The sequence below is a fragment of the Gordionus sp. m RMFG-2023 genome, chromosome 2, assembly GCF_954871325.1.
Source record: "Gordionus sp. m RMFG-2023 chromosome 2, tfGorSpeb1-WG-v2, whole genome shotgun sequence".
In the NCBI taxonomy this organism is placed as follows: domain Eukaryota; kingdom Metazoa; phylum Nematomorpha; class Gordioida; order Chordodea; family Parachordodidae; genus Gordionus; species Gordionus sp. m RMFG-2023.
Window position 1 is genome coordinate 32,446,178 of NC_088776.1, and position 60,948 is coordinate 32,507,125.

At 26.1% G+C, this 60,948-nt stretch overlaps 2 protein-coding genes across 2 annotated transcripts; both read right to left on the minus strand.

Annotated features, from left to right (window-relative positions):
• Nucleotides 1–14,736: 14,736 nt before the first annotated feature.
• Nucleotides 14,737–15,804, minus strand: LOC135924266 (sepiapterin reductase-like). The gene has a single exon (XM_065459319.1). The coding sequence runs from the start codon at nt 15,802–15,804 to the stop codon at nt 14,737–14,739; it is 1,068 nt and encodes a 355-aa protein (XP_065315391.1).
• A 3,653-nt stretch (nt 15,805–19,457) lies between these two features.
• On the minus strand, nt 19,458–55,656 carry LOC135923847 (putative histone-lysine N-methyltransferase 1). Its single transcript, XM_065458824.1, has 5 exons — nt 55,582–55,656; nt 26,918–29,034; nt 20,390–20,516; nt 19,961–20,216; nt 19,458–19,731 (listed from the first exon to the last, which is right to left on the minus strand). The coding sequence occupies exons 1-5, from the start codon at nt 55,589–55,591 to the stop codon at nt 19,593–19,595; spliced, it is 2,649 nt and encodes an 882-aa protein (XP_065314896.1). The 5' UTR covers nt 55,592–55,656; the 3' UTR covers nt 19,458–19,592.
• Between the last annotated feature and the right edge of the window lie 5,292 nt (nt 55,657–60,948).

Sequence of the window (60,948 nt, forward strand, 5' to 3'; positions counted from 1 at the left end):
ATTTCGTCTATTTTAGATTTTAGCTACTGATAATATTCTCACTATTCCTAGAGAGTTGAACCTAATATTGACTCTTCTGAGGGTTCAGTGCATTATTATTGTAAAAAAAATTTTTGTTTTTATTTAAAAAAACAACTTTGTTTTAACCCCTCTTGATGATTGTAGAAATTTTGATTTATCTATCATTGCCAAACAAGGAAAGTGGAAGATTAATCAAAAAAATATTTATTACTGTAGTAAGGCATTGCTGGAATTTTTTTTATCACTTTTTTGATTTTTTACTCGCAAAATATTTTCATATTTCACTTGACCTATGAAAAAACTAATGGGGTTTCCGTGTGCTAAATGTAGCCATATTTGGGTTAAAGACTAATAATGTCTTGTGTGATATAGTAATATGGATTATCTTATCGGTCATCCATGGGAGATAGCGATCTCTTGGTCAGCTCAGATAAAAGGATAGCGATTCTTGGTTGGCTCTAGGATAACGGTAGCTTATGAGGCTGTTCATGCACAATGTCGACCAACCATAGTGGACTTAACGATACTCCTGTGGGAGATCCATCGGGATTAATACTCATGTGGGAGATCAAGCATACAATGGCCTCGATAAAGATACTTCGGTGGGGGATCCATCAAAGTTGATACTCCGATGGGAGATCAAGTTTACAATAGAATCGATAAAAATTCCGATAGGATATCTATCAATATTGACACTTTGGTTAGAGATTAATCAACAATAGAATTGATATGGGTACTCTGGGGGAAAATCCTTCAATATTGAGGTTGGAGATCAATCAACAGGGGTAACGATATTGATATTCTAGGAGGCATTAATCGTACCAAGGCAGCTAATATTGATGCTCTTTTGAGAGATCAAAATTTTGATTGTGGGGAGAAGAGTGAATGTGAAAATGGTAACATCAAGCGGTAAAGGTAAATGGAGACTAAAAACAAATATTTTTTATAAGTCGTGGATGCCTATAGAAGATGTAGGTTTCCTCTCAATTAATGAAAGGGATGTATTAATGTAGAAATTACATGTATAATTTTGCATTATAATACATATATAGAAAATATTGATATAGTGGAAATATATATATGAATATATGATATTATATTATTTATATATTATGGATTAGTATATTAGTTAATTAGATATGTTTATGTTTATAATATCGGGTGCCTGAATTTTATTGTAAAGTAAAAAAAATCGATTATAATGTTTAATATCCTGCCTTATGAATGATCATGGTTGTATAAATAAATGAATGTTTTATAAACTATAACTATGTATGAAATTATCCCATCAATATATAGATCACAAAAATTTTAAAATAGTTATTTTATTTTATAAAACCAGGGCAGGATTAGAAGATAAATTACGGAGTTAATCCCCCTGCTAATGTTTTTCTTAATTTATATCCCACTTTCCAACTTTTGAGGAAGAGGACTTCCCTCATCAACAAATTTTAATAATTTTTTTAAAGTGTTGGATTTGAATTCCTGCTTCTTTATCATTGTTATAAAAATATTTTTATAAAGTCAAAAAAAGAACTATTTTTCATATTTTTTATAAGCAGGTGCAGCCTTTATTATATATCATAGAAGATAGAAAACAATAGGTTTATTTTTCAACACTTTTATTTTCATTAATACCTTTCTATATTTTATCATCAACTAAAATAAAAATTTTGGTTTCTCGCAAATAATTTATATATATATTTTTAAAATTTTTTTAGGATACTAAGAGGTGAGTAATATTAAAACTATAGAGGCTAAGATAAGAAAATGTTGTAAATGATAACAGATTTTTATAAAATTTACTTAATTTTAGTGATAGGGCTTTTGACCTATTTGTGATAAATGCTATATTAGATAAAGATATTATTACATTTCATACATTTTATATTGCAGATTTGGATTATATTCTCATGATTATCATATATATGATTGACCTATAATGTGATTCTAGTGAATGCAACAAATAAAGTTGATGTGTTTTATATATGGTGATCGTCTCGTTTTTAATGAAGCGTTAAAATTTATGTGAATAAATTTATTTATATATACATAATACATAAATCACATACATAATATAATGTTTCTTCCTACCTCAAGAATTGGGCCAACTTTTTAATCTTCATCATTACTACAAAAATAAATTGTTTTACAAGACACTCAATCAAATACTAATTTTGATCACTATTTTTTTTCATCACCTCTGCAGTCCTTATCAAATTCACAATTTTCTTGTCAGAATTTATTTCATAATCTTTTTATAATTTTTTTATAAATTACAACTAAGAAAAATATCAAGTAACTATATATATTCCTTAAACATCTTCGAATCCCCAATCACTAAAAATAACTCACCTTTATTTTTTATCACTCAATTTTTATAAATTACATTCTTTTTTTCTATCTAAATTCTATTTCTCAATACTTAACTAAATCACATTAAATAATTTTCTTTTTTTATGTTTACAATATATTGAACAAGGAGAAAAGTTCAATTTAGAATAATTTAAATATATTGTCTAGCAATGGTGGAATAGTTTAATTTAGAATAATTAAATATTTCGTCTTTATTTAAAAGTATTGGTATTTTTATTTATATAATTTAAAAAGAAAGAAATACAAGTTATTATCATACAAGAAAAACAAGTGATTGAAATAAAAATATATATTTGTTTATATATATATTATGTTGCCTTAAGATATATAACTGAACTTTTAAATATAAATTATTTAAGTGTATAATAGTTTAAATGACATTCTAAATATAAATTATTTTAGTAAGTAATAAAATAATAGCGTACAATGGCGCACATGCGCACATGCAACATGCACTCCCTCCAAAAAAAAATATAAAAAAATGAATATTGAAATGAAAAGTGAAAAAAACTACAATTTATAGGGAATAAACGCTCGCTTGACATGCGGGAGGTAACTCTTATAATGTTACACGCTTAATAATGTTAAAATTTAATGTTACAATAATAATATCAAAATAATACCCTATACTTACATTAAGATTAACAAGGAATTATATAACAAATCATATATATATGGGAATAGTAGGAACTACAATTGGGAAGGGGAAATTATTGTCATTATTTCCTTTTTTTTTGGAATATAATAAACAATTACAATTGGGAAGGGGAATTATTTTTATTTTTTTTGGAATATAATAAACAATTATAATTGGGAAGGGGAATTATTGTCATTATTTCCTTTTTTTGGAATATAATAAACAATTACAATTGGGAAGGGGAATTATTGTCATTATATCCTTTTTTTGGAATATAATAAACAATTACAATTGGGAAGGGGAATTATTGTCATTATTTCTTTTTTTTTGGAATATAATAAATAATTACAATTGGGAAGGGGAAATATTGTCATTATTTCTTCTTTTTTTTTTGGAATATAATAAACAATTACAATTGGGAAGGGGAATTATTTTCAATATTAACAATGTAACTTATTAATCAAAATTATCACAACTAGGAAAGATATGTATGGTGCGTTAATATTTGTAACCAACAATATAAAGGTAAAAATATAATGCAATATATTCCTATTAATAATTTCTAATGTGATCAATATGAACAAAGAGAAACTTATCATCTACCTGAATTTCCCAAATGACGTTACTAATTCTCCCAATGACAATCCCCACACGCCATTCTTGATTGGAGCCCATTTTGACAAAAACAGAATTGCCAAATGTTAATTCTCTTAACTTTATTCTTTTAATTTTAGGTCGCAAATCACAGTCACTGTCCTTCAAAAAACTCCATTTCCATCTTAGTTCCCTGCCGAATAATCTAAACGCAGATGAATTTTTGGTTGTCGAATGAGTGGTATTGCGATAATTCAATAACACCTCTTCCAATAACCTATCATCCCAACCACCTAATTTATAAATCATATCCTTAGCTGAACGTACCGCTCTTTCAGCCTAACCATTTGAAGATGGATGGTATGCAGGAGTAAATATATGTGTTATACCCTTTTTTAATAGAAAATTTTTAAAATCATACGACCTAAAAGCTGGTCCATTATCAGAAACCAACTCTACGGGGTAACCAAATCTAGAAAAATATTATTTAATACCATGATAGTGGTCTTAGTAGTAATATCTTTAACCTTGATAATCTCAAGCCATCGAGAGTACCCATCAATTATTACTAATCCATAATAATTCTTAATGGGTCCAAAAAAATCAATAAAAATACGATACCAGGGTTTGCTCGGATCTACCCAATGATTATTTCTAACCTTTGGTAATTTTGGAGCATTTACCATACACATATTACACCTAAAAACCATTTCCTTGATGTCTCTTTTAACTCCGGGCCACCAAAAATATCTTTCCATAATATCAATCATCCTAGACAAACCTATATGTCCCTCATGAAGAACATTTAGAATCTCTTTTCTTAGCGATTGGGGAATAACAATCTGCTCTCCCTTAAAAATACAATCATTTTTAATAAACAATAACTTACCTAGCTCCATATATACTTTAATCTGTGTGAAATCTCCCACTTCATTCAAAATAAATTGTTTAACTTTGATAAGTTCTAAATCTTCCACAGTCTCTCTTCTTATCATATCTAAATTATTCAAAATTCTCTGGTCACTTAAATCATTATCAATATTAAAAAAACAAATAACATCTTCCTTTATTAACCTAGATAAACCATCAGCAATAAATTGATCTTTACCCCTCCTGTAATTAATGTCGAAATCAAACCCGGCTAAACAAAAAGCCCATTTCTGTTGCCTTGGCGACATATTGTAAAGTTTAACCGGATCTGTTCCAAACAAATTAACTAGAGGTTTATGATCCGTAAAAATTTTAAAATTCCTCCCTACTACATAATCCCTCCATTTCTTAACAGCCACAACAACCGACAATCCTTCTTTCTCAATAATCGAATATCTTTTCTCAGCACCCGTCCATGCTTTTGATATAAACTCAATAGGCCTTTCAAGACCATCCTCTTCAACATGAAATAAAACAGCACCCATACCTTTATTATAAGCATCAGTAGAAATAAATAAGTTTTTACTTCTGTCATAATGTGCAAGAATTGGTGCATTGCACAATCTTTCTCTAATCTCATCAAAACTAGTTTTTTCCTTAATTCCCCAATAAAATTTTTTACCCTTTTTAAGCAATTCATATAAATTAGATGCCAATTTAGAAAAACCTTCTATGAACCTTGAATAATAATTCATCAGACACAACCACGGATGCAATTCTTCCTAACTATTAGGTTCAGTCATGGTACTTATAGGATCAATCTTTTCTTTAATTGGCTGTATACCTTTGTCACTTATCAAATAACCTAAATACTTAATACTCTCTTTGCAAAATTCACTTTTTTAATATTTCCAATCAGCCCAAACTCCAACATTCTTTCAAACACTCTTTTTAATTTATAAAAATGGTCTAACTTATCCTTACCAAAAATTAATAAATCATCTAAATAATAAATGACCCCCTTAATATCAGCAAATGTTTCGTCCATAGTCTTCTGGAAATACGCAGTTGATACTGTAAGCCCAAAAGGTAGTTTATTAAATTGAAAAAGACCCTTGTGTGTGGAGACGGTCAAAAATTTGGAAGTTTCTTTAGATACAGGAATCTGCAGATACGCCGATAAGAAATCTATCTTTGAAAAAAACTTTCCATTACCTACTTTAGCAATTATGTCATTAATCCTTGGAAGCGGATATTCGAACCTTTCTAATTGTGGGTTTACAGTAACTCTAAATTCAGCACAAACTCTCAACGTATTATCTTTTTTTTTAACTAACACTAATGGAGTGGCCCATTGTGAAAATCTGACAGGCTTAATTACTCCCTGCTGTCGCCATTGTTCTATAGTGTTTTCTAATTCTTCTTCTAACTCGAAGGGCACTCTCCTGGCCTTCATAAATTTTGGCTTAAAGTTATTTTTTAATAAAATGTCTATTTCCATATTCTTGACTTTTCCAATTCTATCATTAAAAACACAGTTAAATTTCTTAATTAGTTTGTTGATGTCACAACTCTCTTCAAAATACCCTTTTTTTAGTAAATAACGATTGAATGACATAATTTTTTTTATAAAATTTATCAGTATCTTTGAAAGGATTGTCAAAAGTTAAAAAATTCACTCTATCTCCTATCTCATTCTTTATAATAGTGTTTACATCAACGTTGAATTTATGTCAAATTCTTTAATCCAGTCTTGACCACATAGAGGTAGTCGCTCCTCATCCAATACATAAAAATTTAAATATTTAAGTATTCAAATATTTAACCTTAATATTCGAGACCTGACCAACGACTGTGATAGGAGAACCCTCATAAGAGAATAATTTTTTAGAACAATTTTCCAACTCAATTTCTTCATAATTCTCCAATTTTTCAAAATCTTTAATGGGCAAGGTTGTCACCGGAGAACCCGTATCTATCAAAAAAGAAAAATTAAGATTATTAAGTTGCATATTAATCATAAAATCATTAATAAAATTTATCTTATTCCTTGGCCTCAAATTATATGGCGTTTGTATAATTTCTTGTTTTTTGAAATTGTTGTTGTTGTTATTGTTAGCCTTGACAGTCTGCTTGTTCTCCAAGACGAATAGCCTTGCCAATCGGTTCTATCCTCTCTTCTCCAAGAATCTTTCTCTAAATATGTTTTATTATTATTAAATTCCAACGATTGAAATTTGACAACAATGTCCTCTATAATATTAATCTCTGTAGTATTTTCTTCTATCAACCTAGTTTTTAGCTTTTCATTACAACAATTCAAAATAAATTGCACTGACAAAAATTCAGGATTGAGCCCCGAACCATACCCTTTCAGTCTATCGAAATACTCTCTGGAAGATTCAAGTCTGTCCGGTTTTGTATTGAACAACTCCAAAATACGCGTGATCTTGTTCTTTTCGACTTTCTTTTGTACTAAATCTTTCATTTGTTGATATGATAAATTATCAATGTTATCCATGATACTCACAGCCATATCTTTATCCAATGTTTCGAATAATTTATATTTTTTTGTAGCTTCATCTATAATGTTTTCCGCAAGAAATTTCAGATCCAACGTCTTCAACAATTGATCTTTACATCATTCCTATCCTCCACCATATTGAACAAAGGAGAAAAGTTCAATTTAGAATAATTTAAATATATTGTCTAGCAATGGTGGAATAGTTCAATTTAGAATAATTAAATATTTCGTCTTTATTTAAAAGTATTGGTAATTTTATTTATATAATTTAAAAATAAAGAATTACAAGTTATTATCATACAAGAAAAACAAGTGATTGAAATAAAAATATATATTTGTTTATATATATATTATGTTGCCTTAAGATATATAACTGAACTTTTAAATATAAATTATTTAAGTATATAATAGTTTAAATGACATTTTAAATATAAATTATTTTAGTAAGTAATAAAATAATAGCGTACAATGGCGCACATGCAACACAATATAATAATTTATATATTTATTTTTTTCCTAACCTAACCTAACTTAATTAATCTTTTCTTTTTTTCATTATTATTTAAAAAAACAATCTTTATAATAACAATATAACACTCTACATGATATTTCCTAATCTTAAACTAAATTGTCTGCTTTTTCCTAAAGCGTCTGCTCTTTTTTTCTTAACAAATACCAAATTTTAAATTTTTACAATAAAAATAATTACTTATTTTTAATAATTTATTATTTACTATTTACTTAACCAATCATTCTCTCCCTTTTCTCCCTATATATAATTACCAAATTTAGTCATAGATTTCCTTCTTAAATTATCAACCTTTTTTTTCCTTTATTTTATCCTATTCTTCTATTACCTTTATCATTATCACTTACTTCTTTCCTATATATACATTTTTATAATAACATTTTTTTTTCACTATATATAATATTTCTTATTGCTTACTCATTAATAATATATAACATTATCAATTTAATGGATGCTAGCTTATCCACAAGAGGTACCGTAAGTCCTCTTAAATTAAACGGGCCCTGACAGAATGGTAAATTATTGTCTATTAGTGGACCCTGGCCTATCCACGAGAGGTACCATAAATCCTTTTAAAACGGACCCTGACTGTAGGGTAAATTTACTGCCAAGTGGATGAAAATCCACTGGAGTCTCTATAGGGCGGTGGAGTGCCCACTTAATCGTGGGATGTCTCCCCAGTGTATGATACGATATGATAATGTGATTTATATGCTTTTCTTTTTTCTAACAATTATCATATCTTAATTTTTTTTATCAATTTTTTTCTCCTAAACATGCCTTTAAATAAAAAATTAATTATATACTCATATAACATTCCTGACCTCTTAAAAAAATCACTATTCTAAGAAAAACTATAAAAGAAAGAGATATTAAAATCATAATGACACAAGAAACTTTAATTAATAATAACATTAAAAAAAATTAAGAGGTTACGCAGTCTTCAATTCAAGTTCTTCTAATTATCATAATGATGTATCATTAATTATTAAAAATTCCATCTAAAAATTCACAACCAATTTTATTCCTATAAATGAAAGAATTGCTTGCAATACCTTAAAAACAAAGGAAAAACATTCATCTTATTAATATTACTAAAATATCAATAATATCACAGGTTTCGCTGCTCTCAATAAAAAACGAATCTAAATGGTAAAAAGATAATTGAAACCTGCATGAAATTTAACCTCAAAATTGTAAACAGTTTTTTTTAAACAAAAAAATAATAATTACTTTATATTATAAACCCCTCATTTTACAAAAGCCAATTAGATTTTTTTCTTACTAGTATTAAAATAAATTTTTATATCCAAAACATCTCCCTAAACGATATAGACTTCTTATCAGACCATAGACTTATTGCTCTAAATCTTTTTATTAAACCCACACTATTAAGAAACCTCAATATCTCTAAATCAAAACATCCAACCCCATCACCAAAGAAAAATTACAATATCAACAACCAAAACATTCCATCTTTAGCCAATAATTATCATAACAGTCTTAAATTAATTAACAATAATAATTCATGGAACACATCCATAACTCAATTATTAACTCTGCTAACCTTCATCTAAACATCAGAACAATTTATCCTGACTGGATTAGTTCACATACTACAGATCTAATAAACTCTTTACCAAACAAAAAATAACGAAGGAAAAAACATCATATAAAAATTAAACTAAATAAAATTAAAAAAATTCATCAGGAAAGACAAACGTAATTACCTCACAAATAAACTCAATCATATAACAGAATTTAAACGCACAGACTTATATAATGCCTTCAACTTTAAAATTTATAACCTCTTCAAATGATAAAAAAATAAATAATCTAAAAAGGTCGCCTCATAATAAAAAACCCTTAAGATCAACTAAATATCTTCATCGACCATTACAGATCTATCTTTAATAACAAAATTCCTCATTTCAAATTATTTACTTCACAAAAACTTATCACAACTCCTCCTTTTTCCCTAAATAAAAACATATTTTATTACAATTAAAAAAAACTAAAAAAACCATAAAGCCTCTTCAGATAATATACATAAGGAAATATTAAAAATATTTCCTGAAACCATTACTGATTTATTATTTCCAACCTAAAACAATATTTGGAACACTGCTATTATACCCATTGACAGGTAAATTTCAAATCCTATATCAATACATGATTATAGAGGCATCACTCTCACATCAAAATTCTTACTAGATTCATTTTAAACCTTATTATTAAAGACATTGAAAAAAAATACCCATAACTACCAGGCCATAATACCATATAACTAATAACTGCTCTTAAAATTAGACTAGGGAAAACATCTATTTACAAAACAGATGCTTATATCATCTTCATTGATATTTCCAAAGCTTTTGATTCCATTAAACACCAACATTTATAGAATATTCTTTACAAATAATATCAACACCCATCTAATAAAAATAATTATATCCATTTATGAAAATACTATCACCAATATCAAACATAATAATTTAAAATCCCCCTATTTCAAAATAATATGCTGTGTTAAACAAGGCTGTTCTTTATCTCCACCTATTTTTAATTTATCAGCGACTTAATAAACTCTTGTAACCTTCAAAATGTTGAATGGCTCTGCTATGCAGATGACATTTGCATTATCACCGAAGACTTTAATTACATTAATAATATTCTTACAATTATCTCTACCAATCTACATCAAATGAATCTTAAAAATAATTTTGATAAAATAAAATTTTTATCTACTTCCCTATCACACTACAATTTAATATTTAATAATAAAAACATCTTATTCACAAAATCTCTCAACTATCTAGTCATCATTATCGATCACAAAGGCTCCACCAAACCCAATATCACACCAAAACTTGCTAAAGCTTCCAACAAATACTACTCTCTAAACAAACTATGGCACACCAATATTATCTCAAATAAATTTAAAGTTCAAATTTTCAAAATCTACATACTATCATCCCTAACTTATGGCAACGAAACTTAAGATATCACAAAATTCAATCTAAAAAATCTCAAATTTTCAATAAATCATTAAAAACCATTTAATATTAAATTTCCTTATATCATTTCCAATTTTAACCTCTAGAATTCATGCAATATCCTTCCACTATACAAACTACTCACATATAGGAAACTAGAAATATTATATCATTCCCTTAGACATTTACAACACAGCATCATTACCAAAGCCTTAAAACTTACACCATTTAACCAAAAAAATAAAGGACAATATTACACCTACTATAAATCATGGTATGGCCATGCTATAAATATTCTAAACTATAATAATGTAGGCAAAATATTCTTAATTAATATCTCACAAAATAATTCTCACCTAAAAGCTTGGCTCATTCAAGCTATTCTCGAATATAAATAAATTTACAATTGAATTAATATTATTATAAATTAAATTTACAATATGAATTAATATTATTATAAAATTAAATTTATTATAAAATTAAATTTATTATAAAATTAAATTTATTATAAAATAAAAAACAATAAATTATTAATTATTATCATTTTATAATTTACTTAACCAACCATACTTTTCTTTCTCTCCCATATAATAACTATCCAACTTTATCAATTTTTTTTCCACCATATCAATCCTTTTTTTTCCTTACATTCTACACTTTTATTACCTTTATCATTATCTCATACTCCTTTTTTACACATATATCCATTATAATACATTAATATTATATATAATTTTCTCACTTCTTAACCTAATAATAAGATATATCACTATAAATTAGTGGATGCTAGCTTAGTAATGTCAGTCCTCTTAAATTAAACGGGCACTGGTAGGGTAAATTACTGCCAAACAGTAGATGCAAATCCACTGCAATGGAGATGCTCTCTCTATAGGGCTGTTGAGTGACCACTTAAATGTGGGATGTCTCCCCAGTGTACAATACGATGCGATAATATGTTTAATAATATGGTTTATTAGCGATGTAGGATTCTCCTATGAAGATCAATTACTGTAATTGGTAAAAGTGATGAATCAAACATTCTAATTAATAAGAGTGGCGAAATTAATATTTTAAGTTAAACGAACAATGGTAATCAAGTAAAAAAAAATTTGAAGTAATGAATATAACTAAAATAAATTTTGATAAACAAAACAATTTTCAAGACTATTGAATAAATAGATGATGTTTTGGAGATAAGTGGGATATTGGTGGATAAGGAAATCAAGGAAAAAAATATTATTTGCATACATGGGGATTAGTAATTTGGCAGAGATGAGGTCATTAATATATCCAAGAATTTTGAAGGAACAAAATTATGATGAAATAATAGAAATAGGTAAAGCAGTTTTTAGACCCATTACAACTCTATTTAGTTCTAGAATTAAGTTCATTCGAATAGAAAGAGGAGTTGCAAAATAGTTGCTGAGTTTTCAGGGCGGCTTAAAAAATTGGCAAAAGAGTGCAAGTTTGAATCAGACCTGGATGAGAGATTAAGAGTGCCAAGAAAATGAAAAAGATACAAAAAAAATTTCAGAATAAAGGATCTTAGATACATATACTAGTGTCTAATTATAAATGTTAAAAAGATACCTCGGGGTCAAAGGTGTTGCGGGACAATTGTTAACCTTTTATTTGATGATGGATGATTAAAAAATTTCCCATTATAGGAGATATGAATAAAATTTTACCCATAATTTGTTGACAGGTATTTAGAAACTTTTAGTTACTTTGATAGGTTTGTTAGCATAAATATTTGGTACTCATAACAGCATATATTCTTTAGAAGATATTTGTAAATCATCTTATTTTTAATGAATTACATAATATGTCAAAAAAATTTCTCTACATTATTAATAGAATTTTCTGTATTGTATGGACAATAAAATAAATATCTCAAGAACCAGGCTTTCCCGACTTAATTGAAGAATGTTACATCCCTAATACATCATCTTTTCATGGAATGGTCTAATTATTATAGTTTTTGATATAAAAAAAGACTATATTTAAACAAGCTGCTAACACGTCAGGAATGATGGGAAATCATATATTTCTTTTTTTAATTGATAACGGATGAATCAGAAATTAGCCTTTTTTTATGAGGTGTAAATCATAAATTTATCTTTGTTTTGACAGGAGTTTATTTTTTTTTTTATAAATTTTTATAAAATATATTAATGAACTATATATTTATTAGTACCTTCAATATGAGCAAGTGATCTGCCAATGATAAAATTCTCAGGCCTGGCCTGATAAGAATTTAGTTAATGCTCGGTCCGTCCAAATTTTTGTCTGACCTGGTCCAGTTTCAATTTTTTATTAAGGTTGTTCTGCCCAGCACAGTTTTAATTTTTTATAATACCTAAACCAAAATATATGTTGTTGAATACCAAAATATACAAATATTTATAATCTTGGGGAGTGGTTAGATTAAAGCACTATACTTTATGGATTATAACTTCAATGAAATATCAGATTCATCAAATATATATTAAAAAATTTTTACAAGGCCCGACCTCTTTATTTTTTACCCGGCCCGGTCGGGCTTAAAAAAATTCTTAATTCTCAGACGTATGCACTCATTGACTAAGCTACAGACGCTTTTCGAAAACAATAATTTTTTAATATAATATTGATAACTATATATGGTAGTGTAGAAAATATATTAAATACAGATTCGTTCAACACCGCTGATAATAACTAACAACCAAAATAACATGTGGCCTGTAAAATCCACTTTTTCACTCTAAAGTTTACATATGTTTGTTGTATCATATATAATTGTATTTTAATCCATAGATATTTAGTATGTATATTTAAAATACATTTTTTTAAAGCGTATTTATATTTGCATTTCCATTCAAAATTTTATATACATTTTTTTTAAATTTGCCTTTCTCTTATATAAGAATTGGAATTAAATATACTTTCTTACATTTTTAAACTCAGATATGTTCAAAACATTTTTTTATAACTATAAAAACTATTTTAAGAGATAATTTATTGGCAAATTATTTTAAACCTCCTATACTAAATAAATGGGGATTTACAGATTTGATAAATTATAAAAATTTCTTTATAAATCTTGAGTATTTAACCATTAGAACGAATTTATATATAGGTATTTTAATCACATAGTGTCCCTTTTCAAACACAAAATGTATTTTTTCAAATAGTTTATTTTTCAATCTAAGTTGAATAAAAAAGGGCCTATGTGACTCCAAGAGCAGGACAGATCAATATTCTTAATTGAAATTAAAGATACAGACGTATTCAGGATGGTTGGGAAGCTTTTTTTTAAAAACTTTAAATCAAAATTATTTCTAAAGTCCTCCAATAAAATTTTGGAGGATTTTAAATATATTTTTTTCTGAATTTCAATGGTAATAGTTACTTTTTAAAGTTATTAATTTATTTTTCAAAAAATTATTGTTTGTAGTAAATTATTTTCTTCATTTTTTGGGAAAGAGGGCGTATACCAGGCCCGTGAAAACGGGAGAGTGGGTGGCAGTGGCTTAATTCGCTAAAATTAAACTATTTTAGATGTCGCCATATTTTGGTACAATGGTTTGGATATACTTTTTCTACTATCTATTTTTTTTTTGCTATTTGGATTTTTTTTTCTAATTTTCCATTTTTTTGCAAATTTTATTGTTTTTTTTGCAAACTTCCTTTATTTAAAACTAATTTTTCTTTTTTTGCTAAGATTTCCTTTTCTTAGGGAGTTTTTTTAAAGGGTCGACGAATTCATTTTCACCCTAGGATATTAAAAGTCTTAGCGCAGTTCTCGTTTATAGGGGTGCCAATTCTTATCTCTATAACTATATATATTCAGGGGGGGGGGTTAATATATAAATTTAATTATTAGATTTTGAAGATAGCACAAATCAATTTAATAGTTTAGAAATTAAACTATTTTAAAAAAAATCTTCGGAGTTTTATTACTATAAATACATGCTATCAATTTTATATGTTGACTCAACATGTTTGTTTTATTAATAGTATGATAAGCAAAAGCAATCTTAAAGTGAAATAATGATTTACCAACAAGTTAAATACATACTTTCATATACATAAGTTCATTAATTTATACAAAAAGTTTGAAATTATTTGGCAAAATGTTGTGATATTTTAATCGATTTTATTTATAGCTTACCACAATTTGTAGTCAAATGAATCCAAAGATTTAAATTTATTTGTTTTGAGGTAAATGAAGTTTTTTAATATAAAAAGAATCCGATTTCGCTATGCTTGAATTAATAAGTTTGCCCTTGAACACGTTCGAGGAAATATTTCTTTCCAATGATATATTCTTAGGTTTCGGTTTATCAACATACTCAATGTGCTGTCCCGAAAAATAACTTCCGCTTTCCAAAAGTTTTATAAGATTTTCAACAGTCGATTTGGTTTCTATCAATAAGAAGGAGGAATAAGAAATTTCTTCCATGGCCTTGGTTGGTATGGGGGTCAAAATATCTTCTTTTTTAATCTTTAAGTTTAAAGAACAATCAACCAGGGTTTGCCAAGTTTCAACCTTTACAGGGCCCGGTGAATAATTGAGCACCGATATATTTGGATTTTCTATAGCTATTACCTTGAAATACATTTCCTTCGCTGCCTTTGAAGCGCACCCAAGTCCTAATCCCTGGACAGGATTTATGGCCAATGGTGATGACATGTTTACTACGAAGCATTTGCAAGTCGAATTAGTATTTAGGTTCGATTTAATGTCATGAGTTGCCATAACATCTATAAAAACGTTGTTAAGACATATAGAAGATGTTACATTGTGCCGAAAGTAATTACCTATTTCTTCGGCGCTAAAATCTTCTGGCCTTTTGGAAAGAGTTATCCGGCCCGCATTATGAAAAATTATAGCTTGCTTGTAGGCGTAAGTCTTGCTCGAGATCAAATATTTGTTAAACACATTGACTATGGATTCGGTGTTGGTATTAAAATCAAGGGTGGCGCAATGAATTTCAATAGTCGATTTTAAAGACCCTGCTTTTGTATTTTTGGAAGGATTGTAGCATTTTGTTTCAAGGTAATGAGCGTGAGATTCTAAGGATTTGATATTAGGTGCGGAAATTATTACAGTGCAACTGGTCTTGAGATTTTCAACGAATTTTTCAGATAGGGTTCTAGTTAAGGGCAAATTAGCACCTGTAAAAATAGCTAGCGTTGGTAAATCAAAATTGAGTTTATCAGTGGTATAGAGACCTAATTCAGGGCAAGAAATGGATAAAGAATTCTCTTCCATCTTTTATTTTTCAAACAGCATCAAAGCACAGAGTATTTTAATTATATTTACAAAAATATAACACAATAGTAAATAAACTTAATAAAAATTTTAAATATTGATTTTCTTATAGACATTAGGGTGTACCACATGTTTTGAATTTTTTCATATAAATGTAATTTTTATAAATAAAATGCAATATGCTTATTTTGACTTTTAATTTAAGTCTCCAAATTAATATTAGATTTATGTATCGTCATCGGGATTAGATATGTCCCTATTCCCAGGTTCAAATTATTTATGATAATTTATTATTTTTTTCTAAATGGAGATAATTTAAATTAATTCATTGTCACAACATAACATATGATTTAGATAATATAATTATATATCGCTATTAATATTTTTATCAAGATAAGTTAAATTTATTATAAAATTTGTTAATTTAACATTGTAGTAGGTCTGATTCTGTCTGTAGGGAATACCGAGGAACGTTGGGGCAGAGAAAGTCTACTATTTCTAAACCATCATCATATAAGGGTGGAAGTTTAAACCTAATATAGCTATTTACATACATCATTGGCTAAAAAAAAATTTGAAAAAAATTTATTCTTTTAATTTTTGGGAAGGCAAATATGATTTAATCTACTAAAAGAAACAAAAAATAAATGCAAACTTTATAGTTTCGCTATAAAATTAGTTATACTTATTGCAGCTTATGCTAAACAGCTTCTGAACTAGGACACCCTATGGTTTGTTTTAAGTATTTGGCGCCATTGTTATTTTCCCATTTTTAAAAAAAAAATTTACAGTGAAACGAGTGTTAAAAATCAACTAACAATAAAAGGGGGTAAATATAATAAGATTTTATTTTAATTTAATACATATTGAAAATTATGGACAAGCAATTAATTAACAAGATTAATCGTTTTAAAATTAATAAAAAGAAATTATGTTGTAAATATATAATTTGTGATAAAAAATGGAAATTTTTATTTGATCTTCTTTGGAATGTTCAAGGTAGATTTTTGATTAAATTTTATATAAAATTCTAAATCATTTTTTGTAAAATGTCTTTTGATATTTGAAAAGTAATCTATTTTGAAATTTTGTATCCATTTATTTCGATAAAAATATGATAATACTATAAATTTTTTTAATAACTTCGATAAAATGATTAATACATAAAAAAATATAAATAAAATTTAGCAAAATATTCTATTGTTCCACGAATTTGATGATGGCACATTTTTAGAAATTAAAAGAGTTAATATTATAATTATTAATAAAAATCAATTAAAAGGATTACCTAATTAATCAGTTGCTCGCGATAACCCAACTCCAAATAGCTTTGCATGTGATTGATTGTAAAAGTCAGAAAAATCATAAGGAATAAATCCGTGTAAGAGCTGAATAATATTTCCAATAATTTCATCTCTTGAATAAGGGCGGGGATTTATTTCTAGATATTTATTTTTCAAGACTTCAAAAAATTTTTGGATGGGATTTGATTTAGCTGAGGTGAATATGGTGGTAGATATTCAATCCTATCTTTATATGCATCCATAAGATGGCTTCTATGGATAGATGTATTACGCATTGCAATAATTGTATCTGGTGGTAAGACACTGATAAGCTTTGTCATAAAATCACGGAATAACAACCCATTATAAGCTCCTTCGATTATTTTATAATGGATTACCCCTCCAATTCCAATTGTACAAAGTATGCTTACATTTTTACCCTTAGAGGATAGAATTTTTATTATTGGGCGGACATTGTATGGTGCCCAGGCGTAGATTGGTACAACGTGGAAGTTTATTCCTGTTTCATCTAAGAAATATAATTTTTCTCTTGGGGTATTTAAGATCTTTACACAATAGACTTGACGAATATTGATTGCCCCAGGAGTTTTTCTTCTATCAGGCTCCTTGCCCGCTCTTTTTTCAACCAACCTATATTTTTTATATATTTGCTAATTGTTGTTTTTGTTTTTGGACAACCAGGAGGTAAATTTTCTACTATCTCCTGGATAGTAAGAGTATTATTATCCATCACTAAACTTATGATGCGTCTTTCAATTACGGAAGTATCTTTTTTTACTTCCTCTTTTTTGAATATTATATTCTTTTAAAGGATTCCGTCTAAATTTATGAACTGATGCTGTAGACATTTCGACGTATTTTGCAATGTCTTTAATTTTCATCTGTTGTCTTTCAGGCATTGATAACATTTTAGTAACTATATCTATTTTTTCTTTATTCCAATATTTGTGTATTCTTTTTGGTCTTTGAATTCTCGACGAAGATTGGGAGTTTTCATTTAAATTGGAAAAATTAATATTACTATTGAATAATAAAGATTCTATATTAAACATTTTTTTTTATTATTTAAGAAAAATTTTAAAAATTAATAAATATTTTTTTACTATAACACATTTTTTAATTTTTAATTTCCAACACATTTCTTTTCAGCGATTAATCTTGTTAATTAATTACTTGTCCATATTTAATTTCAATATGTATCAAATTAAAACAAAATTTTATTATAATTACCCCTTTTTATTGTTAGTTGATTTTTAACACTCGTTTCGAACATTTTTTTTTAGTTTAAATTTTTTTTATAACTTTTTAAGATGTTTAGTCGAAGTTAAATAGCTGGCTAAATAATCGGTTGTTTGGTAACAAGTTAAACCAAGACAGGGCCTAAAAATCCATATAAATAGTTGTAGAAAAGGTTAAATCTATTTTTTAAACTGATAATTTTTCAGAATTATAAAACAAAAATAATATGGTTAATGAAATTGATAAAATTAGAGTATTTATCACATTTTCTTCTTGAATGAACCAACGCAACATGTGCTAGACCAAACTACCACTCCAAACTATTCGTTTAATCAAAAATAAACAAAGCTTTTACTTCAAATATTAAGTTGTGTTTATTTTTTTACCGTTTTATAAAAATGTTCTGGAAGACCCTTAAAATCAGAATCGAATAGCCAAATAAGAAGTAAAGTATATTTAAATTTATTTATAAATAAAATAAAAATTTTGTACCACAAAATCAAATTCATTTTCAATTCCCAATATCCGGAATTCGAAAAGACTCGGGCTCATAAGACATTTTTGGCCTCAAAAAGGCATTAAACCAAAATAATTGGAGATATTTAAGGTCATAATTCAGCACTGTGGTTGCCATCAAGACTTGTTTGCTAGTTTATATGGCCAATTCGCATCTCGTAAAATATTCTTCAAACTTTAAATAGTTTTATTAAAATTATTTTTATTTTAAAATTTAAAAAAATCAATAGCCAAAATCCGCCTTAACCAAGTAGTGGTGTTATACAATTTTGACATACGCATTTGTAGTATCATGATAAGAATTAAATATAACAATTTTGCATAATATCAAGACCGACTAATTGAAAATTAATTATATGTAATATCAATTTATTTAGCTCTAATTTTTTAAAGATATTTTAATGTATTCTTTTACGGTTAAATATTGATTAATTTAGAAATTTCACTTAAATTACAAATTTCCTGTTCCTTTAGAGTCTATAATATGGTAATTTTTTTAAATATAAATTTAATATATATATACTCGTAGTCTTAATATAATAATTATATAAATTATAGCTATATCGTTACATATTTTACACATAATTTATTTTAAATTAATATTTCTCTTAAAAATATACACGTTGGCTATTTTCTATATCGACACAAATAAATATAATAATATATTTATGACTAATTTTAATTTTAAGCATCATAATATAAATCGATCACTGGCTGGTTCGTACTCTCTTATATCATCAGGGTATGCCATTTTGTTATAATCTTATCAGGATTATTCCAAGATTCGATCCAATGCGTAGTATCTGAAGTTTGATCTTGGGAAGAAGGATTTGATTCAATAAGGATTCGGCCTATTAATTTTGAAGGCCTTTTTAATATACATAATATAATTTTTATCTTATCCATTAGAAATTAGAATTTATGATTTAAGAATGGGGAGGGGAATACCACAGAAATGTAGCAAATGCAAATATAACTATAAATTATTAACTTTAAAAAAAAAATCAATTAAAGACATCTTATTCACGTAAATTACCGGGCAAACAATTTTTTAATGATTCAGATACATTCATATTATGTACTAAATAACTTTTTACCGTTTTTTGAAGATATTTTTGTAATTAGGTGCTAAAATGGATTGATTGCTATCATTAACTATTATATCCATAGAAAAATGGCCATAAATACTCTTCAAACTCTTATCATGCTTTTGTGCGCCATTAAATAAATGCGATCCAAATTTTACGGTTTCGTTGAAGACTGGGTCATAAGTATTAAGTCTAATACGAGTTGAATATTTATTTAAGATTTTATTTGCATCGCTATCTTTTAGAAAAATCTTTACATATGGGTCTGTTTGCATAAAAAACATTAAAAATTTCAATTTAATTTAAGCACAGAAAAAAAAATTACAAAAATAATCACTTTTATATAATACACCAAATTTCAAAATGGCCATTTAAAAAAAAATTATATCTCCTTTTCATAATGGTTACCAGTAATTGTAAATATAATCAAATAATTACCTATACATTGCTTGCTTTCAGATTTATATAGATTTCTGGCTCTTAGAATAATCAAATTTAAAGTTTGAGTAGATCGAGAATAACATAAGGATAGTAAAATGTCGCCTCGGTGATTTTGAATACATCTCTATAATAAATAAAAGATTTTTTGAAAAATCGACAAAGAGTGGATAAAACTGAAAGTATAAGAATGTTATAAATCAAATTATGGTTAGAAGTTTATCATTCTAGAGATATTTCTCTATTTTTAGGTTATCGCTTACACAAGGGAATTAGCCGTTTTGATATGATATGATACTGTATATACCTTAAAAAACATAAAATCTATCCTACAAAAAATCGTTTGTTTACGAATACTAATGATACAATTATTCGATATATACGAATAGTATGATTATTTAAATATGAATACCAAATTATTCAATTAAATTTTTGCTATATCAATTAGTTTGATTTACTATTAAAAGTAAAATACAATAAATATTAGGACCATCATTTACCAGAGCATCGTCTACATCACTTAGTAATTAAGCATAATATAAAAAAGTTCTATGAATTAACAATAAAATCATCACATTCAGATATCGAGTATCTGATTTAAGATATATTTATAGCAAACGCAATGCGATATTTAATTCATAAATTTTTTTCTATTCGTATTCGATTTGAAGATGCGCATTGAATATAATTGTATTACTAATATTCGTATTAAATAAATCATTCCTTTTCTGTATTCGTAAGGAAAATGAAATAAATTCTTTAAAAATATGCTATTGTATAATGGTTAGATAACACTTCATGTATTAATCATTTTACAGCAGATTTTTCTAGAAAGAACTATGTGATCGATGCATTATATTTATGTATGAACTATATATAGAAATGTTTATGTTATCTCAATTGGATTATGTGTAAATGAACTATGTTATAATTTTCAAAAATGAAAAATGGATTATTAAAATTTAAAAAAGTGATAGATGCTGAAATTAAGTTTAAAAAAAAGGTTCCGAAAGGAACATGTTGAATCCATACGAATAATTTTAAGTATTTATGAATATTTATAGATAATTTCAAATTTTAAAAATAGTATTGCATATTTACGAATAATTTAAAATATTTAAGAGTAATACAAATAGTTTCTATTCAGTAAATAATATATTTTTCTTATTCGTATTCTATTCAAAATTTCGAATCGAATAATTTTGATATTCGTTAGGAGTAAATCGTCCCAAAACGAATAACTTATAATTCGTTTTAGGTATAATTCGAATCCTAAAGGCATTTTCATATTGCTGATAGTACCAATTTTACAATCAACTATACAGATCAAATTCATATAATGACATTAAAATTGAATTGACTTAGTATTTCAGGGAAAAATGGATCAAAAAATTTATTCTTAATTTTATCTTAAAAATATAAGGATTTAATTGATCATTTATTTTTTGATTTTTTCTTTAATCACTAAATATTTTTTTTGAAAAAATATTATAAATCTAAAAAATGCAATTAAAATTATCAAAATTAAATACAAAAAAACCTATTATTGCGATACTAAATATTAACTAATTTGCAAAAATTATCCTAAAGTTTTCATAATATTATCCTTAAAAAAATGAAAAAACAATACACTAGGTCCCACATTACAGAACTACAGGGAATGATATGGTTTATCTTTTATATCTTGAGTAAGCGACTATACTGGAGTAAGATTATAAAAGTTAAAAATGATGATTATTTTATTTTAATTCCATTCTCGATATCTATCCTACATGCTGATTCGATATTTAAAGCTTCTTAAAGACCAGATCGATATTAAAGAAGCCAAAAAAGATACATTTATTTATTGATATTAAGCCGCAAAGTTCCATAGATTGACCAACATAATTAGCTCCCCGCCAATTTGCTCGGCCGACGGATAAATTTTAAAATTTTTATTTAAATCTTTTTTTATTTGAACTAATAAAAAGTATTTTGAATAAATAAAAGTCCTTTCTGCTATTTTCACTCGAAAAATATGATGCCGCCTTTCTGTGCAAATTCTGAATGTGCCTTTCTTAATTCACCAGACCCAGGAAAGGCCGTATCAAAAGATCCCTTCGGGATATGGGAAGGATTTCATGGCCATAACCTTTCCCAAACTTGAATTGTGACATATTACACCCATTAAAAAGAAACTATATTTTTCATAAACTTTACATTGGCAGAGCTGCTTCTGCAATCTTTCGAATGTTATTGTCGGATTAGAAAAATGCTCAGCATCTATACTGTCTAAGACGACGATATTATCTAAATAAATCCGGTAACTGAACAACCTTTATAACGTCAAACAATAGAATCAAATAATTTTGTTGTCCTATTATAAACTTTGATTAAATTTTACAAATTCCCTGCTTATAACTTTACAACGAATATATATGTCGTATTGGGATATGGAACTATGTGGGATTCGGAATCCCAACGTGGGGATTTGAGATCTTGAATCCCCACGTTTTATTCGGAATCTTTTTTTGTAAATATTTTTAAAAAATATATTTAAAAAATATTCCGAATCCCCATGTATATTTTTTTTAAACTTTTAAATTATATTTTTTTCTTCCTTTTTTTGCCGTCTGGCTGGCACCAGAAAATTTCATTTTTTAAAGATATTTTATTTTCTGTTTTTGTAAATTTATATAAAATAAAATCATAAATATTTTCACCAAATTATTTATTGCAACTCATTTTGCAATTGCATAATAATGTTTTCTCATAGTTTGTAACAGGGAGGCTCCTATATATTTTTAGCAGTTTAAATAAAAAATTAATATATTTTTTGTACATCAATTAATTTGAGGAGTATATGTGGTTATTATAAAAATAACTTAAATTACCTATGATTGATATATCTTTGTTGGGAACTCATAGGCGTAGCCAGGATTTTCATATGGGGGGGGGGGGGGGAAATTAAATAAGCCTGGAACAAATATGAAATATATTTTTATTAGTTTATATAAAATAAAAATATAATAAATTACTTGTATTGTATATACCTTAATATAAAAGCATGGTAATGATTTATTCCAAACAATTATAAGAAATTTATTTATAAAAAGTAAGTAGACATATAGTTGATTTTACTCTATTATATAGAATTATTTATAAAATACTAGGTAAAATTCCACTTTTACAGACATATTTGACAGTTAGAGAATATATTACAGTTAATAATTTAACAAATTTTACTAATCAATGCTCTTGATATTAAATATAGCAACAATTATTTAATTATTTAACCCCATCTATTTATTATAAGTAAAAATGATATTTTAATTTAATCTTCATATTATTCATCCCACAATGTCTTTAAAAGAAATTTTCTGATGTCCTTATCAATATTTTATAGTTTTCTGTAAAATATATAATTCGCTATATTGGTAAAAATTACTTGATTGTCATTTGATAATTAGATATACTGTAAATCTACGACATATAATATTCCACTGTTTGTATTGTGCTGTAATATTTTTTTAATTTATGACTTAATTTTATCAATAGTTTTATAATTATATTTTACTTTTATTAAAATAAATAAATTAAAATTACTCACTTTATAAAAAATTATATTTGATATATTATATTATTTAGTAATTTTATGGATCTATTATTAATAATTATAATACATTTCACTTCTGTCTTAAGACTTATTTTTGGCTTATATTCCATTTATTAAAAAACATTTTTGGTTCATTTTACATATTTATAAATTTATTTTCCCAAAAATCTATAAATTATGATGAATAGTTTTATAAAAAAATATCAACTTTTACATTCTTTCTTTTAAATTATTATTTAAGATATATGCATACATATTTGAGGGTCAGGGAGTGGGGGGAGGACTAAGGGGGATATTTTTTTATTAGCTAAAAATGATATTTACAAAAAGTGATAAATTTCTGAAGGGGGAAGGGAATCTTAAAAGATTAGAGGCAATAAATTGTGTTAAATTCTTCCAGCACACGTTCCTACCCATATTTTATTTTGTTCACCTAAATTTTTAGGATAATATTATATCTGTCCTATGAATATGTAATAATATGTGATAACCTAATATAAAGTTATTTTGTCCAATTATTTGAGAATCAATTAAGTTTTGACGCCCACGATTAGTGTTGTTAAATGGCTCATTTTGAGCCGATTTTTAAAAACGGCTAACTCAATATTTTGGCCTTAAAAATATAGCCTAAGCCTTGAGATTTTGCTAATAGATGTCCAAGCCTTTGTTCCTTCTACAAACAAAATCGTCAGGCTTGAGTTATATTATTCTGGATGAAATAGTGAGTTAGCCGTTTTTAAAAATCGGCTCAAAACGAGCCGTTTAACAACACTACCCACGATCATTTAAATATGAAATAAAAGGAGGGCCCTTTTTAAAATATTAGAAATACTATTCCCAATATTATTGGTAGCAAAACTATTTTTCCATGTATAAATTATAAATAAATTTATTTTTAATATGAATTAAGAATCGTATTAAAGGGGGGGGGGGGGGGAATTATAAATTATTATATTTTGAAAATTTATTTTTGTCTTTGTGAATTTATATTAATACAATTATTTTATTTTTAATTTTAGTTTAAACGATTTTTAATGCCTCAATTATTTTTACCCAAAACAGATACAGAATATAATTTATTTAAAACCACATTAAAAACACCCAAATACAAATCTATTAATTACATGGAAATATCGTTGTGCTACCAATAATATTGGGAATAGTATTTCTACTATTTTTATACGGGCCCATTCTTTTATTTCATATTTAAATGATCGTGGGCGTCAAAACTTAATTTATTCTCAAATAATTGGACAAAATAACTTTATATTAGGTGATCACATGTTATTACATGTTCATAGGACAGATAGAACTATCTGTCCTAAAAATTTAGGTGAACAAAATAAAATATGGGTACGAACTTGTGCTGGAAGAATTTCAACAAAATTATAAAATTAAATGATTTCTAAGTTCCCAACAAAGATATATCAATCATAGATAATTTAAGTTATTTTTATAGTAACCATATACTCCACAAATTAATTGATGTATATAAAATATATTAATTTTTTATTTAAACTGCTAAAAATATTTAGGAGCTTCCCGGAATGCCATAAACTATGGGAAAACATCGTTATGCAACTGGAAAATGAGCTACAATAAATAATTTTTTATAATTCGGATTTTTTAAAAATATATATTTAGGTGAAAATATTTTTGATTTATATAAATTTACAAAAACAGAAAATAAAATATCTCTAAAAAATGAAATTTTCTGGTGTCAGCCAGTCGGCAAAAAAAGGAAGAAAAAAATATAATTTAAAAGTTTTAAAAAAATATACAAGGGGATTCGGAATATTTTTTAATTATATTTTTTAAAAATATTTTAAAAAGATTCCGAATAAAACTTGAGGTTTCAAGATCTCGAATCCCCAAGTTGGGATTCCGAATCCCACATGATTCCGTATCCCAATACGACATATGCATTCTTAATTTTAATTATATTATCGTTTGCCTTGCATTTTAATTATTATAAAATAACAATTGGAAAATAGGATATAGAACTAAACTAAATTCGGTAAAAATATATGTGCTTATCTACCGGATGGGAAAGAATATATTAGAGCCTATATTCACCCTAAAGGTAATTTTGCAAAAATGATAAGTAGAAATTTTCCTATATATTTACATTCATTCTTCGATAAGGTAAGGTCTTCAGAATTACGGGACATCATAAAATATGGTATAGTAAGAAGCATAACCAAAATCCTATTATAATAATTAATTTGCCAAGTTCCAAATAGGTAAAATTCAATCTCCTACGTCTAGGGTCAAAAGAGGTTTAAGGTAAGGGTGTACACTCTAGCCAATTATAATCATTAAATTTTATATAATTAGAGATTCCAACACTTTAGCAGTGCATTCACAAAATACCATATCAAAAAATTATTTCCTGAGCCGATGATATAATTCTCATTAAAAAATCAGTTACAGAAACAATGAAACTGATAAAGATGCTAAGCACACAAGTTTAAGAGCCGGACTAAGTATTAATTATAATAAAATTATCATTATGCCGCCACCAAGTGTCCAAATGGGTAATATTACAGTTAACTCAAAATCAAAACCAGTAAATATTATAAATATCTTGGAGTTTCAATGGATAATAAAGTAATACTGATAGGGAAATAGAAGTCAGAATAATGCGAATATTACGATAAAAAATATAAACTATGGTTATCGAAAGAAATATCACTGAACTTATATCAGGTTTTAGCTCCACAGTTATACCAGTACTATTATACGGTAGTGACTTATGGGATGTAAATTAATCACAAAAAAAAGTTTTATAATGAAATGCCTTAGGCAACTTAATAACTATGTGTACCCCAAGTTACATTTACTTAAAATACTAAATATTTATTTAGGAAGAGCCAATAGTAGTTAAAAAATAAAAAAAAATAAAAAAAAATAAAAAAAAAATAAAAATTTACCTCTTGCTCTAGAATTAAATGATCGTCATATTGAACAAAAGAATTTATGGCTATAGAATAATGGTCAACATATCTCAACTCTCTATACACATGAATTTCTTTGTCAACAATTTCGTGAAAAATCTCATTAAGATTAACAACTAGTTTACCCCAAATAAATGTATTCCTTAGATTGTCATATATAAAAGGCTCCAGACTATCGTAGGGACTAACGTTAACTTTAAATTGAATACTCGTGTCAACTAATTGAGCTAAGGTTAAATCGTCAAAAAATTCAAATTTTTCATCGAATATTAAATTTATTGGGTTACTAATTAATTTTTTACCAACATTGGTAACTTTGTGGATAATCAAATTACGAGTCCGTAGAATTCTCTTTCTTTCTGGTAGGAGTTCCAGTTCAATGCTAACTAGTAACTTATTTATGTTTGATAGATCCATAGTAGCTTTATTTTTTAATGCCAAAGAATCTTTGTTAATGCATATGCCACTATCAATCATACAATTATTAATATTGTTATCTTTTCTATTTTTAAAAGTCAAAAAAATATCGCCTTCTGACACAAGCTGTTTCATATTTACAACAATCACTTTATTTATTTGGTGATATTTGATAGCAAAATGTAAAAAAGTTGGTTCTGGGCTAACTTTGCTATCAAGAATATTGTCAACACTAATATCATTTATAAAGTTTGGTTGTGTTAAATTTGAACAACTGTTCAATACTTGTGATATATTTGAAGCGACATTTCTTTCACGAATAGCATGAAATGATTTAGAAATATTATTGGACCCATTTATTTTTTCGCCAAACCTATGCTTTGTATTCTTTTTGTCATTTGATGTTTGTATTTGTAAAATAGATTTTTTAGTTAAAGGTTTATATTTTAAATATTTGGTACTTAATTTAGATTGGCACTCGAATTTCTTGTTGTCGACAGGGCGATTATTAGTAGCATTGATGATTTTTATGAAATTATTGACATAAGGATTAATACGGTTTTTACAAATATCCCATTCTTGATTACTATCAAAATTGTAGGGGTAGTTATTTTCGACCCCGTTTAAATGTTTGAGTGGCATAACCAGCTGACCGTTTTTAAAGTGGTTTTTGCATTTATTACTCAAAGGATTGTCATGATTTGCATTGTTGTGTTGGTCAATCTTGAAGTTACCAAATTTAATAGAGGGAAGAGATATACGAGGGGTTGGAATAATTAGTTTAGACGTGCCAAAATCGTTCTTGGGAATAAATTTTTTCAAGATCGAATTATTCTTTTTTACTTTATAAGGGTGTTTTAATGATATATCTTTATATACATTTTTTTGAATCCATATTTCATAGGAAGGCAAACAAGTCACCATTTGATTTGACGAACCACCATTTTTAAAAATATCATCGACAGAGTTAAAATTTGTTTGAGAACAATAATTATCGTTTTCATAATTGAAACATTTATCATTGGTTACTGATGAAATATTAATCAGTGAGGAAATTTTATAAGAATTTGACATGGATGATAAGTCATTCGTAGATAAAGAAATTTGTAAATTATTTTTGTCTGATGGATGTTTGCGTCCTAATTTGGAAATCGTTTTGCCCCTCTGAATATCGTAAGTAATGAATGATAATGAATTTGTTTCAGAAGAACATATTACACCACCCTCATTAAAAGGATTCGAATGAATGAACTGACATGAATAACAAAGATTTTTTGGATTATTGGTAGAAGTAAAGAAATTCATAAGGCAATCCCTTTTATCATTAATTTCATCATTTATTTCACATTTGTATTTGTGTTTGAGACAATAGTAGTTATTGAAAGCTAAACCGCACATTTTGTCTGGAGGGTTAATATAAGATGTCCTGATGGAGGAATTATTAGTAGGTGAAATTGGCCTTATAACGGGAACCCATCGTTGATTTTGATCTGGAATCAATAAATTCGCCTTTTGCAAACCTTTCATTTTTAGATATCTATGAGATTTTTCCTTTTTATTGTTTAAGAATTTTTGACTGGTAAATGATTTTAAAACTTTTGTTATGGCTACCAAAACTATTATGACTCCTCCACATATTCCCAGCGTGGAGAGTATCAGCATTTTGCTAAAATTAACTGATAAAATAAAGACTTAATAAAACTTCTAATATTATTCAATAAAGGTACCAAAGTAAATTCTATTGTCCAGAGATGCTGAAATTTTAATTTTATTTGAAAAGAATTCACTTTAACATGTCAACTAGATGAAATTCAAAGATTATTTTTATACCAATTTTTTAAAAAATAAAGAATTGATTTTTAATAAATTTTAATAATTGTTTTTTAAGAATATATGTGGCCAATAAATAAAGAATTGTATTTTATTCGAAATAAATTTTAAGAAATAATTGAAAAATAAATGCCGTAAAATAAATTTAGTTACCAAATGAATAAAAAATTTGTGGCCTTTGCAAATGGGGGAGTAGACGGAATAGCGACTCTAAAGGTCATCAAATTTATTCATTTAAAAGTAATATCGTAATTTTAAAAAAAAGCATAGATATTACATAAAGATAAGTTTATTTATTATTTATATTTTTAATTATATACTGTTTTCAAATTACGGATTTTATATGATTTTTTAAATTAACTAATTCTCATAATAAGCTGCTTATTCTGAGTTACTTTATGATTTTTTAAAGCTTAGGTAAATTGGGGTGGAGGAGGGGGGGGGGGTTATCTAAAAGTCCTATTAAGATCTGTTTTGTGGATAAATTTATATAATATAATTTCGCATTTTAAAATTGCAAATATATATTATAGATCTTTCAACTTCATTCGTTCGTTATTTGATAAATATTAAAAAGTATTTCCCCTTTGGACATCTAGTCCCTTTGCATTTACTTTCAAATAAAATCCAAACAATACCTTAAAACATCCACCAAAAAAATAGGTGTTTAAATAATGCTAAATGAACTGATCATGTCATAAAACGTTTATCGCTTAATTTTGGCAAAAAATATGTGGAAAAGATAATTTTTGTTTTTATTACTATAGTTGTAAACGTCTTTCAACTTTTTCCGTTAGTCAACAAGAATTAAACTATGGAAAGATTGCTAGAAATATCATGGAACATATTAGATTTCATATGAATGTTTTTTTTAACCACATCCCCCTTTTTAATCTTGTCTCTGAAATGGTGGGAGGAAAATAAATGTTTCAAAGTTTTTTCAATACATAAAATATTGTATAATAACGTCCTAAAAGCCTATTTAAAAATATTAACTTCTTATATTTTTTTAATCTTAAAAATAGTGATATATGAAAAAAATAAATGTAGTTATTTGAGGCAAATTTTTGGGACGGATATTCAACAAATCGTTAAAAGCGGAAAAACCTCTGAAAAAAGTTTTCTTTAACCTTTATAAAAAAAAATCCATAGTTATTTGAAAAGTAGTGATATAAACCATAGCGCAACAAAAACGCATAATTGCTTTTTAAAATTAATTGGTATAAATGAAGTAGGAGGTTATTTGCTATATTCTAATATGTTAGGGAGAAGAAGAAAAAAAATTAATTGTATACTATATTTAAGTTATAAATTTTTATTATGAATGTATTATAAAGAAATATTTATTAAATAAAAAAATCAATATTTGACATTTAAAATAATATGAGTATATTTGTTTTGTAAAGATACATTATAGAGCCTTACATATATAGGGGTAGCCAGGATTTTGGCAAGGGCCATATTAAATTTTTATAAAAATAATTTTGGGTTTTCACATTTGTTTTAAATAAAAATACCTTTTTCTGGTTTGAATTATAATTGTTATTTCAAAAAGTTATTAACTTTTACTAATTTTTCTTTCAAATTCTTTTTTTACAATGATATTCAATAATACTATAAAAAAAACTTGTATCTTTATCTATTCGACATAGGGTTACCGAAAATATCGTGGTCCTCCGACAAAATAAACAAAAAATTTTACCTTTGGATGTAGGGGAATATCACAAGCTTTCTGCAGGTGGATGTGTTGCTAACGCTAGGTTCACTCAGGTGTGAATAGCGCGTTCTAGGTCAAGATTATGACCAGTAGCGATTATACTTAAAATGCTCAATCTCGAGGAGATAAAAGAAGCTAGAGAGAGATGGGATAGGGGGCAGAAACCAATCCCGCCATTTTTAGATGGCGGGATAGGCCTGGAGTCACGATTTGTTTAAAATTTTATATTGACAATGTTGTAGCTGTTGAAAAAAAGAAGAAATAAATTTAATATAATACAGAAAATGTCAGTTATTTTCTGACAGGGGAATTAATGTTTCCTTGTGGATGAGAGCAAAACGAGATCATCATATGGGTTGAGGAATAACAATAAAAAAGATTCTTTGCTTGCGATTTGGAGTGAAGAAGACATGATATTGGATGAAGACGGGATTGATTGGGAAGATTTAATATGTTTATGAAATATATTGTTATATGTGCATATTTGACAAATAAAGTGGACTTGTAGTAATGTTTATTATATTTTATTAATATTATTAGAAAGGATTATTTTGGATTGATAAGTTATATTGTTGTGAGGGAAGGGTGGAGAGTAAGGGACATTTTTTCTATAAATACCCTCCAATTGTGACTATATGCAACTCATGCGTGAATAGAAGTTGTGGTAGATTTGGGCTGATCTCATGGCATATATGATCATGGGTATGCTAAAATAATTTTCAAGTATCAAGAAAGCCTGATAAGCTGGTAATTTTTCTAAAATTATTAAAAATTAATTTTCGATTAAAAAATTATTCAAGCGTTAAGACGGTAGACGCGTCCAGGCTAAAGCATAGCATCATTGGGAGGCTTCCAGTTTCTGTATAGCGTCTTAAAATTAAAAACGGGATGGAAGTTTGACCTGCCATAGTTATAAAGGGTAAAAAAAGCAATGATAAAGATAATCTAGCATATTTAATTATTTAATTTTAAAAAACTTTGACTCACCATTATTTTTAAATCCTTAATAAAACATGATAGATGAAATATGTTAAAATTTTCCTCTAAGGTAATATTTTAAATAAAGTATAATATAAATTCAATTACAATTTACGATATATTAAATAATATTTTACCAAATATTTAAACCACGCGGTAGATATTTTTAATCCAAGGACATCTTAGACACTTTTTAAAGGATTCGTATTATTATTATTCGCATTTGAAAAAAAAAATATCATTAAGTTTTTGTTTTCTTGTTTCGATTAGAGTAGAAAATCCTTTTTATACAGAGCTCTACTTCTATTCCAATGCAAAACCTTCTATAGAAAAATCGTGATCATATCCTGTGAACAAAAATAATTATACCCTGGCTTGAGTTATCACATACAAATTAATTTCTTACGTAGTGGTTTAATAGGGCAAGAAAATTTACCATTTAAATTTAGCTTATATATTCTGTAAAAGTATTTCAGTTTTGTAAAATCAGAAAATTATAATATAAACTAAAAATAAAACTAATAAAATAATAAGTTTATCTATAATCTCTATTTCGATGAAAGATTCTAATGTAACAAATATGATCAAATAATACATATAGAATTTTTGCTCATTCGTATAGTTATATTTCGGCATAAATTTAATTTAATTGACAATTTAAATAATCATTTCAATTACATGTTCTCCTTATTATAAATATTATTTTATTTTTAGATTAAATACATTGGCGTTAGAAGGGAGAGTTAGAGAGGTGCTTAACACCCCCAAAATAAAATTTATGGGCATTCATAATTAAATGATTTTAAGCCCCTCTGCCTCTAATTCATAATAAAAATGAATTTTAATATGTATTAGTTTGTTTCGTCGAAATAATATTTGATAACTTATTTCATGAGTCATGACCAAGGCTGGCCAGGTCTACTACATTGACTAGTAGACTACCCCAATATTTTAGTTGAAATCTACCACAATCAACTCAACTATCACATTTTTGAAATTTAATTTATACAAGATCTCCCACATTCTAATTTTTTTTCAAAAATCAATAAAAAAAACATGTATTATATATTTCACGTAAAAAAAGTTTTTTAACAAAAAATTCAATTCCCCGTAAAATAATTATCATTAAAACCTTTTTAAGAAAAAATCCCCACTATCTTTTTACTTATTTGAAAAATAAGTCCGTAATTTTTCTCACCTGGCCCGAGTTCAGAAAATAGAAGGGTTGGGGGCGAAGGCCCCAAAAAATATTTTTACAAAAATCTAACACAATCGAAAAACCTGTCAACCTTGGTCATAATATGACACTAATAAATCTGAATTATTACTTATTTAGTAAACTGTCTTAAACTAAAAATATATATCGAATATAATCTTTAACTATTAAAAATTTAATTTATAATAATGTTATCTATCATTAAGCCAAGGACCGAACCGTTGTCTAAAGGTTTAGGGGTGCTACTAGGGGCAGAAAATTATAAAGGTAACGGTCAAAGTTGGACAGGCCCTCAAAAAAAAGGATCTAGTACAAATTCTTTGTAAAAAAAATCTTAGATATTTTTTAATAAAATTAAAATGATACTTTATATAAAATGATCATTACCTATAAATTGGAATATTTAAGTATAAAATAACATTTTATATAATTTATTTGTGAAGTACATAACATAAGTATAATAAATTTTTTCATATAATTTATCATGAAACCTTTACTGTTTTAGAGCAAACATTGTGCCAAAACTGAATAACTTTTTAACTGGAGTTATAAAAGTATTGTAGTATTATATTTAAAAAATTTTTATAATAGAAGGATAATAATTAAGTGTTTGTAACGTATTTCTTAAAATTCAACCCCTCTAGCTCAATGTTATTTATATTAAATTTAGAAACATTTGTTGCACTAACAGAAAAATAATCACCATTTTCTTGGTTATTAGATGTTAAATCTGATGGATTAAAGTTTGATAATGTACCAATACTAGATTTAGAGCTTCTTTTAATAATATATTTTGAGAAGATATATTTTTATCATCTGACCACTATATTTATCGATTGGAAAAATTTTCCAAAATCATTTTCCTATTACCATCTTGGACAGCATTAATAAAGGTAGACAATATTGGAAATTTGATATTTAAGTGTACCTATGATCATCCTAACTAGAATTAGTATGGGTACTAATACTCTATAAAAATTACTACTTTTACTTACAATTTATGCAATCGCTACCGAGCTTAAAATTTATAGTTCCATTCAAAATAAGTAATGCTAGTTAGTATCTATATCTTTTAATATTGTACTGACAATTTATTTAAATTAAAAAAATTTGAGAAATGAAAGCATATACTCTCGTATAGGTTATTCCATCTGGTTAGGCATGAAACTTTCTAATTGCCTTTTATGTTCCTTACTTTTCTGAAGATTTGGCATCCCACGGGCATTCCATAGATTTGTACATTTTCACTTAACACCATAGTGAATCCTTAAACTTTGAGTTTGATATTACAAAAAAGACTATGTTATAAAAATAAAGGGCGCAATTTATTGATTTTTTGTTTTCACTAGCTTGGCATTCAGCCGTAACTTTACCTTTTCCTACTAAAATAATTTTAAAATATTCTTCAAGCATTTATTTTGTTATGGTTGTTATTATTTATCTTTTATGATTTAAGTTGTAATTTCAAGTTGATTTTTGTTTTGGTCTAAATTTTACTGGTATTTTTAAAATATGACTACAGGAAAGAAATAATCTGGAAATCAATATAAGAATCCACAAAAAAATAAGTTTTATGTGATTCTTAAATTTTTTAAACAAAAATTTTAAAGTATCTATAGTTAAGAAAATGATAAAGATACAAGATCCTTTTGAAAATAAAGTATCTCTGATATAGATACGCTTATTAAAAATATCTAAAATATACAGATGAATCTTGTATCTTAGATACAAGTATTAGCGGTACTACCCAACTCTAATTACGGTTGAGCTGCTTAAAATTAAAAAGTTTTGGTTTGGTTACGATTTTAGAAAAATTCAAAAGTTTTTTTGGCTTTAAAATTTTTCTGATTTATGCCAAATTTTTTAAAAATAAAAACGTAGAAAAACAAGCAAAAATGTAAATTAATTTTTTTTGAAAAAAATTTACAATACACTATAAATATAAATAAGATATATTTGTAAATTGTAATGTATATTTTAGTCAACCACTTTATATTTAATTAAAATGTGTAATTTATTATAAAATTTAAAAACTCATGTTAATAATCAAATATATGGTCTTAAATTACAGGGGTTGTTTAGCTCCTTTTAGCGATTTTTATATAGATGCGGTCATGGTTCAAAAAATTATAAAGATTTATTCCTGAATAACGAGTTGGTTCGCTTCGGGTTCTGGTTAGCACACTCGGTCAAAAGATAGCCATACTGGAAAAAATTTTAATTGCCTAACTCACTTAAAACTTGGTAAAACAACCAAGAGAAAAGAATTATAAAATGACGAAATAAAAACCCTAAATTTAAAAATAGGCTTTGACATATACTAGTAATGTCTCAAATAATTAGATTATATTTATATTTATAAACGGCTAAAATGGCAAAATTTATGTTATTAATATATTCATTCAAATTAAAAATGATATTATTTAATTAAAGAATATCATTTTAAAATTGGTTTACAATTAAAATTTTACAATATACTGTATTTGGTAGAAACAAAATGATATGATGTTTGATAATATAATAAAATTTTAATGTCATATAGATATTGAATTATATTAGAAAGACCAAAAAATCGAAAATATAAAAATATTATGAGTTATGATCTTAAAATTAAGTCATGAAAAAAAAATTGATTTTTTATCAAAAAATATTTATTTACAAAAATATAATTAACAAGGTTTTAAATATTTTTGATTATTTTATTAATTTTTTTTATTTCGGAGCATTGGAAAATAAAAAAAATAGATGTAAATGTTAATTATCTGTATTAGCTCTATTTCTTTCAATATATTTCTATTTATGTATAATCATGGAATCCAAAATAAAAAAGAAAAATTCATAGGATAATATTGGAATATCTAATTTAATATCCTTTACTGAAGGAGAATTTAATGTTTTAAAAATCTGATTCGACAGTGAATGTATTCTAACATGTGTAGAGGAGTAACCTATAAATTTTACACAATTTTCGCTATAAACTTTTGCATATTTTAAATTTATATTAAAAATTCATAAAAAATTAATATAAATTAGAGTTGTTCTAAAGTTCATGGCAAAATTGTTTGAAATTTACAGTATGAGTACTATATACAAGCTGAAATGCATTTCCGATCAAATCAGACTTTTAAGGTTTAGAAATCACCCTCAGTTAATGATTTAAAATCGATTGATCCCAAATCCTTATGGCTTCCATATAACAATACAATATATTTAATATGTTTAAAATATTTTCATTCCATGTCAATTCGTTATATATCGCGAAACACTTTTTCACGAAACTTTTTTAGCGAATGTTTATTATGAATGGATTTTATAGATAAATTTTTATCTCGAATACTATTCTAAGAAAAAATGTGGCCAAAATATAGCTAATTTTCAGCGAAACCCATATCGCTATAGAAAAAACATAGTATGCCTGTCTTATAGTCCATACTACATAGATTAATAGAATATAGTATATTTTATATAATATATATAACAATATTAATTTCTGTCAGCATTGTAACACTTAAAGTTTGCTGGAATAGTTTCCTATTTTTTCCCGCAATTCTAATATATGTTCCATTAAATGTTAAAGAAACTAAAAAGATTAAGTTGGTTGACTAATTCTGATTGATTTATTATTCAAAATAATGTGTAAAGCTAATATTTTTTAAAAGATAAATGCAATCTGCAGAAGACCATCATAACGTCAGTTTAGTGAAAAGTAAGCATACTCAGAACACCAATATCTTGAATAAGTGCACAAGATATTTCCTATAAAAATTGAACACGCTTAAATAAAAAAAAAATGACCTTTAAAGAAGCTAAATGACAAGATTTTATAATGTTAATGGTTATTATTTGTGAATTTTTTTAAATTAGAGGAAGAATAATAATTATTAGAAAAATAATATAAAAACACTATACATGATATAAAATCTTTATTTTATCGGAGGAATAGCTATCTCCTCCTCTCCTCGCCAATGTTTCTACGTTAATTTATTTATATAATTATTATCAGTCTATTTTATATTTAATTTTTAATTGCCTATTTGTAGTTATTTTATAAAAACATATCTTATATCTTAGATTTTGGCATCTGAAACCAACTATCATAAAATTTTTAAAAGCATTTTATATTCGAATAAAAGTTTTAATGAATTTTCCCAACCTTGGTTTAGCAACAAAATAATATAAAAAGAAATATCAATCCCCAATTTATGTTCTCGCTCATTAATTATATTTTTTTAAAGGTATTTCCCTTATTTTCCCTTATTTTCCCTTCATATATTAAATCAACTTCAAAATTTTATTAATATCAAAGTCAGTTGAATAAAAGTTTTTTTCTTCAAATTATGACCAAATTTAATAAAAAAATTTAATCAAATATTTTTCTATTACATTTTATTATAATAACATATAAATTCTAAAATAACAAAATAATTATGATTTATATATTATTGATAATAGATAATAATTTAGATTTCCAAAGTCAAATAAATTTTTAATTATTAATATCTCAAGGTCACATGCTAGTATTTTATGGCCAAAATAGATATATGTAAGACAATATTGTAAAACAGGAAATTAGTGCTGCCTTAATCACTGCACGCAATATATTGCCAGTATATATATAGATAATAATAATAATAATTCAAACCTTCAGTAAAATTTATGGGAATCTTTGAGACAGGAAAAGATGAGCATCATTTTTAGTCGAAGACCTGTCCAAGCCGAAACCCGAATAACAATCATAGTAAGAAAATAAATCTAATTAATTGAGTATACTAGTAAACAAAGCTGTGAACCCAATTCCTTTTTAAAATTTTTATTATTTTTTGTAAAATCAACATGCTACAATAATGTTATTAAACCCGACCACAAGTAAGCTCAGTGCTGTAGATAGGGGGATTCGGATTAACCCCATCTCATAGAATTTTGATTAGGTAAAATTCTTGCTTTAATTACACCTTTATATTAATATGCAAAAATGTTTTTTATTTCTTTTAAATTAATGAAATCCCCTCCCTTAATATTCTAATTCTATAAAATTATTTCGGAAAATTCTTCTTCTATTTATAACAGTGGGCAAAAAAATCTTAAAGATCTATGATTTTCTATAATAAAATACCACACAAAAATTGTTGTAAATTGTATAAAAAATAAGGGAAAATTCCCAAAGACACTATAATTGGTTTGGGATCAACGTTCTTTTGTCTTCTCATTTGTAAAAAGCGCAATACTTCTTCACTATACAATCGCTCAAATTGAGCGGCTGAGTGTAAAAAATCAATAATCGTTTTCAATTTCACCATGACCAATCTATCTTTATAATGTCGCATTTTCAAAATATGTCACAAGTCTATTTGACTACTTTTTTATGCTTTCTAAATTATAAGAGTATCAAAGCTACAACTGGAGACATCGAATCGCTTATTTAATATGGTAAAAATTTCATCTTTTATAATGACGATATAGTAATATTTTTTATTATATATTTCGTTTATTTACTTTTTTGCTATATTTGCTTTAGTACTCTAGATTCTTCTTTCTATCTTAAATCTTGATATGAATTATATAAATTTTCATATCTTGCAAATAGCTCTAGTGTTTACCAATCGAATTAAAGATTACGCTAAAAGGTATACTATTTAAGCATTATATATGCTTAGAACTAATTTCAGATTTAAGAAAATATAACTCCATAATGAGATTTAAACTAATTTACTTCTATATTCATTAAATAAACCGAAAAGAACAAATAATTTCTATAAAGATTTAAAAAGTCGGAGAAAATGAGTCCGTTATTTGTAACTCGTTTATAACTGATTTTTGTTGATTACCTGAAAAATTCAGTGAAGAATCAATATGTACAAATTATTACATCTTGGCTGACCCAGTGATGTCTGTAATTTTCCTTCTAGCATGATGCCAATCTTAACATTTTTATAAAATTAATAATGCTTTTTTCTTTAATATACAAACGGGTTGAAATACAAAAATGTACCGCACTAATGATTGGTATATAGAGTTAATGCTTCCAGAAATCAATATCTTAGTTTTTATTTGGCTAGAATGAATTATCAGTGACTGGCGAAATTGATTGAAGAACCAATAAGTAAGGCACTAAATAATAACGCAAACCAGATATTTTACGTATCACATTGTATTGTAGCGAATACATTGCAGCGAATGTTGAATACCACGAAAAGATATTAGAGCGAATGCATTACCGCGAATGTATTATCGCGACATAACGAGATCAGTATCGCGAATGCGTTATAGCGAGTGCGTTACCGCAAAAACATTTAACGCGAATGCATTACAGCGAATGTATTACCGCCAATGCATTATAGCGAATGTATTAGAGCGAATGCATTACCGCAAAATTATTATCGCGAATGCATTACCGCGACGCGAATGCATTACTGCGAAATTATTATTGCGAATGCATTACAGCGAATGTATTATCGCGAGTGTGTTATCGCGAATGCATTATTGCGAATGCATTACAGCGAATGTATTATCGCGAGTGTGTTATCGCGAATGCATTATTGCGAATGCATTATGTATTAAAATTCTTTGCTACTTATCCATTTACTTTATAGTTAGGAGTTCATCATTAATATGTTTTTATTTTTTAAATATATTGCAACCATAAATTTGTTACCTTTTGAAAGTTCCTGGTCGATAATATTTTTCACCGAATTTCTTTTTCTCTTAGAAAATTATTTAGACTCTCTAATTATATTGTAACTCATTTAGCAAGTTCAGACTTTTTCAAAAAACCAGAGAACCAGCCTAATTGACGTTTCTATATTTATTTAACGTAGCGTTTTTAAATTTTTATAACTCTATAACACTAAAATTTGAAATACTAATATTTGTAAAAAAATTATTTAAGACCCTCATTTATTTTTATTTATTTAAAAATAAGCTAGACGTGTTCCCATTATGTTGATCTATAGCCGGATGCTTATCGCTATAACAACTTTACTATTTAAGAATTTATTTTTTTTATTATTTATATATTTTAAAAATAACGCCCAATAGAAGGAGGGATAGGATTTCTTGCTTCTGAAATTTCCTGCATTAATCGCAGTCATTTTAATTCCAAAACATCAATTTTTATTTTAAAATGACCGCCAATATTTTTTAAGCGAGAACTTAATTTATTAGCAATCTTATATTAATCGCAGTCATAGTAATCCAAATTATTTTCAAACATTAATTTTTATAGAAAATGGCCGTCAGTGTTTTTGAGTGAAAAATGAATATTATTAACAATCAAAATCAATTTTATTCCAATTATTTTAAAACATCGATTTTCAAAACAAATAAGTGATCATCAATGGTTTTGAATTCAAATAATTATGGCAGGAGTCGTTTTATAACGGTTGCATGTGTTATTAAATAACTGCCCTTAGTAGAAGAACAGCAGTCAATATTAAACAACGGTTTCAAACAGTATACCAGGCATATGTTTTTTTTTACAAAACCCGAGATGATTTTAAAAAATAAATTTAAATTATATTTTGATCCGTAGTAAAATCATAAGCATTTATATTAATTTACTGGTCAAAAATTCCGTATAAAACAATTTATAAAATACAGCCAAAATTATTCAAAATAACGCATGCAAATTTAATTTATTCAGCCAAAGCTCTATCCAAAATTTTTATTTATTTTTAGGCCCAAGCCTAGCTATTATTTTAAATTTTAAGGCTGAACCTATCCTGTCCCAAATTTAATTGAAAAATATAACTAAACGCCTATTTATCAATCAATTAATATAAAAATTTAATTCCTTTGCCCTATTTTTAGAGAAATCTATTTTATTGCTTAGAATTTATTTTATATATTTTGAGTGAAAAAATCAAAAGCCTTAGCCCTATTTTCAAAAAAAAATTTTTTAGACCCAAGCCCAACTTTAACTTAATTTCCAGGTTCAACTTTGTCTGTCTAAAGACCGATAAATAAAAAAATTATAATTTTCATTAAACTCAACTCCCGATATTGCAACTGATGTAATTCACTTAAGATAATGTATAAGCGATAATGCATTCGCGTTAATGCATTAGCTATAATGCACTCGCGTTAAAATACATTCGCCATAATTCATTCGCTATAATAAATTTGCTTTAATATTTTCGCGACAATGCATTTGCGATAATTCCTTCGCGATAATGCATTCGCGATAATTCATTCGCTATAATGCATTCGCGGTATAACTTTTGCTGCAATGCATTCGCGATAATGCTTTCCCCGTAATAAATTCGCGATAATGCACTCGCAATAATTCATTCTGTAATGTATTCGCTATAATAAATTCGCATTAACATTTACGCGGTATTACATTCGAGCTAATGCATTCGCTATGATATTTTCGCTGTATTATATTTTAATGCATTTGCGGTAGTGTTGTAAACGATGAACGCGTTCGTGAACGAAGTTCGTTTTTTTGAAAAAAGGTGATGAACGGCGTTCCTTTTTTTTGACGAACTTTGAACGTGAACGCGTTCCTTTTCTTTGATGAACGCGTTCAATTTTACGTTCGTTCAATTTTAAAAACACTTTTTATTTTTATTTATTTGAAAAATTAATATTAATCCGCATTTTTTAACAAAAAAGTCTTATATTTTTATTTATTTGAAAAATTAATATTTAATCCAATTTTTTAACAAAAAAGTCTTATATTTTTTAATCAGCTGTTTTTACTTTTTCCTTTTTCATATTGCAATTAACGTACCATAGTGCTACTGCTAGAGAAGATAAGATTAAAGTTTATTAATTTGAATATTTTATATTTTAATTTAATAGATTAGCATTTGCATGGATATAAATATTTCATCATCAGATTCTGAAAATCAAAATTCAATATTAGATGAATTAGAATTACCATGGCCCAAATATCAAAAATATTTCACTGTTTTAAAATCAATTCCGAGATATCCTTTTTATTTGACGAGGAAGAAGAGGGCAGATTGGAGGATGATAACATAGCTCAATTTTTTGAAACAATGGATAAAACATTAAATGTTTTTAATAAATTCCCCCTTTTAAAAGAATTGTTTATCAAGTATAACACCGCAATCCCTTCATCTGCCCCTGTTGAGTGAGTTTTTAGTATAGCTAACGCTGTATTAACTGACAAGCATTCATGCCTATCAGATGAAAATTTTGAAAAGCAATTATTATTAAAAATTAATAAGAAATCTTTTTTATAAATTTATTTTTTTATCGCTCTATTATATTGTATTTATAATTATATTATCAAAATAAAACTATTATTTTTTATCATGGCTAATATATTGTGTTGAAAAATATAAGGCATTTATTTATATTAAATTAAATTAAAAAAAAAATTTATCATAAAATTTTGAACGTATGAACGCGTTCATGAACTTGAACGCGTTCCTTTTTTTGAATTTGAACGTGAACGTGAACGCGTTCGATTTTTGTCAATGAACGTTGAACGCGAACGCGTTCGATTTTTGTCAATGAACGTTGAACGCGAACGCGTTCGATTTTTTTAAAAATGTTTACAGCACTAATTTGCGGCAATGCATTCGCGGCAATGCCTTCGCGAAATTATATTCGCCATAATGCATTCGTTATAATATTATTTCGCTGTAATCGACATTCGGGGTATAGCATTCGCGATAATACATTTCTCGCTAAACTTTTAGCGGTATTGACATCTAACCATATTTTAAACTTCCATATTATCTGTTCTGGCATGCTGTTAATTTTAACCATTTTTTTCTTTTTACCAATAATTTTTTTCCCTTTTAAACCATCAATCAACCAGAATAAAGAAATAAAATCTGCTAATAAAGCACTACTTAATAATTTTGTATAAACATTCGCGTTTCCAAAAGTTTGGCCCATTTCACGCTTAAGGCTTGACTTCATAATTATAATTTTGTTTATGATTTAATATTTTTGTGGTTCTCGAAATTTATTGAAGAATTTACAGGTACTAGTTAACTAAATATTAGGATTTCACAGATACTAATGCTATTTTGATAAAATTTTCAAACAAATAAATTTCAGCACATTAATAGAAAATAAAATATTTTTATGGACATTCTTCCATTAATTTTGTGTAGTCTATTTTTTCGACTAGGTCACAGTAAGGTCATCGCGGGATTAATGGTGTATATTTCCGATGAAAGACCAATATCATTATACTTGAAAATAGAATATGCTGTTTTTTTTTGTATTTTAGAAAAAAAAGAAGTATCGCTTAAATATTTAAGAGACAATTTTGAAGATCGAACATTTTATCAATTACCATTTTAAATGTTTTATTTCAATGTACCGATTTTGGGATAGATGTGGAAATTTTGAGAAGTAAGGTAGATTAGGTCTCTAAGTTTAAAAATGTTTTTATAATTTTAGACAATAAATGCTGGAAATAAAAAAGAATTGTAAAACATGTTTCATGTCTCTTAATTAATTTATTTTTATCTTTTAATTCAATTTGAATTTAGAAAAAGTCATATAATAAATATAGATAAAGAGGTTAAATGAGTATATGCAATATACGTATCAAAATTATAAAAAAAACTACATGTTCACATCAACGGCATACCCCCAAAAATACTATTAGGCAAAATAAGGCAAACTTTATAAATGAAAAATAAAAATTAACATTTTTTTGACAAAAATTACTTACCAAAAAATGCATCGCATTATGATGAATTTCTATTAATAATAAATAAACACTTATAATAGGGTTAGGATCAGAAACATTCATGGGCCTTAATATTTTGACCAAGCCCAGCTCAGTCCCACAGTAAAAATTAAGGGCTAGTACCGACCCAGCCCATATCTAATATTAAAAAAATTCCCAATCTCATAATAATCAAAAAAATTCCCCAAGTCCAAACCCATATCCAAAAATTTAATTTATTGTATTTATAAAAATAACCGTGTATTTAGGCAATCATTTTGTCTACAATAATGAAATTTATTATTATTAGGAGAAAAAAAAAGCAATATATTTATTTAAGTTAGCAATTTTTAAATAAAATTAAATTTAATAATTTTAGGCCCAAGCCCAGCCCTTTAAAAAAAATTCAAAAACCCAGGCCCGGCCCCAGCCCCGTTTAAAAATATGATATTAGACCCATACACAGCCTATGGGTTGGAGCGGACTTTAGATCGGCCCGGCCTATAAAGGTCTTTATATAGGTTATCATAGTGCTATTTAAGAAAAAATTTGTCAAAATCTTCTATTTTACAACTAACGCATAAGGAAAAAATGCGAGAAATTGAATATGTTTTTTATATATTTATTAATAGCAACGCGTAAATTTGTAAACATTTCACCTGGAATAATATAATTGAAAAATTAATAAGGTAGATTTATCTTAAATAAAAATTTACTCCTTTAAAAATTTGGTTGGTTTGAATAAGCAAAAAATTATTTTTGACTAAAATTTTCAATAATATTGTTTATATAAAGGATAATAAAATAAGCATTAAATATCTATTTTTACAAAAAGAGAAAATTTTAAAAATTTTGCATTTCCTCATAAGGAGATGCAGATCCCCCCTCCCCCCCCCCTCATAGTTAGCCACTGATTTACATGTATGATATTATATTTTTTATTAAAATACTTAACTAATGTAATATATTTATGATATTTTAATCTTTAAGATTTAGTTATAAAACGTAATTATAATAACCCTTTTGTAAATTTTATTAATATATATTTTTTAATGACGAATAATTTTAATAAATAATTTTCAGATAAAACATCTCTATAAAACTAGAATCGTATGATATATATAAAATTTATATAAAAAATTATTCATGTAAATCTAATTACAAAAACATTATTGACCACAAATGAGAGGTCTAAGAAATTTAGATTGCTTTTTTAAAAAATTTATAAGTTCGATGGACTCTATCGTATCTCTATCTATGATCTGATTGAGCCTAAATATTTATAAGTCGGCAAAATCAATATTTTATCGAGGAAAGCAATTTGATAAAAAAAATATAAGACTAACATCTTAATATTATATTTATATAAACTGAGAATCATAATGTTTATATGATTTGAAACTGGACTAATTGAGTCAGACATTTTGATTACGTTTGATGATTAAAAGATAGTAAAGGGAGAAGAATTATATAAACAATATATGTTAAGTATTCATTTGTAAAATCCTATACCAACTTTAATTATTGAACGTATCAAAATGGTGAACAGCAGAACAGCTAACATAAATTATTTGCCTTTTAAATGCATTGTTAGGTGATATTATAGTATTTTATCTCATTCTCTGTTATCAAGAAGGATAAATTGTGTACTTGATTTTGGATTTTATACATTTTTTCACTTACAATATATATTGTTATTTTTCTTGGAGGTGTTGCATAAGAGAGATATGCTAAGCTAGAACTCTGGATGGGTTTGATTAAACACATTTTTTGGAATGCAAACTGACTAATTTCATAACTTCGAGAGGACTTGTGCATTTTTTTATACGAATTGGCTTACAAAATAATTATAGGCACACTTTCTATGTAATTGGGTATAGCGAAATTCCGGCAAATAGCGCATTAAAATAAATCCATCAAATTATAGAATTGAGTCTTAATCCGTTGAATACCGAATACAAAGCATAAAATGTTTTTTCCCATAGTTTAACACCAAATAAATTAACAAAATATTTGTTCAAATAAAAAAGAATTAAGTATTTCATATCTATATTGATCTATATCCCGTGGTTATCAATGTTTTGCTTTTTAAATAGGTAATATCTTAATATTATCGCCATTAAAGTTGATTGAACATTTAAGCACTAATTCTAAAATCTATGTCAATATTTTTTTATTAGTTCCAACTAGTGCTTTAATCAGTATAGTAGAGCTTGTATAAAATAAAAAACTATTAATAACAAATTTAGGCTACCTTACGATTTAATAGCGACTGATTGAATTTATTCTGAAAATTTGATCAATGTTCCATGTTATTTATATAAAATATTAGCAAAATAAATATTAAAAAAACGGCTAAAATTGGGATCAGGATTGAATAGAAGAACTATGTAAATGGTTTGCGCTAATATTTAGTACCTTACTTATTAATTCTTCAAACAATTTCCTCACTAACAAAGTAACAATACGCCTAAAATCTATATCATGCCTTAAACATGAGAGGCTTCTGGAAGCATTAACTCTGAAACTAATATTAATAATTAGTGCATAATGCTTCAATCCGTTTGGTAGATATCTTAAACAAAAACAAATTGAAAAATTGCCAAGATTGACATCACGCACTAACAAACATTATAGAAAAACTGAATATTTGGGTGAGCTCATAATTCATTTATCAATTGTTCCAAACAATAAGCAACCCAATTATAAACGAAATAAACAAATGGCACACCTTAGCCTGAGATTTAAATATAGGATTTTAAATTGTGATTCAAAAAGAAAAATTACATTAAGGGTTCTTTTTCCTCTCTTCAAAATATTTTTGAATCTTATGCGCCTATGATCTTTATAGATATTATTTGTTTTTTTTGTTGGGTTATTTAATAGATATAAGTAAAATCGTGTAATCTCATATTTTGATTGGAATTATATTTTCAAAAATTTGATATGAATCTGAATCATATTAAGACTCATTTTTAATAAGCATGAAGTTTCCAAACTTTTGAAAGTCGTTTGGTAAGTATAAATTAAATAAAAATGTTAATATCAAAATATGAAAATTAAAATTAGTAGAAAAATTTAAGATAGAAGAGAATCTAGAAGCACCAAAGCAATAATAATAAAATTAAATAAATGAAATATCTTAAAAAATTACTATCATGATTATAAAAATCAGATATATAATTTCAAATATGAGACTCGATGTCTCTGGCTAGTGTTGTTAAATGGCTCGAGGCTGACTTGATATTTTTGGCAATATTAAATTACACAAGCTTGGAAAATTTCCAAAGATGGCAGAAAGGTCTGGACTGGACATATATTAATAAAATTCTGAAGTTTGGGTAATAATATTTTGGCTAAAATCTTCATTTATCCATTTTTAAAAATCAACAAAATCAAGCTCAGCAAAATGATCTCTGGCTGCACTTTTATACTCTTATAATTTAGAAGTAGTAACATAAAAAGTAGTCAAATAACTTGTGGCATCTTTGGAAAGTAATACCAAAATAAAATGGATTGGTTATGATATTAAACGATTATAATAGCTGATTTTTCTCTCATTTACAATTGTAAATAGAAATGGTCAAACGTCGATGATCCCCATACAAATTAACTCTGGGAAGCGTCCCGATTTTTAATGTTTTCAAATTATAATTTGCAAGAAATTTTTTGTGAAAATTTGATTATAAAGATTTATTTTAAATATATTTTCAGGCAATTTTTTATATGGAATAAATTTCTGAGATTATTTTGTCTAGAAAATTAACAAGTAAAAAAAAATATAGGAGATGATTTTATCAATATAAAAGAAATGGAAGTAAATTTTCTTCTAGATATCAAATAAAAGTATTATGAAAACAAATATTTTACCTCATCATATTTTCCATGGGGAGAGTTAGGCACCCCCTTCCCTCTCTCGCCTACGCCACTGGTAATACTATTTACTTATAAAATCTTTGATATGAAATATAAATTATAATTACCAATATTTGTATTTATATGATTATAAATTGAAACTCGTGAGAATAATAGTGAAAAAATATATAGTTTTAATATTTTAAAATATTTCTCACAGTAAATAGGATTATTATTTTAATCTTATTAAATGAAAAAACATCGATAAGATATACCATTGACAATATAGCTTAGTAAAATAGCATATATAATTTTAGGTAGGAGGAGATAAAATTTTTCCCTTATTCCATTAATAAAAAATTATTTTGACATTAGAAATTAAAGAACTTAATTTAGGCAAGTTTAGCACTGTATAAGGTTCATAAAATGTTAAAACCAAAAAAATTTTTTTTAATTTAAAGCTTGCAATACAATCTTGTTTTTCATTATAATTCTCTCATTCATTTAGGTACGGTTGGAAATTCCTTTTAAAACTCATATTTCCCGCCACTATTAATTCCTAACTTATGTCATCTTTGACCCAGTCCCAGCAAACTCAAATCCCCCTAATTAAATCCCTTCATTTATTAGGACTCTAACTTTTTATTTTTTTCCACCACAACGCCTCCACTTTTTTCCCAATATAACTTGACTAGCTTCTCTTCAGATGTCTTATATCTTACTTCAAAATTCTTACACACCATAGTTCTCTGCCTGCCTTGGTTATCGTTAGAACCACCATAAATAAAAAGATACACAGTGCTGAACCCAGATATAAACCTTATTTTACTTCAAAAAGCCTCTAGATATATCAGGTTCATTCCTATAGCTATTATTCATTTATCACTTCCACTTATCTCCGTTTTCTTCTCAAATGTCATAATAAAAGTTTCCTCGTCCAAATCAAGTAGCAAAAAGTGGAGACCTTTTTGTTTTTCTCCAAAAATTTTTATCAAAATCCTTATGGTAAATATTATGTCCATAGTTGATTTTCTTGCTCTGAATCCGTGTTGTTTATTACTAATAAATATTCACTATAATTCTTTCAACAGTCACTTTCCCTTTACTTTCAAAAATTTAATTTATAAGACTTCTTCGCCAGTTATAGGGTATCTCTCATTTAATGAAAGCTATTTTATAAAGAAGCAATCCTTTCAATCTTTACTGTTCCTGATGTTTTAGTAATTATAGTTTAGGAAGTTCACTCTATTCTGACCCTCTATTTGTAAGTGCTTTGAGCATTCTTATTTAACTACCTATTTTTTATCTTTCTAACAATACAAGTATTTTTTATGAAGTGGGAAGCCCATAACACTAAGATCCCATTTTTATCCTACAAAACCTCTCCCATTGGCATCTTTCATCATTAGGGGAGATCGGGGATAGTGCAATCCCGGGGCAGGCAATTTCTTCTCAAACAATTTAAAAACTAATAAACTTTAAAATTTGAAATTTAAGTCAAATATGTATTTTAATAAACTTAAGTTTGTTTAAAAATGTTACACACATAATTATTGATCATGAAAAATTTTAAATGCAAATTTAAATTTTAACACGTCAATTAACTTTTTAATTTTTTACATTTAATAAAATATTTTATAAATGTTATTCAGACTTAATATCAATTCTAAATATTTAAATAAACTCAATTTTATCATGTATAAAATAAAAATATTAACAATATTTATGGTAATTTACTGGGGCAAGTTTTGGCGGGGTATGATTAGCCATTTTTAAGAAGGGATTGACTTATTTTTTATAAATTATATGACAATTTATTTTCATTTATTTATTTAGAATTAACATTTTTATATAAAAAAATTTAAAATATAAAAATAAAGAAGCGCTATGATGCGCAACGCAAGAATAATAGGTGCCCCGGGTGTTTTTCATAATTCCTAAATTTTAATTTTTTAAAATTTTATATTAATAAAAACTAAATGAATTTTTTCTTAAATATTAATTTGGACCGTAGTAATTTTTCTTCAAGTAAATAAGCTTAACATACAAAAATAAATTCAGTAAGTTACCTCGAATATTTAGGTAAGCTAACATTAAAAAATTTATAAATCCAACTATTAACTTATTTGACTGTTTCAATTCAAATATGACATGAATGAAAATTAAGGGTTAAAATCTATGAAGGCAAATAGAAATCTTTTTTAGGGTTTGGTTTTTCCAAAAATATTTCTAATATAATTCCAACAAATTAATTTCTGAATCCTCGTCTTTCGAATACCAGTTCATTGTATATGGAAGAGTTAGGCAGAAAGTGTGAGCCATTATTCAGAATCAAAGAATTGTATATTTATTTTAAATTATGTTCAGATAGATATTATAATAATATTTTTATAATATTCTAGGAATTAAATTTGCAATTTACGAAAATTTGTCACATTTATATTTATCTAACAATTACATTTTAATTTCAGAAGAGTTATTTTCACAAAGGAAATGAATTATGATTTTGAAAGATTATATTGTTTAAATTAAAATAAATATGGATTCTATATGTAATACAAAACAATGTATTAAGATGCGATTTTAAAATAAAAGTAATAAAAACTAGAAAATTTTTAAATTCGGCACATCCTACGAAACAACGGTGGGGAGGGCAGAATAGATATGATTTAAGTGGTTCTTTAAATTTTATGATAGTTAAACTGATGGGAAGGGCAGGGGTCCTTAGGGTATACCTTGTGTCAATAACTTAAGGGCTCTATGTCCAAATATTGTATTTTAAAAAAATTAAATTTAAGTGATAATTATCGATAAATTGATGCAGATAACCTTTTATAAAAGTAAAAAGCAAACAATTAAGTTTAAAAATAATAATGTAATAAAAGATTTAAAATAATACAAGGTAATAAAAAAAAACCTATGAATGAATCAATAATAGAAAATTGAATCTGCAAATATCTAGCTCATAAAAAAATTCTATTAATTTTAAAACAAATTAATTAATTTTTTTCCACATCTATATCTAAATAAACTTATCAAAATGTTAATATTCTTTTGATGAAAAGTTAATATGATTAACATGATGAGATAAAATATCACTAGAATTATAGATAGCAGTCCAATATACATCTATAATGTTTCCATTATTTATACAGCTAGGTTACATTTTAGCAAATAAAAATATACATAAGGTTAAAAAAATGGTGCGATCATTAAGTTGGTAAGATTTGGAATGAGCCATATCAATTGCTCGTTTACTGTTCACATATATCTAATTCTTAAAAAAAAATTTAATTCTTCTATTTTATCTTAGCTAGTGGATGTTAATGGACATCTAGTAGCAAAATCTCAAGGCTTGCATAATATTATTTTGGCTTAAATTCTAATTTAAAAACGGTTAAATCTAGCTGTTTAACAATAACAACAATAATCCAAGCTTATTTGCTGGGTATTTATATTAATATATTAGCACATAAAACTATTTATCTCATGGAAGAAGATGGCTGTAACTAAGGGGATAATACTTATGGGACTCTAGGGAAATACCAACGAAGAAATGATAAAGACTATTTTAAAATGCATTAATAAGGTTTTAGATATAAGAAAATACCGAGCCTTTAGATAAAAGATCCATAAGGAAAACTCCTAACGGCGCCACTGGCTAATCATTAGTTTAAGAGACCGTTATAAACAAGCAAAGACTAGGATAATTTATCAAAAGAATTTAAAAAGGACTAGAAGAAACAAAGTTGTAAAGTATCAATCGATAATTGTTGACTGGAAATTATTAATCTTTGAAAAGCAAGCGTTAATCTGGTTAATCAATCGCTTACAGAAATAAAGAGCTAATCGTTTACTTAGGGTAAACTTGTAAAGGCAATAAAGCGGTAATCGGATATAAACAGTCATTAGAAGTTAAAGAATGCGAGACAAGGAACACAAGTCATCGGATAAGTAATAAAAGAAGATTAGCCATGGTGAGGTACAAGATTATTAAAGCAGAAATAGAAGGGAAGTTGGTATTTCGCAGAATGGTGGGTCTAATTTAAGTGGAAGGGTGTTATAATATTTAGATGGAAACGAAAAATGTATTATTCAAATTAAAAGAATTATTACGATATTATTTAAGATTACAGACTATGTAAACGATTATTAAAGAAAAGATATATAATTGAGATTTTGTGAATATTATACCACTTTCCAATTTTTGGGAAAGTTTTCTTTCTTAATTTTTATTTCGTTTTAACCCTTTGCTTTTTAATTTTTATATCTTATTATTTTATAATTATGTTGGAGCATGTAATAAAGTAGTAGTAAAATTATTTTATTTATGTTTATATATATTCTGATTATTATTTTAGATCTTTCTATTTCAATCTATTCTCCAATTGTTACCTCAATCATGTTTACTAAAATTGTCACTGTGGTCAACTATAAACTTGGCAATTTAGTGCAGGCCCTTTTCTTCTTAAAAATGCTCTTGGAAAAATTATCAGCTATCTCTTTCTTCGAGAGAAACATAGGCATACGTATATGTAGATCTAATCTACTTTCTATCCACGTTCAATATAATATTTATTTTTAAAATATTTTTAGTTTTTTTAGCGAGTTGCAACGCACTTACAGTCTGGCTTAAAAAATCAACATTTTATTTTTAACAGCTATAGATTTATCAAACTTTTTAAAAAATTGCCCCCCCCCCCACCGCCTCTTATAAATTATGATACCCCGTTGGAAGTATTTATTATAAATAAAACAATTTTTGAAGTGTCTGATTCTGATATTTAGAAAATAATTGTTTAAAATTAAATTAAACTATAGCGTTCTTACTCCTTTTGAAAATACAAATATTTTTTATAAACCTGAAAAAGAAAAATAATTAGTTGAATCTATCGTAATTAAGAATTTACAATTTTTAATTTATGATATTTTATATTATAATATATCATATATTAATAATTATAAATATCAACCAAAATTGTTTATTTAAATTTTTTAAAAAGAGACCTTTTTTTTAATATCGATTATTAGCCGATGAATAAATATTTAGTTGAATTTCTTATTGAAACGATAAGTCTAGACGTAATTTTTAGATCATTCTATAGAAATTTTATATAAAAATATATTTCTAACATGAATAAATTAATTTTATAGAATTTTTATGAATGGTTAAAATAGTTAATATAGTAACACCTCGATGACCTCAAGGGTAGAAGATTTTGTCATAAAAAAACAGTTAAATATAATTGATCCAGATTTAGACTGTCTCTAAATCGATATTATAAATGACAATTTTAATTATTTTTCCAAAATTAATTTTAAGGATGAACTCTTATCCTTTCAATAAAATTTTTTATTTTTTGTGTGTGATTTGGGGAATTATAAATATTTTTTATTATTATATAGTTATAAAAAATAGTTTTAAAAGAAACAGAGATAGAGTTCGAATTCAAATTAGTCGATAGCAAGATATAACAAATTTATATGCGGCTAGCAGATTTGGAAGAAAAATTTGTCAATATAAACTAAAAAGATATTATAAAACTGACCTAACTTGAGCATTTTTCAAATTAAATTACCGAAAAAGCTTTCAATTTAACAAATAATGATTAATATAAAGAATGTTCTAGACCGAAAAGTCTTCCCAATGGAAATTTTTTAGATTGGGGTTTAAATTAGATAGTTTTTTTAAAAATTATTATTTTTCTTGTCCATCCAGGCGCCTTCCTAGAAGGAAAAATAAAATAAAATAAAATATGCCGCCGTTTATAAACTACAAAAAAAAGGAATATATTATATTATAATGTTATGTAACATACTAGATTAATTTTCCGAATATATTTATGCTCCAAAGTTTCGGAAAATTTTATCTATATTTTAAAAAAATCTCATTTCTGTTTAATGGATAACATTGAAAACCTAGTCAATTTTCCATCGGCTATAATTAACCTCAAATGGTTTTGGTTAATGTTAACTTTAACTTTTAAAAACTCCTTTCTCTGCTTACAAAGGTTACTGCTATCATCAGTAGAATTCTAAAAGCTACCGTCGTGCTTGGGTAAATTTCCTGTATGAATATTAATAAATTTTCTGCTCTATTGAATGGTGAAATAATTAATCATGATTCATTAATATAATTGCCAATTTTTTTATAATGTTTGAGGAAGGTTTCTGATAATTCAATATCAAGGAACTATTAATTATTTTAAAAGATAGTTAAACTCTGGTTTAATTTGTTCAATTTATATTTTTTAACAGATCAAGAAATTTATAACTATCTAATTTACGCTAATATTTGATGCCTAATTGGTACTTATTAATTTCATAATAAGTTTGTCCAACTACAATTGAAGACCGCGGGTTATAAGCTAAATAAAAACTATCATGTCGAAGATTAAAAAATGCCATCATGCCAGAACGGAAATTATATAAGCACTTAATATCTGATTTGAGCCAATACTTAATTTTTAATTTATACTTAATAATTCATCAGTTTTGTCAGTCAATAAACAGAAACCTAGTTATAAGCTAAATAAAAATTATGACATCATGCTTTAAGAATAAGTTAACTAAACATTTTGAAGCACTAATTCTGAAGCTTATTCCAATATAATATAATTCTTAATTTCTCTAGAAATTTAGTGCTTCATGCTTCAAAATCGTTTGGTAGACTGTACAAGGAAAAAATTAACACTTTGTGTAGGTTAAATTTTATGAAATTTTTAGGATATTTTTCTCAATATCTAGGCTACTATAGAATAAACGTAGTCAATGATTTCGTTATCTAGAATAATTGTTAGCCATTTAAGTTAACTCACTACCCTTGGGGTTATGGCAAAGGGATGGCAAATTTGTGAAGAAATAATTTCTCATGGCAATGATTTTCTAAAATATTTTTAAGTGCTAACCCTTAAACCCTAATATTTCTACTAATTATATTTGTAATGATCGATCAAGAGTCTAAGATAATTTTGATGTTTTAAATTTCCTATTTTTACCAAACCCAAATGATACAATTATTTTATTTTATAAAATAAGAGAAAATTTTATTGAAAAAGAGCAAAACACCCGCCATATAACTCCGCTCTCTTTTATTTTTACTTTTAACATTTGAAAGGTTAGAGTTGCTTTTTAAAAAGAGGGTTTAAAAAAATTTGGAATCATAAAATTAATTTTATATGTAATTGTGCCTAATAATCCCATCTGAGATTCAATTATTTTTCTCTAGTCGCGCCCGCACACAATTGAGAGAAATGATGTTCAACATTTCATACCTAATTTGTTTACATATTTTACAATAAGCGACCAAAAGCGTATCCAGAATTTTAACGAAGAAGTTGGAGAGGGGGCTTTGGGGGGTTTTCCTACCAAATTTATTGGAGATTCTTAGGTTACTGAAGTCCTTTGGGTTATTATTTCTTTTTGATTTTAAACTTATTTTTTAAAAAAACATTTTTCTTAAAAATTTCAATTATACCATTGTTATAAAAAATTATTAACTTTTACTTCTTTTTAAAAATATTAGGTATTATGACATACTATTTTACACCTTTTTGTGAAGAAAGGGACGGAGAGAATGAAGGGGAAAGTTTAGCCTAAAATGATATTTACGAAAGCTGTCAAATTGCCAATCCCCCCCCCCCTTCTCATTGGTTATATTTTATTTTCGTAAAAATTGTATATAATGAAAGCTTTTTTAAGAAAAAAAATCCTTAGGCAACCTAACTCAACTTAATTATTATTCTTAACTCTGAATTATATTCAGAAAAGCATGGACACCATTTTTTTTTAAATTATAGATTTTTCCATAAGGTGATGATAACTTTAAAATACCCCCAAAGGTTTACTTATTTTATATCTAAAAAACACAAATAAAAGATAGATGTGTTAAAAATTATTCATATAAATTTTTAACATTATTTTATTCAAAACTTTAAAAAAAACTAAAATTAATTTTAAATACTTACTCTTTTCCATATCTTTCTTCACCGATTTGAATATAAAAATATAGGCTTTTCCAAAATTTAAGCCAAGGTAAAATATTAAAATTTCCTATAAATAAAATAAACAAAATAAATTTAATAATATTTTATGAATTAAAACAGATGATGTAGCCAAAAAAATTGATTGTGGAAAAATAATATATTTATTTAAATATTTTTTTTAAATTGAGTTTAAAAAGAAACATATAAAATTTTGTCTAAAGCTTATATGCCCAATATGTTTTGGATTATTAAGTTATAAATATAATTTCGAAATAATTTGTCTGAAATTTGATTGAGATAAATATTTTATTTAATTGTTAAAACAAAAGAGTAAAACTGAAAGAAAAAGGCCACTAAAATAAATTATATATGATAGGGAATTAAAGTTGCAATTGATTTAAAATCTGGAAAACGATTTGAAATGCGCTATAAATAAAATCATATATCTGTCATAAATTTCATTATCTATTTATTTGGTAATATTTCCTATAAGATATATTTATGTGGTTATTATATTAAATATTTAGCATCTTATTATTTAGTAAAAATTATAAAATCATAACCCTTTATTAAAAATTTTTTAAATATTGTATTGATTCTTATTAAAAGTTGATTCAACTACTCAACTTAATTTCATATCTTTAATATATTCATAATAAGAAATTTTAGTAAAAATATTAATATTATACTGATAATTAATTAGTGTTTTTTGAAAAATTAAATTTCCTCCTATAAAATTTAATATCAAAATTTGTAGATTTTAGTTAGAAAAGAAAAACTAACGCATGATCAACAATAAAATTGTTATAATTATAAAATATAAAAATTATATATTTTTTAAAAAAATATGAATTAGATAAATTTCGTGACAAATTTAATAAAATATATTAAAAATTGGAGAATAAAGAAATTATAAGGATGTACATTAACTAAACTTGTATTGAGTTAAAAAAAACAAGAATTATTTCAGATAATGTATTAAATTTTAAAAATTAAACCACAATGTTTGAAACTATAATTCATTCATACTATTTTTGATTTATGATACTTTATCAATACTACATTTAAAGTTCATAACTTTTGGTTTATAAAAATTGGAGACCTGCAGGCCTAGATCAAAAAGCCGTAAAGACATTTTTACAAAATTTATTATTTTCAAAAACATTGGCCGATTTAAAAATTAATAAAAATCATATAATGGAGCGTGTTAATTTACTACTTATGTTTTAAATTTCCTTTTGAAACAATCTACATACAGCCAAAATTATTTAAGATAACAAAATTCAAAAATTTTGAAAAATAAAAAGACGGATGGGCCAAATAAAATTAAGACAGGGCTTCAAAATTAAAAAGTTTTAAATCCATGCTGGGCTTAAAATTTAGATATCTGCTAGTCTCTCATATTAATGTTGAACAGGATAATTAATGATTGAAGAATAAATAGTACAATAATATTTAATCAATATACCGTGATTTATCAGTATTTATCATATGTGGCTAAAGAGTCAATTATTTTTAATTTAAACATAACTCATATTAAAAAATTTCCTCAAATAAAAAAATATTTTAGTGGAGACACATTTAAATTAAGCAAGCTGAGCATGATTTCGTCCGGCAATGAACACCCTTTTAATTAATCACTATTTGAAAATTAACTCAAAAATTCTTAAGTATTATCCTTAAGGAAAGGAGTTTCTGATAATTGGCATACTAATACTGTGTGTGTACAATGATAATAAAATAATTATTAATCATTCTCTTGGGGAAAATAACATGAATAAAAATCCCACAGATAAAAATTCGCACAAAAAAAAATCTCGGTAAAAATTAAAAATTCCATTGTTATTCTAATCACGCTTCAAAATTCATATTTAATAAATATTTTATTCGCGCTTCATTATAAATTGTTTTAGAATTATTCAAACAATCATAAAATGATTCCATGTCAATTCAGCGAAACTTTCACCGTTTCGTTATTGTGAATGGATTTTATAGCAAAACTTTTATTCCAAATCCACTTTAGCGAATAGTATTCCGCGAAGACAATATCGCGGAACAAATATCCCTAATTTTTATAGCAAAACCCTAATCGCGAAACCTTTAAAGTGAATACATTATAGCAAAACTTTTATCGCGAATCAATAATCGCAAAAATTTTATAGCGAAGTCATTACTGGGAAAAAATTGCGACGACAATATAAAGAAAACTATTTGGCGAAACATATATCGTGAAGATATTATAGTGAATTTAATATCACGTGGTTAATATTGCAATGGTGACTATTTTATTTTGAAATATTTATTTATATGATCATATTAATTTAGTGCTGTAAACATTAACGTTCATTGGCAAAATCAAACGCGTTCACGTTCACTTTCAAAAAAAAGGAATGTTCACGTTCGTTCAAAATTTCACAAAATTTTTTAAAAATTAAATTTAATATAAATAAATGTCTTATATATTTTAACACAATATATTAGCCATGTTAAAAAATAATATAGTTTTATTTTGATAATATAATTATAAATAAAATATTAGCCAATAAAAAAATATTTATATTTATAAAAAAAATTTTCTTATTAATTTTTAATAACAATTTTTTTCAAAATTTTCATCTGATAGACAGGAAGGCTTGGTAGTTAAAATGGCATTAGAAGTGGTGTAGACAAGAGGGGTGGGGGAAGGGGGGGGGGGTTCAAAAATACAAATAAGAATTTTCAATTTTAAATGATCACATGGTTTAAAAATAAATATTAAAAATTATATGAACTTAAAATATTAAATAACAAAAAAGATATATTGTAAATATTTTCTGGCATAGTTAAATTAGATATTTAAAAATTTAATAATTAAATTTATATTGTTAAACTAATTACATAGTTTTTAAAATTTTAGTTTATTTTTTATAATCAATTTTTAAATAAAAGAAAAATCCTTTAGCATGGATATAGGAAAATTTTACATCGTAATCAACTCAAGGTATGTTGTAATTTATTTATAAAATTTATATAATTTGAATTAGAATATATATGAATGTTGCTAGTGAAAATCAGCCATCAGCTGATTTGGTTACAAAATGCTCAAATGACTATGGTTGGTATTCATTTATAATATCTTTTATTAAAATCTTGCAATTAGAGTATTCAAAATGAAATACTAGCCATATACAATAGGTTCATATTGAAAGAAATTCTACAAAAGTGAAAGGGTCACCATTTTTTAGTGTTTTGGCGGTTGAGACTTCGGATGTTGGTAACATAGAGAAATTATCCTTCGCAGTAAGGTTTATTGATATTGAATCAGGTGATTTTAAAATGAAGACTCTTTGTTCAATTTATTGACTTACATGACACTAAATCAGAGACGATGGCCAAAGAAATCATCCCTTCAAGACCTAGATTTAAATTTAAATCTAATGAGAGGCCAAGGATATGATGGAGCTCCCTTGGTGGGTGGTCACGTTAAAGGTGTACAGTCAAGAATAAGAAAGCAATATAGCACAGCTCTATATCTTCACTGTAGTTCAGCCTAAATTTGATGATATCTGAGGCATGCGAAATTCGAGACATCCGGAACAGTTTACGTAAAAATATTTTAATTTAATTGGAATTTATTAGATTTTATTTTATTATGTATTATAGATATCTTTTTATAATTCTAATATATTTTTTAAAATTTAGAAACAATATTGTCGGTTTGTGACTATTTCACACCACCCAAGAAGAGGCAGCTTTTTATCTCAATGTTTGATGATATTGATTCAAACAAAAAACTAAAAAGATTTTGTCCAACTAGATTTATTGAAAGACAACAATCAGTGAGACTTTTCATTGAATTATATGAAGTTATTTTTGCACTGCTCGAATCCTACATATCCAAAGAAAAAGATTCCGCAGATGCTGAAAATCTTTTGTTATTACTAAGCCACAATTTATATCAATTCAATGTGTATATTTTTTATTTAATTATACATATGATTTTAGCGAAATTCTACAAATAATTGATTTGGATTTAAGGGAGGTTATGATTAGGGGGAAGGATATTGTTGAAATATTTATAAATATCCGAGATAATGTAGATGAAAAATTACATGAAATATACGAGAAAGTAAAGGAGATCGCTTATATGCTTGGGATTGAAATTTTCGAACCTAGAGTAGTTTCTAGACAGTCCAAATTGAAGATTTTTATAAAATAAATATTTTTATTCCTCTTATTGATACATTTTTATTTCAATTAAAGGAAAGATTTATTAGTCACAATTTTATTTTAAAAAGCTTCTATTTTCTTCTTCCTGTTGAGTCTGAATTGTTGATTACACTTGAAGGATATTAAGAAAATCTCAGAGTTTTATTCTGATGATTTATCAGGATCGTATGATAAGTTACTTTCTGATGTCAAATTTTGGAATAAAAATCTTGATAGAAATACTCTTTGAGACCAAAAAATGTTTTGCAGGCCTTTTCCATGTATAATTGCACTTTAGATTCCCTGCCTGATATAAAAACATTGCTTTTTATTTTAACTACTTTACCGATTAGTACCTACACTAATGAAAGATCTTTTTCAACTTTGAAAAGGTTAAAAACTTATTTTTGAAATAGAACTGGTAAAAACCGTTTAAATGGATTAGCCCTATTAAATATTTATAAGGAAATTATTCTAGATAGAAATTTGAATCTAGATGAATTGGCCAAATCTCAGAGAAAAGTAGACCTCTCTTTATAAATTCAAATCATAAAATTTCTATATGATTATATTGTGTTCTTATTCATAAAATTTTTATATGCAAAACTTAATTATAATGAATTCTTAGTCATAATATTTATATATTTTTTATATTATACTATTTTTAATAAAATATTGTATTTGCAATAAGAATTATTTATATTTTGATTCATTTGTATTAATTATAATTGTAAAATTATATTTTTTTAAAACCATACAACAATGGCCCCTACACTTTCTGAGCGATGGAGAATACCCCTCTGAAAAGTAACCCCCCGCCCCACTCTAAAAAATGGTTAATTATTTTTTGATACCCATAAATTTTAAAAATAATTTTAATTTCATCCAATCTTTAATATATAATATAAATAAAATGTAAAAAAAATATTTACTATAAAAATATTATTTTTAAATTAATAATTTAGACAAATTAGAAGAAGAGAAAGCGAGAGTATTTATAATTTCATCAATATTTAATTTAAATAAAAAAAAATTCCGAAATGGATCTTTCATGGTACTACGAAGTCTTGTTTTAATTAATTTAATTTTACTAATGACTTTCGGCATGAGTAGGAATGTTTAATAAATATTTATATAAAATTGTTAAATTAGGGAATGCAG

Excerpts from the sequence above, each read along its gene's own strand:
- LOC135924266 (XM_065459319.1), bottom strand. The coding sequence starts at position 15,804 with ATGGAAGAGAATTCTTTATCCATTTCTTGCCCTGAATTAGGTCTCTAT.
- LOC135923847 (XM_065458824.1), bottom strand. Across the intron at positions 20,517-26,917 it reads ATTTAATTCTAGAGCAAGAG|AGATGTATTCAAAATCACCG; the intron begins GTAAATTTTTAT and ends TATTTATTATAG. Across the intron at positions 20,217-20,389 it reads TGAAAGCAAGCAATGTATAG|ACCCATATGTAAAGATTTTT; the intron begins GTAATTATTTGA and ends TTATGCAAACAG.